General features: G+C 47.0%; 1 long non-coding RNA gene across 1 annotated transcript; it reads left to right on the top strand.

Annotated features, from left to right (window-relative positions):
• The first annotated feature begins 25,386 nt into the window (after positions 1–25,386).
• On the top strand, positions 25,387–36,667 carry LOC138363932 (uncharacterized). The gene is made up of 2 exons (XR_011228273.1): positions 25,387–25,676; positions 35,359–36,667. It is a non-coding gene; the product is annotated as an uncharacterized lncRNA (long non-coding RNA).
• Positions 36,668–72,089: the final 35,422 nt, after the last annotated feature.

The following is a 72,089-nucleotide window of genomic DNA, read 5'->3' as shown; positions in this document are numbered from 1 at the left end:
AAAAAAAATACTGTTCAAGAAAATACGAGCTTATTTATACCAATTTATGGATATAAAAAAGAAAAAATAACTCAACATTTGTACAAGTTTTATTTACATAAATAAGTCTCTCTGCCTTTTTGTCATCTTAGGAAATAACACACTAGCATGCACTATGTACAGGTTTTTGCACTATTATTGCACATTTAGAAATCTTGGGAGTGAGTGGTAGTCGTTGAAGCAGTCGATAGCACACAATGCAACTCTACACCCTTCACACCATGTTTACACAATTTTACGTTTCGGTTCTCTTCGTTTTGTTGTTTTACATACTAGGCATGCACGTTGGCTTATTGCACGCTTTCCACCTGGCGGCAAATTCTTTAGTCTGTGTTGCTGAAAGGCATGTATGTGAGCAAGCCTGGGTGTTGCAGCATGCTGCAACACTGGGTTCATGAGTGGTCTTCGTATGCCAGGGACTCCTTGACTAAACTTTGCTAATATCTGTGTTGCAAGTGTAAAAGAAAATGAACGGAAATTAGGTTTACGTCCAGTTTTCACCAGATACAAATTATAGCAGTTCAACATGCTCATGTCAACAAGATGGAAAAACACCGTTTTCATCCACGTCAGTGTTTTCTGCACACACTCGATAGTGCCAATCATCATGTCAGCCTTATCAATCAAACGCATGTTGAGATTGTAGTCAAGAACACAATCTGGCTTATATACTGGTTCTCTCGTTACATGGTGTACCTTGTCACTGTTCAACATTGTACCCTCATGAATGGTCAGCAGGTTCACTTCTCTCTTGTCTTTCCACTGTACCGAGAATATTTGATCACATTTCCGTACCTGGCACTCACCAACTGCATGTCCACTGCCAAATACTGTAATACTGGATTATTATATCCACCCTGGATGTAATACTGTACATACTGGACTGTAATACATACAGTCCAGTATGACCCCTCACTAGACAGCCACGAATATAAGAGGAATATTAAGGGGGTATTAGGGTGGTGTTGGAAAAGTTGTTCAATGTCAACCAATGTTATTTGACTAGTTGTATATGAAAAGTGCTGAAATTGTCCCAAGTTTCTGTACTGCAGCGTAAATAGAAAGGGAGATTTTTTTTTTGTCAACGTTTTTTACACATTTTCAAGTTGACACTTCAGAACACACGTTTCAGATATAATTATTCTGTGACACTTTTCTGACACATTAGCATATAATAAAGGATTGTGTGTTTTAGAATTTCCAAAACATCTTTAGTTTTCCTAATACAAATGTTCAAAGTTCCCCCCCAAAATTATGCAAATATGGCATGTTTATTGCTATTATAAAATCAATAAATGAACTTAGAGAAAAATGAAAACAAGCAAATGTAGAGACATGCCCTCCACATATACTGTGTAAGTTTCATGTAAATTGAATAAAAAATGAATCGGTTTTGTAAACGCTTGTGTCAATTGAAAAAAAAAAAAAGAATAAAGTCTAAGGTTCTAAAATCTGTGGCTGAGGTTGACATCAACCAATTTTCTCCAAAATTGGCATCCTTACAGATAGGCATACGTACAGTCAGGTGTGTAAGTTTGATGCAAATTGCCCGAAAAAAAAAAAAAATTAAAATTTTTTTCTAATTAAACTAATTATAATATTTGTTTAATATATGCTATTGTGATAGCAAAGAGTCATAGCTATGATTTCAGTTGACACTTTTGATTGATAATCGATTTTGACCATTTTGGCATAATTTTCACAACTACTTCAATATTTTTTTTCTCCCTTCCTATTTATGCTATGATGCTGAAACTTGGACCAGATGAAACACTTTTCATATAGAACTTGCCAAAAACGTTTGATTGAAATTGAACGAGTTTTCATTTTTGCATTTTTTTTGACGAAGATACTCCCTTAAATGAGGAAGATACATCAAGAACAAGGGTTATTAATTTATAACAAAAAATAATAAATCTTATTAAACACTGCCACCACCTTCCCGTCCCACCATATCTGAATGTGTCTATCACCGATCCCTCCCTCCTCCCATGCTTTCCTTCTCCCCTCTCCCGTCCTTCTCCCTTTCTCCCCTCCCCTTGCCCGTCATTCGTCTCCTCTTTCCCCCCCCCCTCCTGTCGCCCATTTGTCAGGGCCAAGAGGTTGACCTGAGGGTGGCCCTGATACCTTTGGCTTCCCCCACTCAACTCCTCCCCACTCAGATTTCCCTCTCCATCTCCCTCTCAATTCCCTCTCCCCGGTCCCTTCCCTATACCAGGCGAGTCAAATGTCCCTACTCTTTATCTTGGAGGAGACAGGCTTGAACATAATTTATCAGTGTGGTAAACATTGTTCGCAGGTACACGGGTTTCCATAGAGGCGCCTTGTCCCCTTCTATAGCTGGAGAGAGCTGACTCAATCTTCAGGAATTCATGTAGCCTTCCACGGCAGATCATGGAAGGTGATTGGCGGTAGATAAGGGCCAAGTCCTTATTGGCCCTAGAGAGCCAGACCTCAGGCCTAAGTGTTAAATGGTTGGCCATTGCCAAAATAATGGGTGGAGCCCTGGGGCTGTATTAGATGGTGGGAGGAGCAATCCTTTCCAGCAATAAGCTGGTAAAACAAAATTTCGGTATGGTGTCTAGCCCTTACACTGCTCAGGGGTCATATGGACATTTACACCCCTGTGCGCAAGAAAAAAAAAAATCAAAATTTTTTTTTTGTCTTCTAAACATGTTAATTTGTGTCCCCTGAGCACGGAAAAAATAACAAAAAAATCGTAGGTGACATATTTTGGGCGCAATTGACCGAGGAAGTCTGGCAAAAAGTGGGCGTTGACAGAGCGGTCGTCAGACCCGGTCAACGTCACCCGCGTTGACAGATGGGAGTTGCCACAAAGATATTATTACCTAATTGTTTCAATGTCTCCGATTGATTTTTTCTTAGTTTTTTTGCAGTACTATTATTCAATAGTGTGTATTGTAATATATTTATATAATAAAAGTGGTTAATAATCGCTATACTCAAAAGTATGATGTGCATATTAGTGATTCAATTATTATGTTAATAAAACAATAAACAAATAGTTTTGCTGCTATTACACTCTATACACAGGTTATATATAAGTATTGGCATGTTTTGGTCACCAAAACGAACCACTAAGTTGGTATTGAGAGTCGAAAAGCAACGAGGAGTTACCGCCACACACCAGCCAGCCACTCGCTGCCACTCCCTCAACACACGCACTAAACGTTCTCCCCCAACAATACCATTTGTGGTGTTATTACACTATATACAGACGTTATATATAAGTATGTGTATATTTTGTTCACCACAACTGTACAGCTAAGCTGATATAGTAAGTTCAGACACTAAGAGTCGTCGCTATACACAGATGGCGGCTGGCGGCTCCCTCACTCATTCAACGTCACACGCACTAAACTTTCTCCCCCAACAATACCAGTTGTGGTGTTATTACACTATATACAGACGTTATATATAAGTATGTATATATTTTGTTCACCACAACTGTACAGCTAAGCTGATATAGTTAGTTCAGGCACTAAGAGTCGTCGCTATACACAGATGGCGGCTGGCGGCTCCCTCACTCTCTCAAGGTCACACGCACTAAACTTTCTCCCCCAACAATACCTTCTGCAGTGTTATTACCCTATATACACATATTATATATAAATATCTACATGTTTTATGCACCGTAACTGTACACCTAAGCTTGTAGTGCGCCCAAAGAGCATAGTGGCCACCCTCTAAACAGCTAGACAAATCGTGCAGACGACGTCACCTCCGTCACCCATATGGCTCCTCCCAGCATAATCCTTTTGCTGTTATTACACTAATACACACATTATATATAAGTATCTACATTTGTGTTCACCATAGAGAACCACTGACCTGGTATAGTGAATGCAAACAATAACAGGTGGCCACACAGTCAGTAAACGATGCTGTCTCCCTCCGTCTCTCAGCATCACTCCTCTCACAGCGCTAATTATTACAACAATCCTGCTATTATCACAACCCTGGTTATTTATATCACAGTCATTGGTCATCTGTAATATTGTCATCGCTAAATAATAACAATTATATATTTATTTTGACATTTTTCGGCGATGCTGTGGTCACAAGCTGAACATCAATGCTGTTCGCTCATGCTGCGTGCGCCGGCCTTGGTTGCTCCAACAGTACTGTGCCTCTCACACCTGAGAATATTGCCCACGATTTTTTTTAAAAATGGCATCTGTTTACAAGAGCCCTGAGGAAGCTACTGTGAACCCCGTGTAGCCGCGGGCCATTTGAATCAGGCCTGGCACCATGGGACATGTTACTCAGGGCGTATATATACGCCATGCGCAGTTTAAGGGCTAGGGAGTGTGTGGAATAAGGGCCGCAAGCCCGCATCCAAGGGGCTGAGGGCAGCCATCAACATCTTGGCCTCAGTGCGATTTTAAGGTATTGTGCACTTGATTCATGTCCTCAGTTGATATCCATTGTGCCTATATGGGAATAGAATAGGGTATATGTTCCTCCATACACATGACTGATGCCAAAGTCTGTCATTAGCATATCAGCCTGGTAAAGCTCTGGGGAGCCTCCGGGTTTCACCCAGAAAATGGCGTTTCATTACATTCAACGCTGGTTTTTTAAATATAGTTTTTTTGCAAGATCATTGCCAATATGCGCCCAGGGATTTGGGTGGCGGCGTTCCCTTTGGATACATATATAGTTTTGTGAAGTCATGTTGATTCATGCGTGAGTGGGGTGGCTTCGGGAAGACTTTGGGACATTTGCTGGGGAAGGGAAGGGGTGTGAGAGGTAGTTGTTCCTGGTTCAGAGGTGTGAGTGTATTTAAGTTTAAAGCTATTTTTATTTTTTATTAATTTTACGGCCGTGGCGGGTAGGCAGTTCCGCACAAAACATGATTTTTTTTTGTATTTTTCTGTGGGGAGCCCCTACGGCTCCCTGGAGCTTATCGGGCTAATGTATGTTATGTTAGACCGGGACATTAGCTAAGGAGTTCAGACCTACCAGGGACCAGCGCCAGAACCTGGCCCCTTCAGAGAGGTTTCAGGGTGCAATGGCCCTGGAAAACCCCATATGGTTGGGGGTTTTCCTTATCTGCCATCGACCGGGGTTAGGCACCCAGAAAGGTAGGCGTAACAAAACAAACCCCACATGGTAAGAAACTACAACAAAAACCGAACAGAGAGGTAGAAAACTCCCTACAATCCCAAGGAAACAAGCAAACAAGCAAACATCACACTTTACTGCCGCGCCGATCGTCCGCGCAGCCCTCCCCACCCCGGGAGGGGGAGGGGGGAGCCCCGGACCTACCGCGCCGGCTGCCAAGCTCCAGTTCGTTCGCTAATGTCAACCGGGATTGACGCTTCTCTGGCCTCAGTTTCCTAGGCGGAGTTTGCCTTGTGTGGCGTTCACTGCTGTGTGTTGTGGTGTGCGGTGGCCAGGAGTACTTCATCAGTGCCGGGGCTGCATGTGCTTAGTGGCTGACTTTCCTAAGCGCCCTGTGAGTACTGCCCTTGCGTAACAGGGTTATCTTCCCTGGGGCGTTCGGGAACCATTCCCGTAGAGGTTCTTGCTGCTCGGCATTTGCCTCGCCCTTGGGGCCAGCTGGGGCTTGGGGCCCTTGTTTGGCCCTGGGTAGGGATTGGTATTGTGCTGGTTAGGGCGTCAAGGTGTTGCGCAGCCTGCCATCTAAGCGGCGGCCGGTTTCTGTTGCCTCTGGAGACGGTGTACTTTTGCGGGGTTTTTCTTTTGTTTTTCATTTTCTTGCCTGGTGGGGGTCTGCCTAAGGTGGTTATAGTTCCACTGGTAGTGTTTGGCGGCCCTCTGCTAGGCCCCCGTGCTTGTACACGTCTCAGGGGTTTTCAGTGCTATAATCTACCCTCTTGTTATGTTTGGGTTTCTTAACCGGTTAGCAACACCTTGCCTGGGCTTCCCGTAGTTGTTACCCTACGGGCCCTGGAAACCCCTGTCTGGGCTCGGGGGACCATTGAATGTGTCTTCCGGGTTCCAACCCGTCTTGTACGGGATCGTTGGTTGCTGTTCCCTTGTCTCCGGGTGACAGTCGCCAATTTTACCTCCGTCATGCTGCCTGTTGGGTCACTGACACCTTGACCCGGGGTCTTGCGAGTGATTCTCTGCTTGTTCTCCAGTACTCTCCTGATGTTATTACTGTTCAGAGTACGGCGGCATCCATGTTGCAAGCTAGGTTAGGTTGCTGCAACATGCTAGGTTGGTTTCCCACTCGAATGCCCCGTGGCCGCCCAGTTTGGTTAGGTGCTGCTCGCCCCTTTCTCTCCATGTTCCCGGCTCCGGACCGTCTGCGGGTTTCGGGGTCGGGGCGGGGTTTAGTTGCGGCAGAGACTCGGGCGGTTTTCGGGGGCTGCCCCGTTCGGGTTGGGGACGGAGGTTTGAGCCTGTGCCTCCTGCCAAGGCTTCTGGGTCTTACCAGCGGCCCTTTCTTGTTGCCTTTCCCATGGACTCTTGCTTTTCTTTCAGGGCGGAGGGCTTGGAGGACGGCTCTGCCCCGGGGCCTCTGTTGTTGGTTCCCGGGGCTGTGGGGGTTGCCTGCTAGCAGTTCTGGGGCGGTTTTGTCCCTTCAGGGGTTTTTCTGCTGTTGGGCGGCGTTTTTCGCCCTTCCAGTCTGCTAGCTTCCCACATTTGCTGGCGTGTTTTTGTGTATTTAGCGTCAGTCACAGCCCCTGCTGGCGGCCATTTTCGTCTGCCGGTTTCACGGCGTGGCCACCAGGGCGGCGTTGCGGTTTGTTTACATGCGTCTGGGTGTGCTAGCGAGCGTCTCTGGTGAGTTTTCAAAAAATTTTCAGGGTTTTTGTTCTCCTGTTGTCGTTTCTTTGTTTTTCTGGTGTTTTCTTGCCGTTGCCTGTTCCTCTTGGAACGTTTGGGTGTTGATTTTGGGTCTGAGCCTATGGGTTTAGGCTCAGTGCCCCTGGTTGCTATGCTTGCTCCCACACCCTGCCCCTCGGTTTTCGGTCTGTTGGGACCGTTTTCCCAGGGCGTTCTGCTGGGGTCTGTGCTTTGCCTTTTAGTGGTGTTCTCCGCCGGCAAATGTGGTGGTTTGGGCTCCCCCTGGTTCGATTCTGGGTTCCTTTGGGTTCCTTGGTTTCGTTCTGGAGGTTTCTTCCTCTTGGGCCCCCTTTTGTGGGTTCAGGGGACTTTGTTTCCTCATGTGACCCGGTTCTGCCTTTTGGGGTTCCGGGGTCTTCCTGGCTTGCAGACTGAGCTTTTTGGGTCTTGGCACATGTTGTGGTTGTGCTGGGACTTTGTGGTTTTGCTGTCGAGGTGGGCCTTTTGATGCAGTTTTGTGCCTTTTGCCTGGCCGGTGTAGTGCTCTCTGCCACTAGTCGGCGGCTTGTGCTTTTACAATATATGTCCTCACCTAGTTGTGCTTGTGGGGGTTGAGCTCTGGCTCCTTGGTCCTGCCTCTCAACTGTCCATCAACAGGTGTATCGGATCCTGTGCCTCTTGGGCTCTGTCATGTCTACATGTGACATTGTATGGGGGTCAGCCTCGTTACTTGTGTGAGGAGTCGCCACATTACTTCCTAGTGCTTTCCCGTTCCCATTCTGACACACACACAAAAAAAAAAAAAAAATCTATCTGTGGCTCTTTTGGGTACTCAGTTTCCACCTGTGTCCCCTAGTGCGTGTGCCCCTTGTGTTACATAGCCTGTCCTTATCAACCCTGTCGATTCCCTTGGGTGTCTTGAATGTGGTGATCAGGTCTCCCCTCACTTCATCTTCCAGCGAAGTGTGGTTTCATTCCCGTTGTCTCTCCTCATGACTTCGGTAGTGTACTTTTTCTTTCTGAAGGGGTTCTGTTCCCATCTCTGTTGACTGGGCGCTGGGGGAGCAGCTTGCTCTGTTGCCTCTCGCTTGGTCCCGCTGTTGGTGGGCGCTTTGGGTTGTCTTCCGGCCTCTGCTGGCGTCGGAGGACGGCTTCTCCCCCTTGGGGGGGGGTTCAGAGCTGGCGGGGTGGGCTTCTTCCCCTGCGCTTCGCCATTTCCTCTTCGTGGGTGCGTGGGGCGTGGTCGATCCGCCCCATCCTTCTGGGCTTCCCGTCTGCTCTTTGCAGTCATGAGCTTTTCCAGTCTGCAGTTCTTCTGGACTACTTCAGTCTGCGCCCTGGATCCTCTGCCCTCCTCGGAGGACTGTTGTCTCCTGTTCGGATTCTGTTAGGGCCTGGTGCATGGATGGTGGACCTGGACCTCCAGGTCACTTCTTGGCACGTTCCTCTCCAGTTTTTCTGGGGCTAGCACGGTTGGTAATTACCTATGTGTACTTACCTAAGCGTAGTTACAGGATGAGAGCTACTCTCGTGGTGTCCCGTCTTCCCAGCACTGTCATATAATGCTTTGATTATAATTGTCATATTGTCATATAATGATTGTCATATGTCATAATATGTCTTCATATGATTGTCATATAATGCTTTGGTGGTGGGGCTTCAGGTTTGCTGTTTTTATTGCCTTCCCTATTTTGTAAAGGGCACTTTGTATACTCTTTGCATCTTTACCGGATCTTAGTGCCCTGTCTGCGTCTGAGATTCGGTGTCTGGCCTACCTCGACGACTGGCTGGAGTGGGCTCCCAGTCAGTCCGCTTGTCTGCTCGCCAGGGGATGGTTCTTTCCAGATCGCTGGGTTTAGTTTCCTGGTGATCTGGAGGTTTTACCTTCTGTTTCCGTCCCGGGTTCGGACCTGGGCCTTGTTTCAGGCTCTTGGGCCCCTCATTGTCTTCCCTCCAGAAGTGTTACTGCGGCTGTGGTCCCGCCTTTGGCTGTTCAGGAGGGGGTCCCGGGTTGCTCAGCGGTTGCTTGGGCGGTTGTGCGGGAGTCTGCACTTCGGCGTGCTTGTCTGCCCACGGAGTCGGGTTTGGCTCCGGCGTCGGTTGGTTCCTACGGAGACTCCCCTTCCGCCTCTTGCATTCCTTGGGTTCCTCTGGGGATCTGGTGTTGGTGCTGCGTCACCAGCTTCCTCTTTGGGGTTTTCGGGGTTCCGTGCCTTGGCACCTCCCCGAGCCTTCGCTCGATGTGTTCACGGACGGGTCGTCTCTCGGCTGGGGCTTTGTGACCAGTGCTCACCAGGTCGGCCGAGGTTGATGGAGTCTGTCTGTCCGTCGGGCTCACAGCCCGGTTCAGGTGTTCATGGCTGTCTGGTTTGCGCTTCGGAGGGTTTGGGTCACTAGGTACTCTACCATTCAGCTCTGTTTGGACTGTTCTCTGGTGGTTCTTGCCGGAACCGCAGGGGGTTTGGTTAACCATGTGGTTCGTGTCCGGGGTGTGTCCTGCGTCCTGGTGGACAGCTGTCTCGGTTCATTCCTCTTCGTGGGTCGGCCAGTCGTCGCCGATTCGTTTTGTTGGCTCTGTTGGGCTTATGGACTCCTGGCCATGGACGTCTTCGGGTCGGCGTGGTCTAGGCGTCGCTCGTTTTGTGGCGCCCTTCCCACCTGCGAGGACTTCACGGTGGAGGCTTTCGGCAGGCCTGGTCGAGGTGGGGGGTACCTGTCCCTCTTCTCCCGGTCCAGCTGTTGCTTCGGGTTCTGGCTCGGTTGCAGGCCATTCCCACGAGAACAGTCCTTATGGTTCCATGGTGGCCGGCCCGGCCTTCTTTTCAGACGCTGCTTGATAGGTGTCCGTTCCCGGGGCGTTTTTCCTGAGGCTTCGCCTCTTTCAGCAGGCCGAATCGGTCCTGTCCGTGACTGGTTCGGCCTTCTCTTTGGCACTTCGCGTCTGGTATTTTGACGCAGGTATCACCATCTCTATGGTGTTCAGGTGACTTTGTTGACGGTGTCCCACCTGCGAGCTTCGTCTTGGAGACAGTATGACGTTTATTACGTTTTCTCGCGTTTTGTTTCCCCTCCGGCCTGCTCATGAGTCGCCTGAGCCATCCTGGTCCTTGTTCAGGGTGCCTTCTTCTCTTCCCCTCAGTTTGTGGTAGCCCCTTCGGTTTCAGTTTCCTCCTCTTTGGTGCTGGTGGTAGCTTTATTGGTGTGCAACCTTTCTCTTGTCCTGGCGACGGTCGAGACGGCTGCTTTCCGGAGGGGTTCTTGGGGTATTGGTACTTGTTTGGTTTGGCCGGGGGGTGCGTCCTGTGTTGTCCGGTTGTGCTTTTTGCTGTTGTCGGCGTACCGTGCCTGGGGATGCGCTGTGGTTGATCCGGTTCCTTCGTTCCCTGTTTTCAGGGCTCGGGTCTCCCAGGTCGTCCGCAGTGTTTTCCTTCTTCCTGCGGTCTGTCTTTGCGCCCGTGCTGTTCAGACGTTTGCAGCATTTGCTGCTGTGTTGGTGACGTCTCGGGCTCGTTTCGGGCGCAGGGATTTGGGGGTCGCACAGGTTTTTGGCCGCCCATCCATATGTGCGTCTGTTCTTGGGCGTTCTTGTTGCCTTGGGTCGCAGGTTTGCGACCGGTTGTCTTGGCTTTGCGTTGCAGAGTTTGTGGCGGCCGCCTCCCGGGTTAGCCCTTTCTTTTCCTTCTCTTTGGGTATGAAGCTCCAGGGAGCCGTAGGGGCTCCCCACAGAAAACCAGCGTTGAATGTAATGAAACGCCATTTTCTGGGTGAGCCCCGGAGGCTCCCTGGAAACCCTCCCTCCCACCGGTCGGCGGTTTTTTCGCGTTGGTTGAAGCTTAGCTTCCAAACTGGAGCTTGGCAGCCGGCGCGGTAGGTCTGGGGCTCCCCCCTCCCCCTCCCGGGGTGGGGAGGGCTGCGCGGACGATCGGCGCGGCAGTAAAGTGTGATGTTTGCTTGTTTGCTTGTTTCCTTGGGATTGTAGGGAGTTTTCTACCTCTCTGTTCGGTTTTTGTTGTAGTTTCTTACCATGTGGGGTTTGTTTTGTTACGCCTACCTTTCTGGGTGCCTAACCCCGGTCGATGGCAGATAAGGAAAACCCCCAACCATATGGGGTTTTCCAGGGCCATTGCTCCCTGAAACCTCTCTGAAGGGGCCAGGTTCTGGCGCTGGTCCCTGGTAGGTCTGAACTCCTTAGCTAATGTCCCGGTCTAACATAACATACATTAGCCCGATAAGCTCCAGGGAGCCTCCGGGGCTCACCCAGAAAATGGCGTTTCATTACATTCAACGCTGGTTTTATTAATTTTTGTGACTGCAAATGCTAGTAGGTAGCTTCGACGAGGGCAGGAAGCCGGTGGCTTGTCCGAGGTCTCTCCATTTTGCCCTGATGATCCTTTCGGCTTTTTTTTTTTTTCTAAAAGCTCAGAAGAGTTTATTTGGCTGATTTTTCGGCTTCGGCAGGTAGGTGGTTCCATAAGTTATTATAACCTGTCATAGGACGGTTTTCTTTATGCTGTCCCTTATTCCAATGGCTTAAGAAATGCTATTGTTGAGATAACTGTTATAATTGTACTTACGGAATCTTGGGGATAGAATTTCAGAAATATATATGTAGCTTCGGTGATTATATCAATGAGAGAAATGGCAAATATATTGGGACCCTCGACAATAGCATATGTGATTTGTTGTGATGCCAAAAAATATAGCTTAATACAGAACATATATATATTATACAAGGAATTAAACTTTTATTAATTGAACACTAAAGAGTTAATTAATCTTTACAAGTGTTAAGATATTGAGGTTGGGACTCTGCCCCGCACGAAATGGCTGATGCAACTGGGGAAATCGTGTATAATTCTAAAAATTGCATAACTCTGACCCAATGCTTTCTAAATTTTTATTTCAAAGGTTAACATTTGTTTTGTGGCATATTTCCATATTAAAAATAAATTCAAACCTCTGCAAATATAAATATAAAGTGCTTGGAACTATAGAAAATGCAGCATTGCTATGTTTTGTATTGCAAAAAAATCCAACTGACTGCATGTTCAAATAACGACAGTTTATCGCAGTTGACCCTTAAACATCCTGTTTGTTCATTAAATCCCCTATTGATGATTTTTTTATAATTATACATAGTGATGTAAGCTTTGCTATGGTGATGTGATTCTGGTTTGGGGAACGATTTCAATATGATAAACATTCTCTGTATGTTTGACCCCACTGGGTCACTCGTAGGTAGGGGGCCCCTATTGATGACGTCAGGTCACGTGACACCCCTGCGACGCTGGGTGAATTTTTCTTCTGGAGACCCAATTTGGCCTCAGGCTACCACTGACTAGATGTTTTCTCTGGAACAAAATTGAAAGAAAATGGGACATATATCTGGGGAAACTAGCACAAATATAACTCTAGTCTTTGTTCCCATTTATTTTTTTACCTGACTATTTTTACCTGATTATTGAAACCTTACCAAATATAGGTTGAGAAACCCTTTTTTCAGATACGCCTCCCAGCAGGAATTAGAAACAGATATATTGTATTTACATAAAAACACTCACACACACATACTCACGCTATTAAAATGAAAATACTCCAAAGAAAGGTTTATATTCCTTTCACCAGTTTTTTTTTTAATCTATTGAACATTCATCCTCTGTACCATTCATTAGTAGGGACCCCCCTATTGACGCCTAGTACTCACGCCAGAGCCTTGGGACAAATTGTGAAAAAACCGGTTGGGTTTGGGCACGAGTCGCTCAGGCTCGTCCTGGAAGGTGGGTGGGGGGGATCCCTGGGGGAAACGGACCACCACCCCACCCCACCATCTAGCCATGTGTGCGCCGAGCGTGCCGTAACCCAACCGCTTAAATCCGTTTTTGCACGAATCCGCCCCCAGAAGTAGAGTCGGCACGACACTGCCCAACCGTTTCTCAAAATCAATTTATGATTTGTCTCATATTACCCTACTGAGCATTGCAGCAACCTAAACCTAGCATGCAACGCCGCAGCTGCCTGTACCTGCATATCATGATCGGTGACTTTGGTGAACGGGAGCACTCACAGACAACACGCGTCACATGACTCCGGGTCAAAAGAAACACCGACCCAACAGGCAGCATGGTGGAAGCACAACTGGTGAGTGTCACCCTGAGAAAAGGGGACAGAACAACATTCGAACTCGCAAGACGTGAGGGGGGACTCGGGGGTCACATCCATCGGACCACGTAGCCCCCCGTGGGGTTTTCCAGGGCCTTGAGCCATGGTTACATGCTAAGGGAAGCCCAGGCAGGGTACTGCAAACCGACGCCAAGTCTACCAAACAAACTTCTAAAAGCTGAACCCCTGGAACGTGTCCACTCACGGGGGCCAAGCAGGGAATATCATCAAACAGAAAATATATATATAAATACCCCGAGAACAGCAAAGGGGGACCACAAAGGCAGACTCTCCTACCAGGCAAAAACAAAAGCAGAAGAAAAACCCTGCAAAAGGACAACTTACCCAGGTGAAACAGAGCCGGCTGCTGTTATTGGTGAAAACTAGCTATGCAGTACCCCGTGCCCCTACCAGTGATGAAAACTACCTCCTACCCAGAGACAAACAAGGGCGACAAACCCCCAGCTGACTCCAAGGGCGGCCAAGTACCGAGCAGTAAAGGACACAGCAGAGGTAGATCCCATGGTGACTTGTAGAAGGTGGCCCCAAGCCCCAAGGGCAGTACTTACAGGGCACCTAGTCCTAGGCGCATGCAGCCCAAGTACCATGGAATCTCTCTCCTGGCTCACAACCTGTAGAGACAGCCCACACCACAAGGCACAGAACTGAAACAAAACTGGAGCCAGAGGCACCTGACCGGCCAGTAATCACATCAGCCAAGAACTGCTGGTCGGATCGCCAGTGTGGAGGGTCTGGGGTCCCCCTTCCCCCTCCCGGGGGTGGGGGGGGGGTCCAATTGTTCGGCTTTCGGTAGCAATATTTTCACCAGAATAGGGGTTTGTTTTGGGGCGCCTTTCTTTTTGGGTGCCTATCCAGGTCAGTGACAGACAGAATGCTCCCAACCAAAGGGGGGTTTCTGTAGGCCATTGCTCCTCGTGCCTCTCTGAGGGGGGGGGGGCCAGGTTCTGGCTCGTGGTCCCCGGAAGCAAGAACTCCAAGCACTTTGACTGATGTCAGAAAGTTATACATATTCATTCAGCCTGGATAGCTCCGGGGAGCCGATGGGGCTCCCACAAGAAAGAGGCGTTGACAGAGCAAGCATCCGAGGCGGTCTGCTTTGCCTCAGCTGTCACGGGGGAGTTGCCACAAAGATATTGTTACCTAATTATCTTAATGTCTGTGATTGATTTTTTCTTAGTTTTTTGCAGTAATATTATTCAATCGTGTGTAGTGTGATATATTTATATAATAAAATGTGTTAATCAATGCTATACTGTATTCAAAATTATGGTGTTCATATTACTGATTCAATTATTTTGTTCATAAACAATAAAGAAATAGTTTTGCAGTTATTACATTATATACACAGGTTATATATAAGTATCAGCATAATTTGTTCACCATAATAAACCACTAAGTTGATATGGTGAGTCAAAAAGCAACGAGGAGTGGCCACCACATTCCAGCCAGCCAGCCGCTCTCCACCACCCCCTCCCTCAACAACACCTCACTCACCAACATGCTCCTCCCACCATACTGTGTTTGCTTTTATTCACTATATACAGACATTATATATAAGTATCTACATGTTTTGTTCACCATAACTGTTCAACTAAGCTGGTATAATGCCCAAAGAGCATAGTGGCCACTCTTACACATCATGACAAGTCTTGCAGATGATGCCACCTCACTCACTAAAATGGTTTCTCCCACCACTCATTTTGTTGTTATTACACTATATATACACGTTATATATAAGTACAGTACAGTGGTACCTCGGAATACGAGTGTCCCTGTATATGAGTCTTTCGGAATACAAGCAGGATTTGCTTGGAAAATTTGCCATGGAAGACGAGGGTGTTGATACACGTACAGGCCGACTAGCACGTGGTGGCACGGCGATCGCGCCTCAGTTTACCGGTACCTTGCGCCCAGTGACTATCCCGCCTGAATTCTCCACAAGAATTTATGTTTTTTTGTCGGATTTTTGGCCATTTGAGCATAAAAGTTGTTGTTATATATAAAATGTCACTAAAGCATGAGTTAGACCAGCATCAAATAAAGAGCTACGTTGATCACTAGCCGTGAGTGCCAAACAGCGACGAAATGTTTCTACTCTTTTTCAGGGTTGTCAACTTCTACAGCGTTAAATTTGGTATCACTGAGATCGCAATAAAATTCCCTACACGGACATATGCATATAAATGTAGAATCAATGTCGCAGCCCACCCGCAAGAGTGTGGGAAGTGGCCGAAGTGTTACCCGTGACGGCACATCGGCGAAACCCCTATTGAAAAGTGTATATTCTTTTCACTGTTTTGACATTAATTTTTAATGTACGTATTTCATTTTTGTACCAATGTGTTCGCAATAGAATGTTCTAGAAGAACATAAGTATAAAATGTCACACAAGGATGTGTTAGACCGGCACCAAATAAAAAACTACGTTGATTACTCTTGTCGTGTCAACAATACAATTGTCTTACCTCCATGGTGCAATGCTATGCTGTTTTCTCAAATAGGCTATGCGGCTATTAGAGAAAACGGAAATTTCATGGCAAACATTTTCAAACTATCCCAAAGTCGATCGCATAACAAATAGAGATTATAGAAATATTTTTTCTTGTGACTCGTGAGCGAGTCTGCTGTGCGACCTCAACACAAAAAGTGGTAACGCTCTCGAGCACCGTGATAACGCTAAAGTGTTAAGAAAATGTGTAAAGTATGGGAAGAATTGCAAAGTTGTGTTGAAAAAACTTGCCCAGATAAAGCTGTAGCAGGCTGTTGCACTGACCCTTCTAAATGACAATGTGATGTCTTACTACAGACAAGTGTTAAAATATAGGGAAAAACAAGTGTCTTTAGATAGATTCTTAGTAAGACAAGCAAGTCTTAGTGGTATGCAGGCAAAACGTGCCAGTGTGTGCACACCAGTGAAGTCCTCACTGCCTGATGTTATAATGGAAGGGGACTCCCCTTCCAAACAATAACACCTCTTCTCCTCCCTCCTCCTCACCATCTTCCATACGGCAACAGCAGTCATCAGCAAGGTAAGTAATAACTTGAACATAGTTTTGTAGGTTTATTTAGATGAATTAGGTATAAAATTTAGTTTGAAGTGAGGATTTTGGGTAGTCAGGAACGGATTAATTAATTTCCCATTATTTCTTATGGGGAAATTAGCTTCGGATTATGAGTTTTTGGAATACGGGCTGTCTCCAGGAATGGATTAAACTTTTAAACCAAGGTACCACTGTATCTACATTTGTGTTCACCATAGCGAATCACTAATCTTGTATGGTGACTGCAGACAGTAAAATGTTGCCACACACAACTGATGCTCCCTCCCCTCCATCCCTCCCTCCCTCCCTCACTGGTTCAAGGCAAGACGCACTAACATTCCTTCTTCAAGTATATACTGTTTGTGGTGTTATTACACTATATACACACACATTATATATGTCTCTACATTTTTGTTCATTATAACTGATCAACTAAGCTGGTATAGTGCCTAAAGAGCATAGTGTCCTCCCTTACACAGCATGACAAGTCATGCAGATGATGCCACCTCCCTCACCAAAATGGCTTCTCCCAACATTCCTTTTGCTGTTATTATACTATATATACATGTTATATATAAATACAGTGTCCATTCGATTTAAAGACCTATATGGGGCTGTACCCAGATGTTAAATGCAGGGCTCTGGTATTTCCGAAGTTGTTGAAGTGTCGGTAATATTTCAAGTAACATTCTGGTAAGATATATTTTATGTAACTAAAGTGAAATACAGTTCATTGTGTAATTGCGTTCCAAGTTAGTTCCTGTGTTAGTGCCCATTCTATCACAAGTTACAATTAATAATTCCTTCATATGACAAGTTGGATCACACAAGTGGACCACACAACAAGTGAACCATAGTAACCAAATACCTCCCTCCCTCACACCCCACTCTTCCCTCACCCCCCCCCCCCACTCTTCCCTCACCCCCCCCACTCTTCCCTCACCCCCCCACTCTTCCCTCACCCCCCCCACTCTTCCCTCACCCCCCCACTCTTCCCTCACCCCCCCCACTTCCCTCACCCCCCCCTTACTCTTCCCTCACCCCCCCCCACTCTTCCCTCACCCCCCACTCTTCCCTCACCCCCCCCCCACTCTTCCCTCACCCCCCCCACTCTTCCCTCACCCCCCCCCACTCTTCCCTCACCCTCCCCCACTCTTCCCTCACCCCCCCCACTCTTCCCTCACCCCCCCCACTCTTCCCTCACCCTCCCCCTCTTCCCTCACCCCCCCACTCTTCCCTCACCCCCCCACTCTTCCCTCACCCCCCCACTCTTCCCTCACCCCCCTCCCCACTCTTCCCTCACCCCCCTCCCCACTCTTTCCTCACCCCCCTCCCCACTCTTTCCTCACCCCCCTCCCCACTCTTTCCTCACCCCCCTCCCCACTCTTTCCTCACCCCCCTCCCCACTCTTCCCTCACCCCCCTCCCCACTCTTCCCTCACCCCCCCCCACTCTTCCCTCACCCCCCCCACTCTTCCCTCACCCCCCCACTCTTCCTTCACCCCCCCACTCTTCCCTCACCCCCCCCCCACTCTTCCCTCACCCCCCCCCACTCTTCCCTCACCCCCCCCACTCTTCCCTCACCCCCCCCCACTTTTCCCTCACCCCCACTCTTCCCTCACACCCCCCCTCCACTCTTCCCTCACACCCCCCCTCCACTCTTCCCTCACCCAACCCCACTCTTCCCTCGCCCAACCCCACTCTTCCCTCGCCCCACCCCACTCTTCCCTCGCCCCACCCCACTCTTCCCTCGCCCCACCCCACTCTTCCCTCGCCCCACCCCACTCTTCCCTCGCCCCACCCCACTCTTCCCTCGCCCCACCCCACTCTTCCCTCGCCCCACCCCACTCTTCCCTCGCCCCACCCCACTCTTCCCTCACCCCCCCACTCTTCCCTCACCCCCCCCACTCTTCCCTCACCCCCCCCCACTCTTCCCTCACCCCCCCCCACTCTTCCCTCACCCCCCCCCACTCTTCCCTCACCCCCCCCCACTCTTCCCTCACCCCCCCACTTTTCCCTCACCCCCACTCTTCCCTCACACCCCCCCCACTCTTCCCTCATCCCCCCCTCCACTCTTCCCTCACCCCACCCCACTCTTCCCTCACCCCACCCCACTCTTCCCTCACCCCACCCCACTCTTCCCTCACCCCACCCCACTCTTCCCTCGCCCCACCCCACTCTTCCCTCGCCCCACCCCACTCTTCCCTCGCCCCACCCCACTCTTCCCTCGCCCCACCCCACTCTTCCCTCGCCCCCCCCCCACTCTTCCCTCACTGCCACCACCACCACCACCCACCATCCCTCCCTCACTGCCTCTCTGCCTTCCTCATAACATGAGAACAGCAGGCTTTGGAGGAGGTAGCTACTAACAGGGTCAAGGGAGTTACTAATGGGGTCGAGGCTAGATGTAGAGGCGTACATGTCTGTCAGCCTCTGCTCACAAATGCCAACTGTGCATAATTCCTAAAACTATATATGTTTAATTAATAAACAGGAAACAATAAAACATGTTAATGATTAATAATGTATAGTAATACACAAAAATTAACATATTTTGGCATAAATATTTTACTGCTAAGATTAAAACTTTTAATACAGTATGAGTGAGAGGTTTAGCAATCATCGCCTGGTCAGCAATCCTTCCCTCCGCCTCCCTCACCACCACCAACACCCTCACTACCACCAACACACTCCCTCCCTCACCACCACCACCAACGCTCTCCCTCCCTCACCACCAACACTCTCCCTCCCTCACTGCTTTTATCCCTTCCTGCCTCTTCCCCTCAATGCCTCCTTCCATCAATCACTACCTCCCATCCCTCCCTCAATACCTTCAAGGTTGGTGGCCCGTTGCCATGTGAGGGCCCGCCGATACCGAAACAAACCCAATATCGACCGCCAGACCGGTATATGAGGTTCCAGATACCGGATCTCACAAACCGGTCAATGGAACTGGCAGATTGGTAAATAAGAGACTGTTAAATAGAGTCGATACTGTATCTACATATGTGTTTACCATAACAAACCACTAAGTTGGTAAGCTGAGTCAAAACGCAGCAAGGAGTGGCCGGCACACCAGCCAGCCACTGGCTGCCACTCACTCCTTCACCAAAATTCTCCTCCCACTATACTGTTTTTGCTTTTATTCACTATGTACAGACGTTATATATAAGTATCTGCATGTTTTGTTCACCATAGTAAACCACTATGCTGATATAGTAAGTGCAGACAGCAACAGGTGGCCACACAGATTCGGCAGTCGATGCTTCAGACCTCCCACCCGCAACTTTACTCATCTCACAGCACAGCACAAATTATCACACCAATCCTGCTATTGTCAGAATCCTGGTAATTTTTATCACAGTCAGGGGATCATCTGTAATACTATCATTGCTAAATAATACCAGTTACATATATTTTTGACATTTTTAGGTGAAGCTGTGGTCACAAGCTGAACAGCAGTGTTGTGAGCTCATGCTGCTTGTGCCAGCCCTGGTGGCTCACTCAGCCCCCACACCCGGGAATGTTGCCGACAATTTTTTTTTAAATGGCGTCTGTTTACAAGAGCCCTACAGAAGGTGATGGGAACCCCTTGTATCTGTGGGCCGTTTAAATAGTACTCCATATTTTTTATGGAGTTATATTATTTTTATTCAAACTTCAGTTTAAATAGCGGGTAGTACTCCAAAACGTCATATTGTGCAGCCATGCGTCAATTACTCAACATGTCATATAAAGTGTTGTGCAATTTAAGGGTTAACCACCGCACTGTGCAGAGTGCCTTGAGGCATTAGATTGGGGGTACGCAGAGCACCAGATTGGGGGTTAGATCGGGGGTGCGCAGAGTGGCGCTCTTAGGTATAGGGAGCGATTCAAAACTTCTGCGGGTATACGAGGCTCACATCCTGTGTCTCAGGACTCCTTTAAACAGACCCCATTTTTAAAGAAAATCGTTGGCAACATTCTTAAGTGTGAGAGCCTCAGTACTGAGTTAGGCAACCAAGGTTGGCACACAGTTTGCCACCAGACTAGTACCCGAGCTGAGAGGTATGAGCTACGAGGAGAGGCTACGGGAATTAAACCTCACTTCGCTGGAAGACTACAAGAGTTAGGGAGGACATGATCACCACATTCAAGATTCTCAAGGGAATTGATAATGTAGATAAAGACAGGCTATTTAACACACGGGGCACACACACTAGGGGACACAGGTGGAAACTGAGTGCCCAAATAAGCCACAGAGATATTAGAAAGAACATTTTTAGTGTCAGAATGGTTGACAAATGGAATGCATTAGGAAGTGAGGTGGTGGAAGCTGACTCCATACACAGTTTCAAGTGTAGATATGATAAAGCCCAATAGGCTCAGGAACCTGTACACCTGTTGATTGACGGTTGAGAGGCGGGACCATAGAGCCAGAGCTCGACCCCCGCAAGCACAATTAGGTGAGTACAGCATGAGCTAACAGCATCGCTGTTCAGCTTGTGACGACAGCATCGCCTAAAATTGTCAAAATATATATATGTAACTGGTATTATTTAGCCATGATAGTATTAGAGAGGAGTCTGACTGTGATAAAGACTGTGTACAATTTCCAGATATCAGTGAACACAATGCTGTTGTGGGATAGGTTGGACATGTATATGAGTGGGAGGTTATAAATAGGAGCTGCCTCATATGGGCCAATAGGCCTTCTGCAGTTACCGTTATTCTTTTGTTCTCATGTTCTGTTCAAGATGTTCACAGCACTATGCAGGTAGCCACAGCACCCTACCATTGTTTGGTCCATCTTAGAATGTTGAAATGAATTCTCATGTTCCTTTACAGAATAAACTTGTGGAATATGATTAATTTACAGGATTTAGTGACCAGGATTCTGATAATAGCAGGATTGTGGTGATAATTAGCCCTGTTTGCAGTATGGTGGGAGGAGTAATCTTGGTGAGGGAGGGAGGGAGGTAGCGTCGTCTACTGATTCTGCGTGGCAACCTGTTGTTGTCTGGACTCAGCATACCAGCTTAGTGGTTCGCTATGTTGAAAACAAATGTAGATTCTTACACTGTATATGATGTGTGTATATAGTGTAATAACAGCAAAAGGAGTATGTTGGGAGAAGGAATGTTGCCGAGAGAGGTGTTGGTGAAAGAGGGAGTGAGGTGGCGTCTGCTAGTGACCCTGAGAGCTTTATCGCTCAGCGCCCATAATTTGCTCAACTTCTCAGCTCCATCATGGCTATAGTATGTCACATACAATATTTAATTTTATTTTGCCGTGATCAGAGGCTACAATTTAACAATATAAGAAGAGAAAATAATTTTTTGCGCAGAATTTACTTTCGGCTCACCACAGAATTGTCCTTTATTATGGTCCTACAGCATGGTGGTTAAGTCTAGCCAGCCTACTATCTGTCCGCACGCCCATGACGTTAGGAAGTTTGCTGCTTTGGCTGCCGTGTTTGCCATTTCTTGGGTCAATATTCGGGCGCAGTGCTTTTGGAGGTCGAAAAGTTCTCAGTGATCCCTGGAGGCTCCCAGTCACCCTCCCTCCCTCCCTCCTGCCGATGTTTTTTTTCGCATTGTTTGGATGCTTAGCTTCCGAACTGGATTGCTAGGTAGCCGGCACAAGGGGTCCGGGGCTCCCCCATCACCCTCTCGGGGAAGGGGATGGCTGTGCTTACGAGTGGTGCGACGGCAAAGTGTGATGTTTGCTTGTTTCCCTTGTTAACTTGGGACTGGTTGGGTGTTTTGCCTCTCCGGTTTTTGGTTGCAGTTTTCTTACCATGTGGGGTCTGTTTTGTTATGCCTACTTCTCTGGGTGCCTAACTCTATTGGATGGCAGATAAGGAAAACCCCCAACCATGGGGTGTTTTCCAGGGCCATTCCTCCCTGTACCTCTCTGAGGGGGCCAGGTTCTGGTTTGTGGTCCCCGGTAGGCTGAACTCCATTGACTAATGCCCTGATCGAGCTCAAGTCATTTCCAGTGCTGTGCCTTGTGGTGGTGTGTGAACCAGGAGTAATTTCACAGGTACTCGGGGCTGCATATGCCTAGGGTTCCTTTCCCTAGGTGCCCAGTAGGTATTGCCCTTGTGGCTTGGGGTTATCTTCCACAAGTCGCTTGGGGTCTGCCTCTGTAGAACCTTTTGCTTCTCGGTAATTGCTTAATTGCCTTGGTGTCAGCTGGGGTGTTTCTTGCACCACTTGTTTTGTCACTGGTAGGGGCGCAAGGTACTGTGCAGCTAGTTTTCACCGGGTCGTTGTCCCTCATGCAGGGGTTTTCTTTTATTTTTGTTTCCTGCCTGGTGGGGGTCTGCCCCTTGGTGTTGGTACCCCTTCTATATAAATTGGTGGTCCTACTAGGTCCCTGTGAGTGTACACCTCCCGAGGGTTCAACTGTTAGTAGTTCGCTGGATAGTTTGGGGTGCCAGTTATCAGTATCTTGCCTGGGCTTCCCTTAGCAGAGCATGTAAGGGCCCTGGAAACCCCCTTTAGGGCTCCGTGGTCCGATGGATGCATCCTCTGGGTCTCATCTCACTTCGTGTGAGTTTGAGGGTTGCTCTGTCCCCTTGTCTCAGGGTGACAATCACCAATTTGTGCCTCCCTCATGCTGCCTGTTGGGTCCGTGACACCTTTGACCCGGAGTCCTGCGAGTGGTGTTCCTTGCTTGTTCTCCAGTTCATCCAATCCACTGATCTTAATACTCGGGTGCAGGCAGCTTCGGCGTTGCTTGCATGTTTTAGGTTGCTGCAGTGCGCTGGGTTGGTTACTAACCCGGATGCCCCGAGCCTGCCCAGTTTTGCATATAGGGATTCGAACTTGGGGTTGTTATCGCCTCAACTTTGTTTCGTCCATGCCTCCCTTGTCCTTCCCCTGCTGTTCTTCGACCCTCTGCACCCAGTTTTGAAGTGTTTAAGGGTTTCAGAGTCAGGGCAGGGTTTAGTTGGTGGTGAGATTCGGGCAGTTTCAGGGGATGCTCCTTCTGGTGTGATGACGGAGGCATTCGAGCCTTTTTCTCCAGCCGGTGCTTCTGGGTGTGACCAATGGGCCCTGTTTGTTCCAACTTTTCCGGTGGACTCTGCCTTATCTCTTGAGGCACAGAGTTTGCAGGACGACTCGGCCCCAGGTCCTAATGTGGAGGTTCCCGAGGCAAGGGAGGGGGTTGACTTAGGGGGCTTGGGCTCCATTTGACCCCGCTTGGGTGTTGGTACCCTATGAGCGAGGCTTGTTGTTGCAGGGGGGTGGGGTTTTCTTATCCCCTCCCTCCCTATACGATTTTGATATAGCATCAACTCCTCCCCGGGATCCCTCTGGTACTTCTGTCCCTCACTTCCGGAGGTTTTCGGCTTCCCGCATCGTGCCCCATTAGGTGCAGGAGGCCATTGTGGCTCGAGGCCATCTCTTGCGCGACCTGGATTGTGCCTCGATAATGGATCCTGCCTCATTTGTGATTGGTTTTTCCTTTCCTTACTGGGTGCGTTACCAGGTTCCGGAGTCGTCCTCTTTGCCAAAATAGCCTGTATTTTCAATGGCGGTATGGCATACATTCTGTCGGTCCCACATGCTTCAGTGGCGAGAGGCCCTGACAGTTGTTCAAATTTACCCGGGGGGGGGGGGGGCGAGATTGAACGCTTCACTGCTTGTTTGTTCATCCCTGTCCTTCTTTGGGATGTCGGCCTGTGTAGCTTCGCGTGCAGGTTCCCTTCCTTTCGGCTGCCCTGGTTCCTGAGGACTTACTCATCCGTGACCATTAGGCTTCGGTCTTGCGTTTCTTTTCCCTTCTCAAGCTGTCTTCGGACTGGCTTAAGGAGGACATGGAGGCGTTGGTTGCTGATTCCTAGTTCTGGTGCGTTGGTCGCAGTGGTGCGGGCATCGGCTGCCTTGTTGAAGCTGTTTGTGCCGATCCTGAGGGAGGCAGTGTCTCTGTTTTTTGCTTCTCGTTTTGGGTGCCATCAGGCGGTGCTCGCTCAATCTTTAGAATCCGCTTGAGCTCTGGCTCTTAGGTTTTCTATGCCCATTTTGTCCTTTCTGTTTGCAGAGTATGCGGTGGTGCAGTTTCTGCAAACGGAGGTTTCTAGTTGTCGTCCCATGTTGGACTTTTTGGTTCTTAGGGGGGACCGTGGGGTTTCTTCCCAAAAGGGTCATGCCCCAGGGCTCGAGGTTCCTCTTGTCGTGGTATGCCAGTGGTGCCATTTTCAGAGTCGAAACAGCCTTCCGGGCCGACGACGTCTGGTTGGAGCGGTAATTGCTCTGCTCATCTATCGGCTTTTCATAAGGGGCTTTGGCCCTTTCGTTGGTCATCCTATTGACGAGGCAATTGGGGGGGAGAGGTTCGTGCAGTTTGCTCACGCCTGGTCCCACGATTTGTCGGCTTTTCGGGTCTCTTCATGCGGCTTGCAGTGGCATTGGGTGGCCCCTCCTTCTTCGGGGGGCTTGGAGCTGGCAGGGCAGGCTCTCTCTCTCTCTGTTGGGTCATCTTGGAGTGGGTTTGCTTGGGTGTGGACAAAAGTCCTCATCCCTCAGGTTCGTTTCCCGCCTGTTTCCGGTTCTGAAACGAGACTGTGCGGACTTGCGGTACATTCTGGACTTGTTCCATCTGAACCCCTGGGTCTATTGCTCCTGCTTTCGGATGACTTCTTTGTCCCAGGTCCGGCTTCTCTTGGAAGCGGGCGCTTGGATGGTGCCCCTGGAGCGAGTGGCGACCTCCTCCCGGGAAAGTCCCTCTTGTTTTTATCTTTGGTTAAGTAGCTCCAGGGAGCCAAAGGGGCTCTCCCAGAAAACTAGCGTTGAATGTAATGAACCACCATTTTTTGGGTTAGACCCGGAGTCTTCCCGGCAACCCTCCCTTCCTCCGGTCGGAGGTTTTTCACAGTTTTTGACATCCAGCCTCTGAACTTGGGGGTTATAGCCGGTGTGGGAGGTCTGGAGCTCCCCCTTTCCCCTTCTGCACAAGTGGGGAGCTGCACTGACAGCGGCACGGAGATGGTTGTGACATCATGCTCGTTTGTTCGTTTTTAGCTTGGAGAGTTCTTCTCAACAGTTTGGCTTTCAGTAGCAATTTCTGGAGGGAGCCCCTACGGCTCCCCGGAGCTATCCATGGCTGATATGGATACCCTAACTATTTTGCATCAGTCGATGTGGGTGGCGTTCTAGGCCTACCGGGGACCATGAGCCAGAACCTGGCCCCCCTCAGAGGCATGGGGAGCAATGGCCCATAGAATTGCACATGTGATTTGGAGCATTCTGTATCTGCCATCGACCGGGACAGGCACCCAGAAAGGTAAGCGCCACAAAACAAACCCCTATTCTGGTTAACAACAAAAATCGACAAACGAGTGGACAGAACTCCCCCAGGAAAACAAACTAACAAGCATGACGTCACACGAGCCGCGCCGCATGTCTGCGCAACTCCCCCCTCCCCGGGAGGGGGAAGGGGGAGCCCCAGACCCCTGCGCCGGCGATCCCCGCCCCAATTCCTCGGCTGATGGAATAATGTACGGTCGTGTGGCTCCAGCTCCGGTCTTGTCTCAGTGCTGTGACTTCTTTGCAGTGCTGCTCCTACGGTGGTCGTGTGAGCTGGGAGTAGTATTCTCAGGTACTCGGCCTTGCATGTGCTTGAGGTCACCTTCCCTGAGTGCCCTGTAAGTACCACCCTTGGGGCTTGGGGTTGCCTTCCACAAATCACCTTGGGTCTACCTCTGTTGGCTTTTTGCTGCTTGGCGTTTAGCCGCCCCGAGTGTTTGGGGGTTTTCCTCCCTTGTTTACCTTGGGGTACATGGTAGTTATAGCACTGGTGGGGCGCAGGGTACTGCGTAGCTAGTTTTCACCTATGACAGCGGCCGGCTCTGTTCCCTCCGGGTACGTTGTCCACTTGTGTGGTTTTTCTTTTATATTTGTTTTTGCCTGGTAGGGGGGTCTGCCTTGTGTTCCCCCCCCCACTTTATGTTAGGTTTATTTGTGTGGTGGCACCCCCTGCTTCGTCCTCACGGGTGGACACGTCCCGTGGGTTCAGCTTTAGCAGTTTGCTTGGTAGTTTGGGGCGCCAGTTGGCAGTGCCCTGCCTTGGATAACCCTTAGCAGACCCAGTCTAGGAGCCCTGGGTACCTCCCCCCCCCCCCCCCGGGGGCTCTCGGGTCCGATAGTGGAGACCCTTGCGTCCCCTCTCGCTTTGTGCGAGTTGAGGGTTGCTCTGTCCCTTTGTCTTAGGGTGACTCCTTGTTTTTTGCCTCCGTCATGCTGCCTGTTGGGTCGGTGACACATTCGACCATGAGTCCTGCGAGCTTTGTTGCTTGTTCGTGACTCCATTCACCCAGTCTGCTGACGAATTCCCGTGGCTGCAGGCAGCTCGCGCGTTGCAAGGTAGGTTGTTGCAACGCGCTCGGGTTTGTTGCTTCCCCGGATGCCCCGTTGCTGCCCCGCTTTGTGTAGGGACCCAGACTTGGGGGTTTTGGTCGCTTCGGCCTTGGTTCCTTCCACTCCTCCTCGTTTTTCTCCCTCCTGCTTCCGGCCCCTACGCATCTGCAGGCTTCGGGGTCGGGGCGGGGTTAGAGGTTCCTATACTTGGGCAGTTTCAGGGGTTGCCCCGTCCGGGGTAGCTGCGGAGGCATTTGAGTCTGTTCCTCCGGCCGATGCTCCGGGGTCTGACCAGTGGGCCCCTTCTCTTCCAGCTCTCTCGGCTGCCCCGGCTTTTTCTTGTGGGGCCGGGGCTTTGGAGGGCGACTCGGCCCTGGGGCCTGTTGTAGAGGCTCCTGGGGTTGGGGAGGGGGGGCCTTGGGCTCCATTGCGCCCCGCCTGGATTTCCGTCCTGAGCAGGGCTTACTGTTGCGAGGAGTGGGGGTTTCTTTCCCCCTTCTGCGTACGATTTGGGCTTGGGTTCTGCTCCTCCCCGAGTCGGTTCTGTGTCTCTGAGGTTTTTCGGTTCCGTCTTCCGGAGGTTTTCGGCTACCCGCATCTCTTCGCCTGTGGTGCGGTTGGCCTTTGCGGCTTACCTCCTGCGTGTCCCGGAATTTGCCTCCATACTGGTTCCTTGTAGCTGTTTGGGTTCCTTGTAGCTGTTTGGGCTCCTTGTAGCTGTTTGGGCTCCTTGTAGCTGTTTGCGCTCCTTTGTAGCGGTTTGCGCTCCTTTGTAGCGGTTTGCGCTCCTTTGTAGCGGTTTGCGCTCCTTTGTAGCGGTTTGCGCTCCTTTGTAGCGGTTTGGGCTCCTTGTAGCGGTTTGGGCTCCTTGTAGCGGTTTGGGCTCCTTGTAGCGGTTTGGGCTCCTTGTCGCCGGTTTGGGCTCCTTGTAGCGGTTTGGGCTCCTTGTAGCGGTTTGGGCTCCTTGCCGCCGGTTTGGGCTCCTTGCCGCCGGTTTGGGCTCCTTGCCGCCGGTTGGGCTCCTTGCCGCCGGTTGGGCTGCTTGTCGCCGGTTGGGCTGCTTGTCGCCGGTTGGGCTACTTCTCGCCTTGTTGGGCTACTTTTCTTTCGCGTCCTGCGCATGCGCCGTGGGAGTTTGTTTTGGCTCCAGGCGGTGTGCACACGTGTTGTTCTGCATCCATTTCTCTCAGGGGGCTTCACCTCTCGCTCTTTTCTTAATCCAATCCGTGCCCCGTTGCTTTGGGGGTGTTCTGGAGTGCCGCTGTGGGGAAGTCACAAGGTTTTTTCCCTGCATTCTAGGGTGGGGAGCCTCCTTCGCTGCTCCCCTCCTCCTCTCCAGCATGGGCGCCCTGGCCGCCTCCGGCGGCTACGGACTCATAGGCTTGCGTCATGGCCCTTCAGAGCCTATGTTCTGCAGGTGGGTTGGTGCAGTATGGCGTCTCCTTCGTCCTGACGCTGTTTTTGTTTTTGGAAGTAGGAATGAGTGTACATACATACTTGAGAACGTGGACCGTACCACCCGAGGTGCCTACTGCAGGGCTATTAGCCCATACAGGGCAGCTCTTGTTCTCTCCACCTGATTCCTTCCTCGGTTCACGGGTGTCTGCGGGTGGCCTCTTGGCCCTTCTGAGACGGCTCCTGCCCCTCTCCTATGCTTGTCTAACATTGCTGGAGTTCGGGGCCCCGCCTCCACCTTGTTCCATGGTGCAACAGTGGGGGTGCCTGTTCGGTGGTACATTTTCCTGTGTGGAGGGTGTTTTGTGCTCGCCTCCTTGTGCTTGCAGGATTGGGTTCTGGCTCTTTGGTTCCGCCTCTCCCCTGTCGTTCGCCTGTCGAGCGGATTCTGTGCTTCATGGGCGCTCTCATTTCTGCTCTTGGGGCTGTGTATGGGGACAGCCCTAGTTGGGCTGCCTAATGTGTTCCTTCGATTGCCTGTTCCACTGCACACGTTTCTTCTACCGTCCCTGTGGCTCAGTTGGGTGCTCGGTTTCCGCCTGTGTCCCCTTGTGTGCCATTCATGTTCCGATTTATCTTTATCTTCTCTGTCGCTTCCTCGGGGAGTGTGGTGACGTTCTGCTGCGGTTTTGGTACTGCAGCTGCGTGTCGGGGTTGGTTGTGGCATTTTGTTCGGCCCTTCCGTGCTCCTTCTGGGGCCCTCCTTCCTTGCCGGTCTTGCTGTGCCGGGCCTGGTTTTTCCATGTTCCTTGGATTCTCTGTCCTGTCCTCGTTGTCCTCGCCTCGTTGAGCTGGCTGGGGATGAGCTTGGGGTCTTCGTCTCGCCCCTCTCCTATCCTCGGATTTTGGTTCAAGTTCCAGAGCCTAGTGGGCTTCCTTCCTTAGTGTTTTTCACGGCTGCCCCGGGGTTTTTCTTGACGCTGGGGCTTAGGGGGGACAGCTCGGCCCCAGGGCCTGCAGGGTGGGTTCCTGGGGCTGGGGGGGGGGGGCGGGGCTAACGTGAGGGGCCTCAGGCCCCGTTGGTCCCCGCCGGGGTATTTCTACCCCTCTGGGCGGGGCTTGCAGTTTTGTGGTGTGGGGTTTTTCTGTTCCCCCCTTTCCGCACGTGCTTTGTGGGCGTCGGCCCCTCCCTGGGCTCGGTTTCCTTGTCCATTGTGCCCATTTCTTCCGTCCTGTAGGTGGGTGCTTTTCTACGGTCTTCGCCCCTTTTTTCCGGGACGGGTCTTCTTCCGTCATGTCCCCCTCTTCTTGGGGTTTCTGCATGACTTTTGGTCTCGGGTGTGATGGGGGTTTTTGTGCCTTCGTCCTTTGTGTGTGCTTCTTTTTGTTCTCGAAGGTTCGGGACGGTTTTGCTCCTTCCCATTTTCTGGTATGTCATTCGGTTGAGCTTCCCTCCGGTCTTTTCTAGGGCTTGTGGGTCCTATTCCAGGCAGTTTCTGGGTGTTTGGCCTTGTTCTTTTGTTCATATCTCTTCTCTTAGCGCTGTCTCGGCGCTACTCGTTTTCCTGGGGGCGATTTTGCTCCTCTTAATGAGTCTTTTCACTCCTGCCCTTCTGCAGGATGTTGGTGTGGGGCGGCTCCTTATGCAGGTTCCTTCCCTGTCGGCTGCACTTGTGGCGGTGGACTTGCATGCTTGTGGCATTTTGGTTTTGGTCCTGCATTTTCTTTTCCCCCCTGGGGCTGTCATAGGATTGGCTTGCGGAGGATGTAGAGGCACTTGGGACCGTTCCTGGGTCTGGCACCTTGGTTTCTGCTGCTAGCTTTCGGTATCGATGTTCCTTCTGTGCCGTTTCGCAGGCTGTCTCGTGCATTGTTTCACCTCCGGCCTGCTCATGCACTGCCTGTACCATTCTGGTCTTTGGACCGGGTGCTCTCCTGTTTTTCTTCTCCTTGGTTGTTGTGGCTCCTTCGGTTCAGGTTTGTTTTGCCTCGGCTCTCTTTTTATGTTGGCATTGGCCTCTGGGGGTCGTGTGGCAGAGCTTCATGCTCTTCTCAGGCGCAGTGGTTTTTGGCTCCTGTGGTCGTGGTCATAGGTCTCTTCGTCTGCAGCTGTTCTCCCTTTTTCTGGCGAATGATGTGCCTGCTGCTTTCCGGAGGGGTCCTTGGGTTGTCTCAACTTCGTGTTGAGGTGTGGTTCACCGACCGCCTCCCGGGTATGTCCCCTTGTTTTCTTAGGTAGTCTTTGGTGAATAAGCTCCGGGGAGCCGTAGGAGCGCCCCCCAGAAAACCAGCGTTGAATGTAATGAAACACCATTTTCTGGGCGAGTCCCAGAGGCTTCCCGGCACCCTCCCGCCCTCCGGTCGGCGTTTTTTTCGCGGTTTTGATATCCAGCCTCAGAACTGGGGCAGGGATCACCGGCGCGGGGGGTCTGGGGCTCCCCCTTCCCCCTCCCGGGAGGGGAGAGTTGCGCAGACATGCGGCAGCGAGGCTCGTGTGACGTCATGCTTGTTAGTTTATTTTTTCTGGGGGAGTTCTGTCCACTCGTTTGTCGATTTTTGTTGTTAACCAGAATAAGGGTTTGTTTTGTGGCGCTTACCTTTCTGGGTGCCTGTCCCGGTCGATGGCAGATGTAGAATGCTCCAAATCACATGTGCAATTCTATGGGCCATTGCTCCCCATGCCTCTGAGGGGGGCCAGGTTCTGGCTCATGGTCCCCGGTAGGCCTAGAACGCCACCCACATCGACTGATGCAAAATAGTTAGGGTATCCATATCAGCCATGGATAGCTCCGGGGAGCCTCCGGGACTCACCCAGAAAATGGCGTTTCATTACATTCAACGCTGGTTTTTTTAATCAGATAGGGTTTGCTTTGGGGTACCTATCTTTCTTTGGTGCCTGTCTTGGTCGATGGCAGACATAGAATGCTTCCAACCTCACGAGGCTTTCTATAGGCCATTGCTCCTCGTGCCTCTCTGAGGGGGGCCTAGGCTCTGGTTTGTGGTCCCTGTTAGGCCTAAGAACTCCATTCACTTGGCTGATGCCACGGTCTAATTCACTCATATCAGCCCGGATAGCTCCAGGGAGCCTCTGGTCTCACCCAGAAGATGGCATTTCATTACATCAATGCTGGTCTTTTAGGTCCAGATAGACAGTTGACCAACCATCTCTTTCCTGTAGAATCTCTGTGATTCATAAAAACTAAGTAGATTTGTTACACAGGATCTTCCTGTTCAAAAACCATACCGTCTGTCCATTATGATGTCATTATTGTATTCTCCAGGTGTTCTACCCATTGTTGTGTTAACAACAATGGATCAACCCATTTGGTGTTAGCTATTTTTTTCTAATGTTTTAACTACCATACTTGTTAATGATACGGGTTTATAATTTAGAGGGTCTTTTTGGATACCATTTCTGGGGGGAGCCCCGTCGGCTCCCCGGAGCTATCCCAGGCTGATATGCTAATGTCAGACTTTGGCATCAGTCATGTGTATGGAGTTCTTAGGCCTACCGGGGACCACGGCCAGAACCGGGCCCCCTCAGAGAGGCAAGGGGAGCAATGGCCTATAGAAGCCCCCGTGTTAGTGGAAGCATTCTATGTCTGCCAACGACCGGAACAGGCACCCAGAAAGGTAAGCGCCCCAAAACAAACCCCTATTCTGGTTAAAATTGCTACCTAAAACCGAACTAGTGGATAGAACTCCCCAACCGAAAACAAGCAAACTAGTGTGACGTCACACACTGCCGCGCCGCTGTCTGCGCAGCTCCCCCCTCCCCGGGAGGGGGAAGGGGGAGCCCCAGACCCCCCGCGCCGGCTACCCACACCTCAGTTCTTGAGGCTGATGCTATAGGTTGGGGAGTCGGCCGTGGCGCAGTTTATTCAGGCTGCGTCGGCGGCTTGTCGTCCGATGTCGGACTTGTTGGTTTTCCGGGGGTCCCGGGGTGGGTCTTCCCGGAAAGGTCGTGCCAGGGCTCGGGGTTCCTCTCGTCGTGGTAGGCCTCTGGTGTCAGGTTTGGGGTTGGCTCCTCCTGCGGACCCTCCCTCGTCTGGTCGGCGCGGTGTTCGCGCTGTGCGGGGTTCTGGGTCTCGTAGGGGTCGCCGGCCCTTTCGCGGTTTGCCCCTTTGACGGGGCGATGGGGGGGCGGCTTGCGCTGTTCGCCCGCGCCTGGTCCCACGATTCGTGGGCCTTTCGGGTCGTGTCTCGCGGCCTGCGGTGGCGTTGGGTGGCCCCTCCCCTCTTTGGGGGGTCGGGGCTGGCAGCGCAGGCTTCTTCCCCTGCGCTCTGTCGAGTCGTCTTGGAGTGGGTACGCTTGGGCGTCGTCGAAACGACGTCGTCCCTCAGATGGGTTTCCCGTCTGTTTCCGGTTCCGAAACGGGACTGCGCGGACCTGCGGTTCATTCTGGACTTGTCCCGTCTGAACCCCTGGGTTCATTGCCCCTCCTTTCGGATGACTACGCTGTCTCAGGTTCGGCTCCTCTTGGAGCCGGGAGCTTGGATGGTGTCCCTGGACCTCCGGGACGCTTCTTGGCATGTCCCGATTCATCCGCGGTTCAGGGACTGGCTCGGTTTTGTAGTGGGGCATCTGAGTTACCGCTTTCGTTGTCTCCCGTTCGGGTTGAACCTGGCACCTCGCGTGTTCACACGCCTTACACGGGTTGTGGTGGCTCGTTTGCGTCTCCTAGGTGTTCGAGTGTTGGCCTACCTCGACGACTGGCTGGTTTGGGCTCCCAGCCAGTCAGCTTGCTTGCTAGCCAGGGATTTGGTTCTTTCCCAGCTCGCCGGGTTCGGGTTCTTGGTGAACTGGAGGAAGTCCCATCTGGTTCCCTCTCCGGTTCGGACATGGCTGGGTCTCGTGTGGGACTCTCGAACCGCCTCCTTGTCTCTCCCTCCGGAGTCTCTCCTGCGGCTGCGGTCCCGCCTTCGTCTGTTTCTGGAGGGCCCTCGGGTCACCCAGCGGTTGCTCGAGGGGCTGTGCGGGAGCCTGAACTTCGCGATGGTGGTCTACCCGCCGGGTCAGGTTTGGCTTCGACGGCTGTTCTGGTTCCTTCGGGGTTCCCCCTTCCGCCTCTCTCGCGATCGCAGAGTTCGACCCCCGGGGGACTTGCGTCGGTTGCTGCGTCACCGGTTTCCTCTTCGGGTTTTTCGGGGTTCAGTGCCTTGGCGCCTACCCGAGCCCTCGCTCGATGTGTACACGGATGCGTCGTCTCGGCTGGGGTTTTGTGACCAGTGCTCACCAGGCCGGCCAGGGGCGTTGGGATCCGTCCTTCCGTCGAGCTCACAGTACGGTGTGGGAGTTCGCGGCAGTGTGGTTTGCTCTGGGGAGGATTCGGGTGGCCCGCGGATCGACGATTCGGCTCCATTCGGACTGCTCTCCGGTGGTTCATTGCCTGAACCGCGGGGGTTCGATGCGGTCCTTGTCTCTTTGGGGTTGGTCGCTTCGGGTGACTCGTCTGCTGAGTTCTCGGGGTTTGGCTCTCCTGGCGGTTCACGTACGGGGCGTGTCCAACGTCTTGGCTGACGTCCTGTCTCGCTTCGTTCCTCTCTCCACGGAGTGGACGGTCGACGACGAGTCCTTCCTTTGGCTTTGCCAGACGTTCGGGCGCCCCGAGGTGGACCTCTTCGCGTCGGCGTGGTCGCGGCGTCTTCCCGTTTATGCGGCGCCCTTCCCCGATTGCGAGGCCTTCGGGGTCGATGCCTTTCGGCTCGACTGGATGAGGTGGGGGTTCCTGTATCTCTTTCCCCCGGTTCGGCTGTTGCTCCAGGTCCTGACTCGCTTAGAGACTTACCGGGGGAGAGTTGTCCTTCTGGCCCCTTGGTGGCCGGCCCAGCCTTGGTTTCAGGCGCTGGTTGCTCGGTGTCCGAACCCGAGGGTTTTTCCCGCGGCTCCGCCTCTTTCAGCAGATCGGGCCGGTACGTCACGTAGCTGGTTCGATCTTCTCCTCGAGTCTTCGCGTATGGTTTTTTTGACTCGAGTCTATCATCATCTCTATGGTGATCAGGTGGCCTCCTTGTTGGTGTCCCACCTGAGGGCTTCTTCTCGGCGGCAGTATGCAGTTTTCCTGGCGGTCCTTCCGTTTCTTTTTGCGTCTTCGTCGTGTTAGCTCCTTGTCTGTTCGGGTGGTCTTGTCCTTCCTCTCGTGGTTGTTTCAGGACCGTCATCTTATGCCTAACACTGTCGCTTCGTATCGTGCGGCGCTGGCGGAGCCGCTTCAGCTTGCTTTCTGTATCGATGTTACGTCTGCGCCGTTTCGCAAGCTGTCTCGTGCATTGTTTCACCTCCGGCCTGCTCATGCGTCGCCTGAGCCGTCCTGATCTTTGGACAGAGTGCTCGCTTTCCTTTCATCTCCTCGTTTCGTTGTGGCCCCTTCGGTCCAGGATTGTTTTTCCAAGGCACTTTTCTTGTTGGCTTTGGCCTCTGGGGGTCGGGTAGGGGAGCTTCATGCTCTCCTCCGGCGCAGGGGTTTCTGCTCTTTTGGTCGTGGTGATAGTTTTGTTCGTTTGCAGCCGTCTCCTTCTTTTCTGGCGAAGAATGAGACTGCTGCGTTCCGGAGGGGTCCATGGGTGGTTGATGCTTGGTTGGTCTGGCCGGGGGTGCATCATGTTTTGTGATCGGCGGTTGCAGCCAGTTGTCTCGGCTTCGAGTTGAGGGGTGAGCGACGACCGCCTCCCGGGTAAGTCCCTCTTTTTCTGTCTGTGGGTAGTTAGCTCCGGGGAGCCGACGGGGCTCCCCCCAGAAAACCAGCGTTGAATGTAATGAAAACGCCATTTTCTGGGTGAGTCCCGGAGGCTCCCCGGCATCCCTCCCTCCCTCCGGTCGGCGGTTTTTCGCGTTTTTGACATCCAGCCTCAAGAACTGAGGTGTGGGTAGCCGGCGCGGGGGGTCTGGGGCTCCCCCTTCCCCCTCCCGGGGAGGGGGGAGCTGCGCAGACAGCGGCGCGGCAGTGTGTGACGTCACACTAGTTTGCTTGTTTTCGGTTGGGGAGTTCTATCCACTAGTTCGGTTTTAGGTAGCAATTTTAACCAGAATAGGGGTTTGTTTTGGGGCGCTTACCTTTCTGGGTGCCTGTTCCGGTCGATGGCAGACATAGAATGCTTCCACTAACACGGGGGCTTCTATAGGCCATTGCTCCCCTTGCCTCTCTGAGGGGGCCCGGTTCTGGCCGTGGTCCCCGGTAGGCCTAAGAACTCCATACACATGACTGATGCCAAAGTCTGACATTAGCATATCAGCCTGGGATAGCTCCGGGGAGCCTCCGGGACTCACCCAGAAAATGGCGTTTCATTACATTCAACGCTGGTTTTTTGTAGATTGGAATTATGTTTGCCATTTTCCATATACTGTATCTGCTAAGATTCCTGTGCGCAGGGATTGGTACCTGTTTGAAGTCTGCTGGCTAATATATATTACCTATACTGTATATCTTTGTTTTATTTGGAGAAAGAACCATTATAGTATTGGAATTATTAAAAAAAAATCCTATTTGGGAAATCTTTACTAGCTTTAAAAGATTCTGTATTTGGTATTTGTTGACTTAAAACGACTTGGTAATCTCTCAATCCTTTCTTTCACAGCTCATACGGTCACCAGAAGAATAATACCTGCAGTGCCAGAAACCAGTGGCATTGAATAATACCTGCAGTGTCAGGACCCAGTGGTATTGAATAATACCTGCAGTGTCAGCATCCACACAGTGTCAGATATACTGCATACATGTTGTCAGCAGTATTATGAAACACATTATGGTGTAAGAAATACTACATGTAGATGGGTAAGACTGTCTTCAGCACACTCATGTGAATGACTACATGTATTATCAATATGTCATGCATTATTAACATCTCATGCACTATGGTAACAAAGGAAATGTGTATTTAAATTAAATTTGGTGTATCATTAATTTTAAAATCTCAGTATTTGTTAGTTCATTGTGTATGTGGTACAGTATTGTTTTTAATACTATTGTTTGGCAAGAAAACATTTTAAGATTTTCAAATTAATTATTTTTATTATCAGGTTCTAATATAAAAAAGTTTAATATATATTTTAAGTTTTAAAACATTACATACTGTTTCTCCTATGTGAGCCATTGTAAATGTTGAGAAAGCATTTAAAATAAATAATCTTTATACTCTATAGTAATTATTAATTTTTTCTTAGGTAATTTGCTCTTAAGCTCAAAAGGCTCTCCAAATAAGATAATATATCAGTGTTCTTAATGCTCAGAATTTATTTATTTATTTACATATTTACATGAATGTATAAGGGATTTAAAAATAACAATGTGCATGGTACATGTTTGCAAATGACAAACCACATGAGGGTCCACTGTACCTGACTCTTGTGCTGTGGTTATATTTATAATAAGACATCCATCAGTTCTGTGGTTATGTTTATAATTAAACATCCCAAATTCTGTGGTCATATTTGTAATAAGGTTCTGTAGTGAAACATCTTAATACTGTGGCTGTATTTATAATAAACCATCCCTCTCTGCTGTTGCTATATGTACAGTATGATAAAACAGTATAATTATAAATAAATTTATAATATATTTAGTTTTCCTATGCAAAGACATTTTGCTAAATCTTAAAAAAAAAATTGCCACAGGATTTGTTTGTAATGTTTACAAAGTTATACACGGACACTAACTTTCCTGCTGGTGAACGCATGTGGAGACGTAGATTTGTATGTTTGCTTTTACACTTGCTGATTCACAGGAAATATTGTACAGTATATTTTATGTCTAGCACATTTTATAATATAATAAGCACAATATTATCTTACTATTTATGAATAATACCAGTGGTTTACATATTGTAACTTTTTTCCATTCTCTTGTGTCTTTGACAAGTAATTAAATTACTTTATATTCCTACAAAAGTTAATTAGATTATTCCAATTGCTTATCTGATATTGAGTGCCATTTGTTGACAACAGAGTTAACACTATAACCTGTGTGCTCTATTCTGGTTACTCTATACTGATTGCAATGTAGTTACTTGAATTATTTATGTATCCGACAGTCCAAGTGTTTTTGGCATCTCTTAACAATATTTGCTTTAGTAATAAATAAAAGCTCATGCATTTAAAATATATCAAATATATTACTAAGATTTATAAAGAACACAACAATTTATAAAGGAGACAAATACTAATAATAATTGTCTACAAGACTTAACTAATGAAATGTAGAATATTTCATTAGATAATACTTGCTTTTTGGATCAAATAGCTGTAAAGGTTTATACAATCAAGAAAACTGTACAAATATTTATTCAAAAGAAAAATGTCATCAGTGTTGAATGTTCAAAATTATATTATGAAAACATCTCGCATAATAGCATACAAAACATTTAGAGAAAAAAAGTAAATACATTGTCTAAACTACTTTCAAAAATATCAAAATTTATATAAGTGACAGTTCAGGAGAAAAGTCATATCACTGTAGAATGTGTCTGAAAGACTTTAAAAATAAATTATGGCTAATAACACACACACAAGGATTCATACAGGAGAGAAACCATATCACTGTTCAGAATGTCAAAAAGATTTTTCAGTTAAATCAAATCTAATAACACACATGAGGATTCATACAGGAGAGAATGCATATCACTGTTCAGTATGTCAAAAAAACTTTACTCGAAAATCAAATCTAATAACACACATGAGGATTCATGCAGGAGAGAAACCATATCACTGTTCAGTATGTCAAAATAACTTTACTCGAAAATCAAATCTAATAACACACATGAGGATTCATGCAGGAGAGAAACCATATCACTGTTCAGTGTGTCAAAAAGACTTTTCACGAAAATCGGATCTAATAACACACATGAGGATTCATACAGGAGAGAAACCATATCACTGTTCAGTAGTGTCAAAAAGACTTTTCACGAAAATCGGATCTAATAACACACATGGATTCATACAGGAGAGAAAACCATATCACTGTTCAGAATGTCAAAAAGACTTTTTACACTAAATCAAATCTAATAACACACATGAGGATTCATACAGGAGAGAAACCATATCACTGTTCAGTATGTCAAAAAGACTTTTCACAAAAATCGGATCTAATAAAACACATGAGGATTCATACAGGAGAGAAACCATATCACTGTTCAGAGTGTCAAAAATACTTTTCACGAAAATCAGATCTAATAACACACATGAGGATTCATACAGGAGAGAATGCATATCACTGTTCAGTGTGTCAAAAAGACTTTTCACGAAAATCAGATCTAATAACACACATGAGGATTCATACAGGAGAGAAACCATATCACTGTTCAGTGTGTCAAAAAGACTTTTCACAAAAATCGGATCTAATAAAACACATGAGGATTCATACAAGAGAGAAACCATATCACTGTTCAGAATGTCAAAAAGACTTTTCACAAAAATCATATCTAAGAAAACACATGAGGATTCATACAGGAGAGAAACCATATCACTGTTCAGAGTGTCAAAAAGACTTTTCACAAAAATCAAATCTAATAAGGCACATTAGGATTCATACAGCATAAGAGTCATTTGAATATTGTCAAAAACACACAGAAATCACAATAGCGTGATGCATCAATGAACAAATCCACAAGGACCATGACGAAGATTTGAACCTATGTCCGAGATCATCCCAGACGCTGCCTTATCGACTGAGCTACGACATGGTAAAAAGAGTTGAAACCAGAAGTTTTACTGAACTTACTTGAATCCTGCAGCGTCTCCGAGACACAAACCAGGGCTTTACACAGCTCCCTCCATGCACTCTAGCTATGTCAATAGGCCGTTCTACCTCTTCTGACGTAGGTTCGAATCCTCGTCACGGCCCTTGTGGATTTGTTCATTGAAGCATCACGCTATTGTAATTTGTGTGTGTAATGAAGTGAGGGGAAGAGGTAGAACAACCAAAGAACTCCCTCCCAAAAGAAAACAATAAAACTTACTTGGCGTGGTTATTACTTTCTCTTTTTCCCTCCAGCTTTTACTGCGCATAACTCTACTGCTCTCTTGATCTGTCTTGATATTCCCTTCATCCCTCAACTTTTTCAGTCACCCATTCAGTGTTTTGTGGTCTGTATCTTTGTGAGTAAATGGTATACAGTCTGTTTCGTTTATTTCCCCTCAAATTTTACGCTTTCTCTTCATGATCCTAAACACTTGTTGGACTCTTTACCAGAGCCTGTGCTCCTTTTGGATGATTTTAACTGTCAGCATACCCTCTGGGGAGATATTCTGACAAACATTCGGGGACGCCTTCTTGAACCATTTGTGCTCACTTCTCTTCCTTTATAACTAGTGAATTCTGGTAAACCCACTCATGTTGATTCCCACCATTTCCTGTATTGAACTTTCTGCTCATCTTCTCTTTATATGGACTTCACCTGGTGGGTTCTTGATGACCTACATAACAGTGACCTTTTCCCCGTCCTTCTCACTTTTCTTCTCACCCTCCCCTCTCCTTTCCTAGGTGGAAGTTTGACAAGGCTGTTTGGAACCTCTTTACCTTTGTGTTACTCTTTCCGACCTCTCTGATTTTCCTCTTTCCCAAGCCCCCCTCCTCCTTTCATGACACAGTTTTTGATGCTGCCCTCAGCTCTGTTCCTCGCTCTACCTCCTGGGGCGCACAGAAGTGTGTTCCCTGGTGGAATGCAGCCTGTGCTCAGGCTGTCCACTGTAAGCGTGCGGCCTGGAAGAAACACCGTTGTTGATGGACGCCTGATTCTTTGCTTTTGCGCCAGAAGTCAAGTGTGGAGGCCCGTAGGGCCATCTGTACGACTAAGAGTGAGAGTTGGAGATCTTTCATATCCACTATTATGTCTAACACCCCTCTGCCCCTGATCTGGGAGGAAATCTGCAAGGTAGTGGGTAAGTTTTTTCCAGATGTCTTGCCAGTTCTTCACCTCTGTGGTTCTATTGTGGCATATCCGGTCTCGGTCAAAACCGAACTGGGTTCACACTTTTCAACTGTTAGCTCCGATTCTCATCTTCCGCCTTTCCTTACTCTTAAGCCTCTTCTTGAATCTTGTCACTTAGATTTACAAACACCTCTTCATCTTCTCTATAACGCTCCTCTCTCTCTCTCAGAACTCCAGTCTGCCCTGGCCTTCTGTGGTTCTACAGCGGCGGGTACAGATGATATTCATTATGTAATACTTTGACATCTCCCTCCATACATATTTCAGTATTTACTGAATGTTTATAACAGTGTCTGGGAGTTGTCTTCAGTTCCCGAGGACTGACTTGAGGGGGTTATTCTTCCTATTTGAAAACCTAGTTCTCAGTGGTCATTCCCTAAAGACTTTCGCTCCATTGCTTTAACGAGTTGTGTCTGCAACCTCTTTAAATGTATGGTCAGTGTCTGTCTGATATGGTTCTTGGAACCCTCTCTCTCCTTCTCAATTTGGCTTTCGCAAGTGTTGCTGCATGACTGATGTCCTCCTGAACTTAGAGGTCTATGTTTGTACTACCTTTGCTGTGAAGACCTTCATGGTTGCAGTCCTTTTTGACCTGGAAAAGGCGTATGACACCACCTGGAGATACCACATTCTGTTCCAACTCTGTTCTTTTGGCCTTGATGGCAATCTCCCTCTCTAACTCAAGATCTTCCTCTCTTGTTGTTCCCTTAGAATGAGATTCTAAGGGAACCTCTCTGCCTCTTTAAAGCAATATGAAGGTGTACCTCAAGGTTGTGTTCTGAGCAGTACTATTTTCCTGGTAACCCTCAATGGTCTTCTTTCCTCCCATCCCTCTGGCATTTTCTCGGATCTCTTATGTTGATGATCTTACCCTCTGCTGTCTAGGTGATGACTCGCCTTTTCTCCAATGGCAGCTTCAACTTTCGATTGATGCCATGTCGTCCTGGTCCACCAATCATGGCTTCAAGTTCTCTCCAACTAAGACTTGTGCTATGACCTTTACTCGGAAGCAGGTCGTTTTTCGACCCCACTTTGTCCTCTTTATAGTAATCCTCTTTTATAAAGGATTCTGTTAAACTTTTTGGGTTAATCTTTAATATTTGCTTGTCTTAATCACCCCTTATCTCTTACCTTCGAGTTGAATGCTTCAAAGCCCTTAACTTACTTAAGGTCTTGTCCCATACTTCCTGGGGAGCTGAAAGGCGCATGCTGCTCTCTTTACATTCCTTTCTCATGCTGTCTAAACGCAATTATGGCTGTCCTGCTTACTCTTCTGCCTCCCCCCCCTCCCTGTTCAGCTCATTGATGCCATGAGGGGGGCTTAGTGGGCAGCTGCTGGAGTGTAATGCTCCTTGGGACACTCCTCTGCCCTTTTGTAGCCTTGTGCTCCTGCTGCTATCCTCTCTAATTGTGCTGAACAACTTTTCCTTTCCCTTCTGTTTCGTTTTTCTCCCCCCCTCTTCTCCTATCTGCTTGTCGTTTCCTGCCGACCTTTTGCTTGTTTTGGTTATTCCTTTGGACTTCTTCTATTTTGACGCCTGGGTGCTTGAGGAGGCATACTCTTGCACCCGTAGAACTGTAGTACCCAAAGTCGAGAGCGAGGGGAACCTTTTATTGTCAATCCTCCTTTCATCACTGAACACGATCTCGACAGACTGACGGTTCTTAAGGTGGAGTTTGTGGGGCGTATACTCACGACACAGCCCTAGGAGGCCACGGTATGATCAGCAATAGCTTCTTGTTGGGTGTCCTGCCTCTAACTGTGCCTCCATGGTAGGTGTGGGGGAACATTTGTTAATGAATGTTTCTTTTTCGTCCTCATGTTAAATTTTGTTTCTCCTTTACCTTCTCAGGCTCGTGGGGTTGGCAACCGAGCCCCTGAGTCGGTCCATGTTGGAAGACCAGGCTCTGCAGCCTCCGCTGCATTAGGCCCCGACCTTGCTCCTCCTTTGGCCAGAATGTTTTGGCATTTTGGCAGTAATGTGCATTTACAAAGGTGAAATGTAATTCTGATCAGCTTCCATATATACTTTATACACATTCATATACATACACACACACACATATTGTGACGGCGTTCCCCCCCTGATATTTCTCCCACGCCTACTGTAAGAGTCATATCCACTTTGCCCGAGCGTTCTGTTCATTACGGGCAGCAGTTTGATATATGTGGGGGAGTGTAATGTTCTCGCGTTGGCGAGAAATTCGTAAAAGAAGAGTATTTTGGCCTGTGGTATAGGCCCTTTAGGGAGCCAATATGGCTCTGGCCCCTCTGTTTTGTTGCCAAAACTGTGTGACGTCAGTGACACCAGATTGGTCACCGACAGCAACGTGGCACAGGGAGCCAATGAAAACCTCCCGTGGCAAATATGATGTCACGAAGGCAGGGGGGGTCCGGTCATCCCGCCACTCTGGCGCCACCAGTCTGAGATAGCACACCAAGGAGGTCGGACGTGTGCTGGGGGGTCCTGTCAGTTGGATAGTTTACCCCATCTCTGAAGGAGTTACGCATCACCAGTGGTCTGCCAGCACCTGTGGGGTCTTCCTTCGTTCATGTGTTTGACCAGAGAGGGAATTGATGGAATATTGAGCAACAAGTGCTCCCGGGACAGGTGTTGTGCAGGTGAAGTCTAGGCAGTGACGTATGGGACGTCTGATAGCTTCACAGTGATGACGTAGTGGCTGGGCCGATCCTCCGTGAGGGAATCAGTCTGACACGAAACGTCAAGGTGGATGGATGTGTGAAGGTTGGTCCTGTCAGTTTGACAGTTGTACCCCGATCCCGTGGATCTTACGCATCACCCGTAGTCTGCAAGTACGCCGAGAGGTCTTCTTTCATTCCATGTGTGGACCGAAGAGGGAATTGACGGAATATTGAGCATCAAGTGCTCCAGGGTCAGGTGCTGTGCAGGTGAAGTCTAGGCAGTGTCGTCTGGGATGTCTGATAGCTTCACAGTGACGACGTAGCGGCTGGGCCAATCCACCGTGAAGCAGTGAAAGAAGAAACTAATTGGGAATCCGGACGACTGCAGCCGAGAAGTAGGTTGTTAGCCGTAGCTGGGAGAAGTCGACGGCCGGGAGACCGACTCCAACCCTACAAGACGTTGTGGAGGAGCACGGACCTGCAGAGGACAGAACACGGAGACGACGCGTTTATTTTGGGACGTTGAGTGAGTTCCTGGAGGACACAACAGTGTGTGTGTTACCTTACCTTGAGGTTACCTTGAGGTGCTTCCGGGGCTTGAACGTGTCCCCGCGGCACGGTCGTCGACCAGGCCTCCTGGTTGCTGGACTGATTAACCAGGCTGTTGGACGCGGCTGCTCGCAGCCTGACGTATGAGTCACAGCCTGGTTGATCAGGTATCCTTTGGAGGTGCTTATCCAGTTCTCTCTTGGACACAGTGAGGGGTCGGCCAGTTATGCCCCTTATGTGTAGTGGAAGCGTGTTGAACAGTCGCGGGCCTCTGATGTTGATAGTTCTCTCTCAGAGTACCTGTTGCACCTCTGCTTTTCAACGGGGGTATTCTGCACATCCTGCCATGCCTCCTGGTCTCATGTGATGTTATTTCTGTGTGCAGGTTTGGGACCAGCCCCTCAATTATTTTCCACGTGTAAATTATTATGTATCTCTCCCGCCTGCGCTCAAGGGAGTACAGATTTAGGCTCTTTAGTCGGTCCCAGTAATTTAGATGTTTTACTGAGTGGATTCTAGCAGTAAAGGATCTCTGCACGCTCTCCAGGTCAGCAATTTCTCCAGCTTTGAAAGGGGCTGTCATTGTGCAGCAGTACTCCACTCTAGAGAGCACAAGCGTTTTGAAAAGTATCATCATCGGTATAGCATCTCTAGTGTGAAAAGTTCTTGTTATCCAACCTGTCATTTTTCTTGCAGTTGTGACGGCTACTTTATTGTGTTCTTTAAAGGTAAGGTCTTCCGACATGAGTACACCCAGATCCTTTACATTGCCTTTTCGTTCTATGTTATGATTTGCCTGAGTTTTGTACGTGGTTTCTGTTTTTATATTTTCAATTTTTCCGTAGCGCATGAGCTGGAACTTATCCTCGTCAAACACCATATTATTTTTTGTAGCCCATAGAAAGACCTGATCTACATCTGATTGGAGGTTTGCCGTGTCCTCTATGTTGCCAACTCTCACGAAAATCCTAGTGTCATCACAAAGGATGATACAGTGCTATAGGTTGTGTTCTGGTCTATGTCCGATATGAGGATGAGTAAAAGTACTGGAGCAAGCACAGTACCCTGGGGGACTGAGCTCTTCACGGTTGATGGGCTGGATTTTATTTTGTTGACTATTACACATTGGGTTCTGTTAGTCAGGAAATTGTAGATCCATCTGCCTATTTTCCCGTTAATTCCTTTTGAACACATTTTATGTGCAAAAACACCATGGTCACATTTATCAAAGGCTTTTGCGAAATCTGTGTAAATTACATCAGCATTTTGTTTGTCTTCCATAGCATCTAATGCCATATCATAGTGGTCCAGCAACTGCGACAGGCAAGAGCGCCCTGTTCTGAAAACATGTTGTCCGGGGTTATGGAGATGCTGTGATTCCATGTATTTTGTGATCTTGCTTCTTAGCACTCTCTCAAAAATTTTTATGATATGCGATGTTAGTGCTATCGGTCTGTAATTTTTTGCCTCTGCCTTATTTCCTCCTTTATGGAGTGGTGCTATCTCTGCTGTTTTTAGTATGTCAGGGATAACGCCAGTATCTAGGCTTTGTCTCCACAGAATGTGAAGGGCCTGCAATAGTGGTTTTTTACAGTTCTTGATGAATATGGAGTTCCAAGAATGCGGGCCTGGTGCAGAGTGCATAGGCATACTGTTTATGGCTTGTTCAAAATCTAGTGGGGATAGGGCGACGTCTGATATATGATTTGATGTTGGTATCATATCCATGAATAATTCATTTGGGTTATCAATCTTTAGTGCATATAATGGCTCGCTGAAAACAGAGTCGTACTGCTTCCTCAGTAATTTGCTCATTTCTTTGTTGTCATCGGTGAAAGTCCCATCTCCCTTTCGCAGGGGCCCGATACTAGATGTGGTTTTTTATCTTGATTTTGCATAGGAGAAAAAATATTTTGGATTTCTCTCTATTTCACTGATGGCCTTTTGCTCTCTTTGCCTCTCCTGGGTTTTGTATGATTCTTGTAGCGCGAGTTCAATTGTTTCTATTTCTCTACCTAACCTTCGCCGTTCTTGAGATAGGGTGCGACTCTCAAGTTGTTCCGCGATTCGTTTTCTTTGCCTATATAGGGAACGACGTTCCCGTTCCAATCTGCATCTCTTTCTCTTTTTTCTTAGGGGTATGCGGTTTGAACATATTTCTAGTGCTACTGAGCTTATTTTTTCCAGGCACTGGTTCAGGTTTGCATTTTCTAGCTGTTCTTCCCAGTTTATTTTTGTGAAGTCCTGGTTTATTTGCTCCCAGTTTATCTGTTTATTATTGAAGTTGAATTTGCTGAAATCTCCTCCACCGGGAATCTGGACTGGTTTTGAAGGTCCATTCTCCATGGTTGTCAGAACTTCAATTAAGTTGTGATCTGAGTAACAGGTATTTGTAATCATTATGTTCCCGATCAACTCATCATTATTAGTGAAAATGAGGTCCAGCGTGTTCTCCTTCCTAGTTGGTTCTACTATTTGCTGGTTTAAGGCAAACCTATCGCACATCCGTAGCAGGTCATTTGCATGTGCCTGTTCATTTAGGCTACTTCCTGGTATTCTTTCTGATATTACTGTATTAGCCAGGTGCTTCCATTTCAGGTGCCGTAGGTTGAAGTCCCCAAGCAGGATGATGTTCGGAGCTGGATTTGCGAGGTTTTCCAAGCAGTGCTCTATTTTCATTAGTTGGTCTTTAAACTGCTGAGGGTTTGCCTCTGGCGACTTATATACAAGGACAACAACTACATTTAGGATCTCTATTTTGACTATCAGCACTTCCACCTTATCATTTGAGGTGTTTAGCAGCTCAGTACAGATGAGTGTGTCTTTGATGTAGAGGCTGACCCCACCCTGAAGCAGGTGTTTCCAATCACATCTGAAGAGATTGTATTCTGAGATCCATATTTCACCATCAAGGTAGTCCTTTGTGAGAGTTTCCGTTAGGGCTGCAAACACTGCATTTGCCTCATGAAGGAGACCATCTATAAAGTGAACTTTGTTGGATTTGCGTGTTTTTATACCCTGGATGTTGGCAAATATAACTGATGTTATCGTGTTAGTGGAAGTGCTGGATGCTTTACTTGGTGTTAATATCTGAGGCTCTGGTAAGGAGGCCACTGTGTTTGCGTCCTCTCTAGCATTTGACCGAGTTGGTGGTAGAGTCTGGTCATTTTTAGCCATTCTTCTCCTCCTGTTGCTAAAAAATTATCCCGGTCGATGGAATAGTGGCTGTTTTCATAGTGGTAGTCTGTCTGTTTTATTCGCCTGGTACCTCTTATATGAAAAGCTGGACATTCAGCATCGAAGCACTCTTTCCTGTCCAAAGAGTTCTTGCAAATTTCTGGGTGAAAGAATTCACAACTTTTGGTACATTTACCTGTATTGAGGAGGTTCCTGCACTTTCTAGGGTGATCGTATGTACATGTTCCATTTATTCTTCCCGAATCCCCCATGCTTACAGGTAGCCCATTTGTAATACCAACAGATTTTGGGGCCTTTTGTTTGTGTGGGGGCATTCCCTACACGAGGCGAGAGCCTGTACCAGGAGCTACAATTCAACTCTCACCGGAGGATAGGTGGAAGTAGGTGATTCTAGTTTCCCTCCCAATTCCCCTTTAGTCAGCTATATATATATATTTAGCCAGAGTATCTTTCATGTCGTGAGCAAGTCTCACCTAGGTCTATGTCACAGTAAGGCACAGTTGTGCAGAGTGAGGCTGTATAGAGCTCTCACGATATTTATATATATGTGGTGTGTGCAGGCACCTGGAATGATTGAAGAATTTACCGTGTCGATAATTTCTTTCATGTGACTTTAATATGATAATTTAGAGAGAGAATATATATATATATAAGTGTACCAGTTATTGGTGTTAGGCTATGTGCCCAGTATTTATATTATTACTATTATTGATATCTATGATTTATCTATATATATTTATGCTTGTGTGTTGAATAATTTTTCATGTGTGCAGTGATCAATTGAATATTCGCCTACGAAAGGAATTACTGAGAACTCCAGTATTATATCTTGTTGCATTCGTTATCATTATATGAAGTACAGTGTGTTACGCCATGATAGTGAATTATGTTCATTAATATAGAAATGTTTGATTGAGCTCAAGATCAGTGCAGTGATTCATTTGCGTTCTATTGCCATTGTCGCAAATATTGTGTTATTTGAACATATAGTGATTCTTGAGAATTTAAAGAAATAGGCGCCTAACGCCAACAAACAAGCGCAGTAAGAGATCACGCAGTGAGAGGGGGGAGTCGCCCAGCTGATTTAGACGTTGATGTGAGGGGGAGCATTGCCATCTTGGTGTGTTCCTGATTATATGTGGAGAGCGAGCGACTTTTTCATGCACTAGCTGTTTGCTTGTTGATATAAGAATATGATATCTTGAGTTTTAAGTAAAATACAAAATACCTTCGCATTTGTATCATCCCCTCCATATTTCTTGTGGCTATATAATACTTGAAAGGAGATAGTGGTAGAAATAAATACCTGCCTGATATCAGATCCGTTGAGTGTGCTCTTGCCACTGTTTCCACAATTCCACAATACCACTGACGTGTTACTGGACATGGGAAACACCAGTTGGCGACCTTGTGGTTAGTAGTAGAGCCCTTGTCGGGGTGGGCACATGGTTGAGAGAGCAAACCGTGTTCTCACTCATCTCTGGCTAAAGAGGCCGGCCGGGGATCGACTGGGATACTCTCCAGGCGTACAGTGGCGCCGCGAGGATTGAATGAAGACCCACAGGGCTACTGTGAGTAACAGTTATCGCTAATACTACTGGGCGGTGTTGTTACGGCCCTATTGGGTCGCAACTGGGTTCTTTCTCTGATGTTATTAGAATTTGGGTATCCGGCCCCAAGTTAGTAGTGGCTTTCAAAGGGTGTGTTCCATAACGCAAGTAAATTAAAGGGGAAGGGATACAAATACACAAAATTAAATATATATTGCTACCACCACCATAATAATATATCACAGTCACACGTGGGGTTGCTATTACTACACTTATTACAATAACTCGTCTTCCTCCGAAGACACAGGATGCCCCACGGTGCTCACGATGAGTAGCCCTGGTCCTCTTCTCGTGGCCTCACGATGAATCCTTAGATTCTCTAGACGAGTCTACCCTGGCCACAGGCCAGCCAAATCACAGTCCCACTGGGTGCACCGTCGTGGAGGCCTTCAACCACAAATCCAGCCTGTAGCTGGCAGGTTCCAATCAGCTCTGCTGCGTAGGCCACTCCACGACCGATACTAGGGTTGCGAGCCCTAGGCAGGAGCCTCGTGTGATACCGCTGATCACTCTCCTCACCACAACACCCCAGTGGCTAGTCTTCTCCACCAGTCAGCCCCGGGTACGACAATTCCAGGTTCTGCCATGTCACAGGCAGGCTAACACAACAGTGTTCATCCGGGGGTGACTCACAGCTTCTACAGCAAACACGTGGATATACTATGATGATGAAATTTCATCACTATGGTGTTGAAATTAGGCGAAGGGAGCAGGAGGCTGAACACAAGGTATCATCTGGGAGGGGTGAGGGAACCGACCTGTGAGATTTATATTTAATTTATATGAATTTATATTTACGTTAATTTGTATACTTCGATAGCAATTTGTATAATGATAAGTGGACTGTATTTCTGCAATAATCTCATAATCTCACAAATCGATCTTCTACACATTAGGGGAGGTTTATATTAATTGAATTTATATATATGCAGCCAATCAAACTACAGTATTAGACTACATACATTGAAGAGGTTCCTTATCTTATTGTACAGGCAGGCCTTAGTCCACCAGGTATAACCAGGATGTAGACACCACATTTTCCCTCGTGTGAGGTAGCGTCCATCACCCAGTAACTGGTACACAAAGCATGCTTCCTCGTCTTGACCTGTCAAAAGGGCGCTAGCTGTGAAGCCAGAATCCTAATATATGACAGCTATATCAGAGAAAACACTGTACATGGAACCATACAGACCTAGGCTTAATTACATTTAGTATGAGGCGAACTCATGCTCTAAATGGCTCACCCTATATCCACTGACATTAATGGCCATAAATGAAAGATAAATGGGTTTCGGCAGAACACTTAACTTGAATTTGTTGACAGCGTGTTGATGATGGTACACCTTTGGTTTCCATAACACTTCGTCCAAGTAAAATTAACAGGAGCCGAATTGCTCCTATGCCTCTGGTCTCATACAATAACAATGTCTAACACTCCATACTACTGACGCTACTGGCCGACATTGTCCAGATATGATAGGAGCCGAATTTGCTGCCACGCGTCTCGGAGGTGACAACAACAATGCCTGACCACTCCCTCACCACTGATGCCTGGCTTACTTTGTCCAGATGACAGTAAGTGATAGAAGGGTCACATTTACTCTATTTTAATTCTGATAATTAAGTTAATTTATATAAGATGTTTTTATGATGGTAAAGTCCAAAGACTAATGTATTTAAGAATAATTCCCACCATAATAGGTGGTGATTTTATAATAGTATGTGGTAATGATATTCCATTTTCTATAGACGGTAATTCCACTACAAGTTACGTTTTCTATGGGTTAACTTGTGTATACAATACAGCAGCAATTATTATCTGTCTGTATGATATTATTATTAAATGGTGTTCGGATTTTCCGATATAATTCCCCAGGGGGCTGCTCACGGGTCGAAGTCCTATTTAGAACAGACGAACACCGATACTCCTCCTTCGAATTATTAGAGTAATTTGATGTTAGTAGTTAGTAATCACACATTTGTGCATCTGTTCGTACAGGACGGATGTCCCGTACTAGAGTTGCAGGGGTTAGAAGTCTAATGCGATTTCATTTCCCTGTCAACTCTTGAAAGGCTAATATTCAAGCCTAAATACATATTATTTAACCCAGAAGACTGTATGTGATCAAGTACTACAGTCAAGTATGATTCAGGGACTGCAGTGAGATCAGTGACATTAGATATAACTTGAAGTTTGTTCAGGTAACTGGTCACTGATATATAAACACTGAGGCCCATGGAATACATCTTGATTAAATAATAAATGTATCAAATCAGTCATCAGATTTATTGGGGTTTAATTTAGTTAATTGATTCAGAAGATTGAATAGCTCATCATTAAAGTAAGGTATGGTTCTGAGACTGCAGTGGGTTCAGTGACATTGGTCGCAGTGACTTGTAGCTGTTTTAGGCTACTGTTCACTGATTTGCCACTGAGGCCTCATGAACTCATCTTCAGCTTTAAATGATGATACTAACATCAACCTCTGTTGGTATAGTCAGCTGTAATCTCCTTAGTATAATGCTACTGGAGAAATATAATCAGCTGACAAATTTAGATTTCTATTGGTATTGTTTATCTGCAGCCATAGGTCTCCTCAGGCTTGATACTGGGCCTGAGAGTAATTTACCTCCTGCAGACTTTAACATGGTTATACCCTGATATTTAGTAGGGCTACCGATGAATCGATGGCAATAGTCTGTCCCAAAAACGGAGACCGAAGTCGGTGAGGTGATCAGACTTAATATTATCTGCCAATTTTATTCTTCTATTTCTCAGGAATTTGGCTGTTGCTCTCAGACCTTGAACTTGTAGGTCTACTGGTATTTTGTCCACCACAATGGCTTGTACTCGACAGACGTACCTGCCTAAACGTACTGATGGTTGTACCACCTGGTAGACTTGAGGTCCTGCATCTGTTACAAACCCTGAGATATTGAATGACATCTGGGCTACAGGCCTTAATTGTAGTTCATCTGCCAACTTTTTAGTGACATATGTTCTCTGGGATCCTTGGTCAAACAACCCACGGGTATGGACCTTGGCCCTCTTATTCAGGATGGTAATTTGGGCAGTAGGCAAAGTCGTATTACCTTTAGACTTTGCCGATTGGACACTCTTTGTTTGTTGCACCTTGCAGTACTGTACTGTGGTGGGAATGCTATCTTCCACCTTGAGGTTTGGAGACGTTGTTTTGGTGTCTGCACAATGCTGCATGGTGCTGACCTTTGTTACACCTATTACAGGTGTGTAATTGGGTCTCACAGTCCTTGATGTTATGTTTCCTGAGGCACCTCGTGCAATGTTGCAAATCTTTGAGTCGAATGTTTCTCATTGCAGAACAAACATGTTCCATAGCTTCCCGTACCCTTTGGTGTCACGTTCTTGGGTGACACAGTAACTATAGGCTTGGAGGGTCCCACTGCATATACGCCCACACTGCTACTGTTCCACTTTGGTGTTGAATTATGTTGTCTAGATTGATTTGGAGTACCTTTGGTACTCTGTGGTTTACTATTATTGGTTTCTGAGGGTTTACTTGGTGCTTTTAATTTGTCATGTGTTCGTAATTGATGAACTACTGACTTTAAACCCTCAGATATTTCACTCATGGATAAGATACTTTTATTGTAATGAGCACTCATTTGTCTCAATATGTCCCTAGGTATTTTCTCCTGGACAATTATTTTCAAGACCCACTCAGCCCCGTTTGTATCTGCTGTCAGGCTGAGGGCATTGATCAATGATTCTACCTCCAGCTTGAAGACTTGGAGTGAATCAGCTGAAGCCTCCGGTGGGGGTAAATGCAACAGCTCATGAACTAAATGTGATGTTCTTACTTCTGGATCAGCATAATTATCCTTGAGGAGTTTTACTGCCAGATCATAGCCGTCATTAGTTAATCTCAGATGGGATACTACTGTTTTAGCCTCACCTGATAATTGGCCTTGCAAATAAGAGAATTTACTACTCTTTGGTAAAGATTGTTTTGAGTCCACAAGGTCAACGAATTTGTTCCAAAATTCGTCCCAATCTTCCTCATCTTTTCCTGAGAAAGTGGGTAAATTAATTGGAGTCGAGCTTCTGCTTGATTCGTATTAGATGCAACTGTTGTTGTTGTTGCTTTGTTCTGGGCAATTAATTTGACATAAGGCTGTAACGTGGCCTGAGTGTCATCTTCATAATTCGCAAGATCAACCATAATGTCGTCTATTTCTGTTTCTGATAAATTGGTGTTGACAAGTTCAGCCACATATGTTGCTATTTGGCATTTGATTTGCTCAAATTTACCTGCAGCTGCTTGATAATAGCTTTCCAGGTCAGCATAATCAACTTGAGATTGTTGTGACAAATCTTCACATTTCTTGATCTGTCTTGTTAAGTGGCCTTTAAGACCTGCAAGGGTTCTTTTCATTCTCCCTGCATTATCCATACTGGCTAGTTGGTGAAGCCTTATGGGACTTGTACTTGGGTCGCTCATAATACTGAACAAGCACTGATGGTAGCCTAGGGTAAAATTCTGCACTCACTAGGCAATAATCCTACCTCTACTAGAGGTTAGCACTTAAAATTAATACACATTATATATATACAATCATACACACTAATGATTTGAGTGATAAACCAGTGTCATGGAAGTACCTTTAGGTTAGCTCTTCTATATCACCATAGGATGGTATAGACACTAATTAATCACTCAAAGGTGTAATGATCATAAGTAAATTATTATATATACAACTCAACTCGGGTTGATAAAAATTACACCCAAAATAGGGTCTGGACCATTCATTAATGGTGTTAGGTTGTTCAATATTTTTTTTTTTATTTTTTTTTATTTATATATATACAAGAAGGTACATTGGGTTTGAGAGAATACATTGGATAGTACAGTATTTACATTCTTGTAAAGCCACTAGTACGCGCAGCGTTTCGGGCAGGTCCTTAGTCTAGCAGATAATTTTAAGTAGGTAATTTCAATCAGAATTGATAAATGAAAGATACATTACAAGAGAAAAATGAGATGAGAGAGATAAGTAAGTATATTAAAGCACATTGTTATATTAAAGCTCTGATTGATTACATTGACAGCTTGATTAGTAATTTAAACAAGATTAATAGACACCATACAGCAGATTGACAGCACATATAAGACAGCAATGATCACAATGGTAAAGATGTTCAGAATGGGTACATAAAGATTGGGAGACTGGGTAGCAAAAGATAGATAACAAGATTTATAAACACCATACAACAGATTGGCAGCACATATAAGAAAACAGCAATGATCTCAATGGTAAAGATGTTCAAGTTGGGAACATAAAGGTTGGGAGATTGGGTAGCAATAGATACAGTGCAATTTTAAGGCAAAAAGTGAAAAACTATGAAGATGAAATTAGGTACTTTTTAGTATTGATTTTGAATGATGTAAAAGTTGGACAGCTTTTCAATTCAGTAGGGAGTGAGTTCCATAAACTGGGTCCCTTAATTTGCATAGAGTGTTTACACAGATTAAGTTTAACTCTAGGGATATCGAAGAGATATTTATTTCTGGTGTGGTGATAATGGGTCCTATTACATCTGTCCAGGAAGAGTTTCAGACAAGGATTTGCATTTAAGAACAGGGTTTTGTAAATGTAGTTGACACAGGAGAATTTGTGGAGTGAGATTATGTTTAGCATGTTTAGGGAGTTAAACAAGGGGGCTGTGTGTTGTCTGAAAGCAGAATTTGATATTATTCTGATAGCAGATTTTTGCTGGGTGATGATGGACTTGAGGTGGTTTGCAGTTGTTGAACCCCATGCACAGATACCATAGTTGAGATAGGGATAGATTAGTGCATAATATAGAGAGATGAGAGCAAAGTTAGGAACATATCTGATTTTGGAGAGTATACCAACTGTTTTAGAGACTTTCTTAGTTATGTGTTGTATGTGGGTACTGAAGTTGAGTCTCTTGTCTAGGAATATGCCAAGAAACTTTCCATCATTTTTATTGCTAATGTATACATTGTCAATCTGAAGCTGAATTGCATTTGTAGATTTGCTTCCAAATAGGATGTAGTAGGTCTTTTCTATGTTAAGTGTTAGTTTGTTGGTTGACATCCATAAGTGGACTTTTTTTAGTTCATTATTAACAACATCATTTAGTGTATGTGGGTTGGGGTTGGAGTAAATGAGGGTAGTATCATCAGCAAACAAATGGTCACTGCTTGATCGCAAGCGGGGATTTTTCTGGCGGGGGAGAAAGAAACAATTGCGCAGTGCGTCCCGCGGCGTTGCGCGGGCAGTTTGGGGCCGTATAAATACGGGCGCACAATGGGGCTCTGCCTCACTCCGCCTGCCCTCGCCGCTGCCCTCGCAAAACCCCACCCTCCCCCCCTTTGCAAGCGGCTGCTTTTGTACCCCCGTCATGCTTTGCACAGTTGTCCCGATTGTCTCCCCACTGCATGTGGGAAGGGGGGTGCAGCGCCGGTCCCCAAGTGTCCCGCTGTCCGCAGCTAATACTTTGCCCAGTCTAGGTGCTGTACAACACCACCATCAACACACCTCCAGCCAGGGCCACCAACACATCTCCAGGGCCACCAACACACCTCCAGGGCCACCAACACACCTCCAGGGCCACCAACACACATCCAGGGCCACCAACACACCTCCAGGGCCATCAACACACCTCCAGGGCCACCAACACACCTCCAGGGCCATCAACACACCTCCAGGGCCACCAACACACCTCCAGGGCCATCAACACACCTCCAGGGCCACCAACACACCTCCAGGGCCATCAACACACCTCCAGGGCCACCAACACACCTCCAGGGTCACCAACACACCTCCAGGGCCACCAACACACCTCCAGAGCCATCAACACGCCTCCAGGGCCATCAACACAACACCACCATCAACACACCTCCAGCCAGGGCCACCAACACACCTCCAGGGCCACCAACACACCTCCAGCCAGGGCCACCAACATACCTCCAGCCAGGGCCACCAACACACCTCCAGGGCCACCAACACACCTCCAGGGCCACCAACACACCTCCAGGGCCACCAACACACCTCCAGGGCCACCAACACACCTCCAGCCAGAGCCACCAACACACCTCCAGCCAGGGCCACCAACACACCTCCAGGGCCACCAACACACCTCCAGGGCCACCAACACACCTCCAGGGCCACCAACACACCTCCAGGGCCATCAACATGCCTCCAGAGCCATCAACACAACACCACCATCAACACACCTCCAGGGCCATCAACACACCTCCAGGGCCACCAACACACCTCCAGGGCCACCAACACACCTCCAGGGCCACCAACACACCTCCAGAGCCATCAACACGCCTCCAGGGCCATCAACACAACACCACCATCAACACACCTCCAGCCAGGGCCACCAACACACCTCCTTGGGCTGTTTGGCAGCCGTGCGGAGCGGTTCTGTTTACATTCGCTCCTCAGTCTTGCCTGGACGTTTGGCGTGCACACAGCTGGTGGCGTTTTTTGTGGCCTCTGGCCTGGCGGGCCGGCGGGATGGCATTGCCCATGCCGCCTATAAGGAGTGTGGATACGGTTGAGCTGGCCTTCTCCACCTCCAGTTTTGTGGCGTTCCGGGTAGGTCGTTGGTGCAATGTAATTCCCTTTTTCGGGATTTGCTCCTCTATGTGGAGGAGTCTAGTGTTCCCGCGGCCATGATAAGCCTGGATTGGTCCAAGGCTTTTGATCGCGTGCCGATTGGGTTTGTTTTGCGGGTCCTGGAGAGGTTTGGTTTCCCGCCCCAGTTTGTGGGCTGGATACGGATGTTGTATGCTGGTTGTAGTAGTAGGGTGTGTGTCAATGGGTTCCTTAGTGCTCCCTTCGCTATTCGGTGTTCGGTTCGACAGGGGTGTCCTCTGTCGATGCTTCTATATATTCTGTTTCAGGAGCCCTTTGTTCGCGCAGTGCGTGCTTGTCGTTCAGTTGTCTCGCCGTGTTTGCCAAATGGCTTGTCCCTCAAGATTTGTGGTTATGCGGACGACACAGTCTTGTTTGTTGCCTCTGAGGGTTCTGTGCCTGCTGTTCAGGATTTGGTTTTTCAATTTGAATCGGCTACAGGGGCTTTGGTCAATCGTGGAAAGTCTTGTCTTCTGGGGTTGGGGGGTTGGGCCTCTCGTTTGGTGTGGTCTGGTTCGTGGTTTCCGGTGGTTCAGTCCATTCGGGTTCTGGGGATTACGTGGTTTAGGTCGTATGTGCAGTCTTTGGAGTTTAATTGGGAGGCAGTTTCGCTGGGGGTGGGCGTAGCTGTGGGGATGTTGTCGCAACGGGCCCTGACTATTTACCAGCGGGCGATTGTCGTGTCTTGTAAGGTTTTGTCGCGGGTCTGGTTTGTTGCGCAGTGTTTTCCGTTGGATCGGCGGAAGGCTTGCGCTCTGGAGGGTTTGGTGTATCGTTATGTGTGGTGTGGCCGGTATCATCCGGTTCGTCGATCTACGTTATGTCTTAAGGTGTCAGAAGGTGGAATTGGTATTCCTGATGTCTATGTGAAGGCGTTGGCTTTGTTTTGGGGGTCGGTTCGGAGGAGTTTGGTGTTAGGGGGTGGGTTAAACTCTTTGGGGTTGTTTTACTGCTCCATGAGGTTTAGTTTTTTGCTTGATCTGGATCGTTGCCAGGAGGTGGCCATGTATACGCCTCCAGTGTATTCGTGGGCGGTTTTGATCCTTCGGGCGCTTTGTCGCTTTCATGGGTTTGTCTCTTTTGGTTGTCGGGAGGTGTATGGGGCGCTTGTCTCTCAGGTGCCTCCCAGGGTTGAAAGTTTGTACCCTTGTTTCGACTGGGGGAATGTGTGGGAGGCGTTGAGTGGGCCGTGTATTGCGCCACGGACGCGTGAGTTGGTTTTTCGATATTTGCATGAGTCTTTGGCTACGAATGCAAGGCTCTTTATGTTGGGTTTGGTCGCCTCTGATGGTTGTGTTCATTGTGGGAGACGTGAGACTCAGTTGCACGTCTTTTATTTTTGTGCGCGGGTTCAGGGTTTGGTTGGGTGGTTGCGGGATGTCATTGCAGCCTTTTGTGGTCCTGGGGTGCAGGTCGACCTATTGCGGTTTTTGTTTTTTTCGTTCCCTCGGGGCTCCAGGCGGGTGCGTAACACGCTCAGGGTGTTGTTAGCGGACTATATTTTTTGTTTATGGGTTGGTAGGATGGAGGGGTATGGGGTGGGGAGGATTTTGGGCTTTTTGAAAGGCCGTCTGTCTTATACTATGTGGTGGTTGCGTCGCTCCTTTCCTAGGGTTTTTGATGCTTGGTTCACGGTCGAGTATGTCCGGGGTGCTGCGTTGGTGTAGGTGGTGGGTTCCTGTGGGTGTGGTTGTGTGTGTGTGTGTGCGTGTTCCTTTGGTTCGGTTCCCTCTGGTGGGTGGGGGTTTGGGGGTCTGTGTTTGTTTGTCTTTGGGGTTTTGTGTGTACTGGGGTTTGCTTGGTTACCTTGTGTGGCAGGATTTTGTTTGTGTGTGGGTGGGTATGGGTGTGTTGTGGTGTTGTGTGGCATGTCTGTCTCTCTCCTGATGTGTCCGGTGTGTGGGTGTTTTTTTCTTTCTGCTTGGTGGCTGGCCGTCCTCTGTCAGTGGGGGTCGGGGTTGTGTGCTGGGTGGCTGTGTTTGTTTCGTATGTGTTCCATTGTTATGTGTTTTTGTATGCTTGTGTTTGTCATTTTGTCTTGTTGCCATGTGTTATGTGCTTTTCATTCTGGTTCCTGTTGGCACACCCCGTATGGGTGGCATGTGTTGTTTGTTTGTGTGTTTATGTTTTTTTTTTTTTTTTTTTTTTTTTTTCCACTTTTTTCTGTTATCTGTGTCATTTTACTGTGTTATATGTTCCAATGTCGGTTTGTACTATACCGATTCCTTTCTTTTTTACTATGTTATTTTACTATGTAATGCTAATGTGTTCTGTTTCCTTTATTTTGTGTACTGTGCTGTGTTTTGCTTTGTTGTATTCCATTGTTATTTTCCTGCATTTACTTACTGTGTTGTATTTACAGTGTTATATTGACATGTTTGTTATTGTGTTTATTGACATGTTTGTTATGGTGTGTTGTCTGCTGTTGTGTGGTGTGGCGCATGGTGCGTGTGTTAAGCGTTTGTGTTATTTTTGTACGTGTTTCTTTGTATGTGTATTCCTGTTTATACTTTACCCTTGGTTTTATTGTGCTCCTTGAGCGCTTTTGTAATTACTGACGCTTTTGGCACGCCCCGTCTGGGTAGTGCTGCTTTTGTTTGTGTGTGTGTGTGTGTGTGTTCTTATGTGTTTTATGTTATTCTTTGTTTACACTTTTGTGTTGGTCTGTGTTACTTGTTATCTGTGTTGTTGTTATTCTATGTTCTTCGTTATTCTGTGCTTTCCTGTTTATATGGTAACTATACGCTGTACTTGCTCTGTTTAAAAAAAAAAAAAACAAAAAAAAAAAAACAAAAAAAAAAACACCTCCAGGGCCATCAACATGCCTCCAGAGCCATCAACACAACACCACCATCAACACACCTCCAGGGCCATCAACACACCTCCAGGGCCACCAACACACCTCCAGGGCCACCAACACACCTCCAGGGCCACCAACACACCTCCAGAGCCATCAACACGCCTCCAGGGCCATCAACACAACACCACCATCAACACACCTCCAGCCAGGGCCACCAACACACCTCCAGGGCCACCAACACACCTCCAGGGCCACCAACACACCTCCAGGGCCACCAACACACCTCCAGGGCCATCAACACACCTCCAGGGCCACCAACACACCTCCAGGGCCATCAACACACCTCCAGGGCCACCAACACACCTCCAGGGCCATCAACACACCTCCAGGGCCACCAACACACCTCCAGGGCCATCAACACACCTCCAGGGCCACCAACACACCTCCAGGGCCACCAACACACCTCCAGGGCCACCAACACACCTCCAGAGCCATCAACACGCCTCCAGGGCCATCAACACAACACCACCATCAACACACCTCCAGCCAGGGCCACCAACACACCTCCAGGGCCACCAACACACCTCTAGCCAGGGCCACCAACACACCTCCAGCCAGGGCCACCAACACACCTCCAGGGCCACCAACACACCTCCAGGGCCACCAACACACCTCCAGGGCCACCAACACACCTCCAGGGCCATCTGTGGGAACCGACCTGTGAGATTTATATTTATTTAATTTATATGAATATATATGGAATTTATATTTACGTTAATTTATATACTTCGATAGCAATTTGTATAATGATAAGTGGACTGTATTTCTGCAATAATCTCATAATCTCACAAATCGATCCTCTACACATTAGGGGGGTTTATATTAATTAAATTTGTATATATGCAGCCAATCAAACTACAGAATTAACTACATACATTGAAAAGGTTCCTTATCTTATTTGTACAGCAGGTATAACCAGGATGTAGACCACATTTTCCCTCTTTGAGGTAGCTTCCACGTGCTGGTAACTGATGAACAAACATGCTTCCTCGTCTTGACCTGTTAAAAGGGCGCTAGCTGTGAAGCCAGAAACCTAGTATATGACAGGTATTTCAGAGAAACATTGTACATGGAACAATAAAGACCTGGCTTAATTACCTTTAGTATGAGGCGATTTCGCGTTCTAACCGGCTAACCCTACCCAATGACATTAATGGCCACTAATGATAGATAATGGGTTTCGGAAAGAACACTTAACTTGAATTTGTAGACAGCGTGTTGATAATGGTACACTTTTAGTTTCCATAACACTACGTCCAAGTAAAATTAACAGGAGCCGAATTTGCTCCTGTGTGAGCCTCTGGTCTAGTATCAACAATGGCTGCATCTAACACTCCATACTATTGACGCCTGGCCGACATTGTCCAGATATGATAGGAGCCAAATTTGCTCCACACGTCTCGGAGGTGACACAACAATGCCTGCCCCTCCTTCCTCACTGACGCCTGGCTTACATTGTCCACATGTCAGAAAGTGATAGAAGGGTCACATATACTCTACTTTAATATTGATAATTAAGTTAATTTATATAAGATGTTTTTATGATGGTAAATCCACTACAAGTTACGTTTTCTATGGGTAACTTGTTGGTAATACAGCTATTATCTGTATGATATTAAATGGTGTCGGATTTTCCGACATAATTCCCCAGGGGGCTGCTCACGGGTCGAAGTCCTAATTAGAACAGACGAACACCGATACTCCTCCTTCGAATTATTTGATTAATTTGATGTTAGTAGTTAGTAATCACACATTTGTGTGTCTGTTCGTACAGGACGGATGTCCCGTACTAGAGTTGCAGAGGTTAGAAGTCTAATGCGATTTCATTTCCCTGTCAACTCTTGAAAGGCTAATATTCAAGCCTTATTACATATTATTTAACCCAGAAGACTGAATGTGATCAAGTACTACAGTCAAGTATGATTCAGGGACTGCAGTGAGATCAGTGACATTAGATATAACTTGAAGTTTCTTCAGGTAACTGGTCACTGATATATAAACACTGAGGCCCATGGAATACATCTTGATTAAATAATAAATGTATCAAATCAGTCATCAGATTTATTGGGGTTTAATTTAGTTAATTGATTCAGAAGATTGAATAGCTCATCATTAAAGTAAAGTATGGTTCTGAGACTGCAGTGGGTTCAGTGACATTGGTCGCAGTGACTTGTAGCTGTTTTAGGCTACTGTTCACTGATTTGCCACTGAAGCCTCATGAACTCTTCTTCAGCTTTAAATGATGATACTAACATCAACCTCTGTTGGTATAGTCAGCTGTAATCTCCTTAGTATAATGCTACTGGAGAAATATAATCAGCTGACAAATTTAGATTTCTATTGGTATTGTTTATCTGCAGCCATAGGTCTCCTCAGGCTTGATACTGGGCCTGAGAGTAATTTACCTCCTGCAGAGTTTAACATGGTTATACCCTGATATTTAGTAGGGCTACCGATGAATCGATGACAATAGTCTGTCCCTACAAGGAGACCGAAGTCGGTGAGGTGATCAGACTTAATATTATCTGCCAATTTTATTCCTCTATTTCTCAGGAATTTGGCTGTTGCTCTCAGACCTTGAACTTGTAGGTCTACTGGTATTTTGTCCACCACAATGGCTTGTACTCGACAGACGTACCTGCCTAAGCGTACTGATGGTTGTACCACCTGGTAGACTTGAGGTCCTGCATCTGTTACAAACCCTGAGATGTTGAATGACGTCTGGGCTACAGGCCTTAATTGTAATTCATCTGCCAGCTTTTTAGTGATATATGTTCTCTGGGATCCTTGGTCAAACAACCCACGGGTATGGACCTTGGCCCTCTTATTCAGGATGGTAATTTGGGCAGTAGGCAAAGTCGTATTACCTTTAGACTTTGCCGATTGGACACTCTTTGTTGATTGCACCTTGCAGTACTGTACTGTGGTGGGAATGCTATCTTCCACCTTGGGGTTTGGAGACGTTGTTTTGGTGTCTCTGCACAATGCTGCATGGTGCTGACCTTTGTTACACCTATTACAGGTGTGTAATTGGGTATCACAGTCGTTGATGTTATGTTTCCTGAGGCACCTCGTGCAATGTTGCAAATCTTTGAGTCGCTCAACACGGGCGTCACTATCAGGAAAATTAGAGCAGTGGTACATTGAATGTTTCTCATTGCAGAACAAACATGTTCCATAGCTTCCAGTACCCTTTGGTGTCACGTTCTTGGGTGACACAGTAACTATAGGCTTGGAGGGTCCCACTGCATATACGCCCACACTGCTACTGTTCCACTTTGGTGTTGAATTATATTGTCTAGATTGATTTGGAGTACCTTTGGTACTCTGTGGTTTACTATTATTAGTTTCTGAGGGTTTACTTGGTGGTTTTAATTTGTCATGTGTTCGTAATTGATGAACTACTGACTTTAAACCTTCAGATATTTCATTCATGGCTAAGATGCTTTTATTGTAATGAGCACTCATTTGCCTCAATATGTCCCTAGGTATTTTCTCCTGGACAATTATTTTCAAGACCTACTCAGCCCCGTTTGTATCTGCTGTCAGGCTGAGGGCATTGATCAATGATTCTACCTCCAGCTTGAAGACTTGGAGTGAATCAGCTGAAGCCTCCGGTGGGGGTAAATGCAACAGCTCATGAACTAAATGTGATGTTCCTACTTCTGGATCAGCATAATTATCCTTGAGGAGTTTTACTGCCAGATCATAGCCGTCATTAGTTAATCTCAGATGGGATACTACTGTTTTAGCCTCACCTGATAATTGGCCTTGCAAATAAGAGAATTTACTACTCTTTGGTAAAGATTGTTTTGAGTCTACAAGGTCAACGAATTTGTTCCAAAATTCGTCCCAATCTTCCTCATCTTTTCCTGAGAAAGTGGGTAAATTAATTGGAGGGAGTCGAGCTTCTGCTTGACTCGTATTAGATGCAACTGTTGTTGTTGTTGCTGTTGCCTTGTTCTGGGCAATTAATTTGACATAAGGCTGTAACGTGGCCTGAGTGTGATCTTCATAATTCGCTAGATCAACCATAATGTCGTCTATTTCTGTTTCTGATAAATTAGTGTTGGCAAGTTCAGCCACATATGTTGCTATTTGGCATTTGATTTGCTCAAATTTACCTGCAGCTGCTTGATAATAGCTTTCCAGGTCAGCATAATCAACTTGAGATTGTTGTGACAAATCTTCACATTTCTTGATCTGTCTTGTTAAGTGGCCTTTAAGACCTGCAAGGGTTCTTTTCATTCTCCCTGCATTATCCATACTGGCTCGTTGGTGAAGCCTTGTGGGGCTTGTACTTGGGCTGCTCATAATACTGAACAAGCACTGATGGTAGCCTAGGGTAAATTCTGCACTCGCTAGGCTGTAATCCTACCTCTACTAGAGGTTAGCACTTAAAATTAATGCACATTATATATATACAATCATACACACTAATGATTTGAGTGATAAACCAGTGTCACTGGAAGTACCTTTAGGTTAGCTCTTCTATATCACCCTAGGATGGTAGAGACACTAATTAATCACTCAAAGGTGTAATGATCATAAGTAAATTATTATATATACAACTCAATTCGAGTTGATAAAAATTACACCCAAAATAGGGTCTGGACCATTCATTAATGGTGTTAGATTGTTGAATATAGTACAACTGACTATGGTAATAATGGGACTAGGATGAGCAATAATAGTTCAACTAGTCAATGGTTTTATCCTACCCTGTTGTGGGTTGGCAATTAGTAAATATTATACTGTGATCACTAGTGCAATATATATTAAATAATTCTCTATTTTGGAGAAATAATATATACAATTATTGATAATAGCCTCTTAATTGCCTCTATGAAACTTCTAATATTATCAAGAAGTATTAAATATTATTAGTGACCTCGCGAAATAAAGTCCACAAAATTCGTAGATAATCTCTCGCGAAATGTAACACCACGAAATCCGTGAACAATATCGCGAAGACACAGTCACTAATTTGGCTGGCTTCTATATTAGCGCTGTCATTTCACGAAATAACACGCCACCAAATATCTGTGGGTGTGCATGAAACCGCTGACGAAGCTGAACTCAGTTGAGGGGGGCTCGTGAGCTCCCACGAGGCGCTGTCTTTGACTGGCTGGCCTTTGTTTAAATAACACTGCACTAGTATATTTAATGAATCCACTGGTTAACTGGTTCATCCGGTACTAAGATGACCAAATGTGGGTTCAAAGGACCGAATATTCCGGTTCTGAAGGTCCAAATAATGTGGGAACCGACCTGTGAGATTTATATTTATTTAATTTATATGAATATATATAGAATTTATATTTACGTTAATTTATATACTTCGATAGCAATTTGTATAATGATAAGTGGACTGTATTTCTGCAATAATCTCATAATCTCACAAATCGATCCTCTACACATTAGGGGGGTTTATATTAATTAAATTTGTATATATGCAGCCAATCAAACTACAGAATTAACTACATACATTGAAAAGGTTCCTTATCTTATTTGTACAGCAGGTATAACCAGGATGTAGACCACATTTTCCCTCTTTGAGGTAGCTTCCACGTGCTGGTAACTGATGCACAAACATGCTTCCTCGTCTTGACCTGTTAAAAGGGCGCTAGCTGTGAAGCCAGAAACCTAGTATATGACAGGTATTTCAGAGAAACATTGTACATGGAACAATAAAGACCTGGCTTAATTACCTTTAGTATGAGGCGATTTCGCGTTCTAACCGGCTAACCCTACCCAATGACATTAATGGCCACTAATGATAGATAATGGGTTTCGGAAAGAACACTTAACTTGAATTTGTAGACAGCATGTTGATAATGGTACACTTTTAGTTTCCATAACACTACGTCCAAGTAAAATTAACAGGAGCCGAATTTGCTCCTGTGTGAGCCTCTGGTCTAGTATCAACAATGGCTGCATCTAACACTCCATACTATTGACGCCTGGCCGACATTGTCCAGATATGATAGGAGCCAAATTTGCTCCACACGTCTCGGAGGTGACACAACAATGCCTGCCCCTCCTTCCTCACTGACGCCTGGCTTACATTGTCCACATGTCAGAAAGTGATAGAAGGGTCACATTTACTCTACTTTAATATTGATAATTAAGTTAATTTATATAAGATGTTTTTATGATGGTAAATCCACTACAAGTTACGATTTCTATGGGTAACTTGTTGGTAATACAGCTATTATCTGTATGATATTAAATGGTGTCGGATTTTCCGACACCATCAACATGCCTCCAGAGCCATCAACACAACACCACCATCAACACACCTCCAGGGCCATCAACACACCTCCAGGGCCACCAACACACCTCCAGGGCCACCAACACACCTCCAGGGCCACCAACACACCTCCAGAGCCATCAACACGCCTCCAGGGCCATCAACACAACACCACCATCAACACACCTCCAGCCAGGGCCAACAACACACCTCCAGGGCCACCAACACACCTCCAGGGCCACCAACACACCTCCAGGGCCACCAACACACCTCCAGGGCCACCAACACACCTCCAGGGCCACCAACACACCTCCAGGGCCATCAACACACTTCCAGGGCCACCAACACACCTCCAGGGCCATCAACACACCTCCAGGGCCACCAACACACCTCCAGGGCCATCAACACACCTCCAGGGCCACCAACACACCTCCAGGGCCATCAACACACCTCCAGGGCCACCAACACACCTCCAGGGCCACCAACACACCTCCAGGGCCACCAACACACCTCCAGAGCCATCAACACGCCTCCAGGGCCATCAACACAACACCACCATCAACACACCTCCAGCCAGGGCCACCAACACACCTCCAGGGCCACCAACACACCTCCAGCCAGGGCCACCAACACACCTCCAGCCAGGGCCACCAACACACCTCCAGCCAGGGCCACCAACACACCTCCAGGGCCACCAACACACCTCCAGGGCCACCAACACACCTCCAGGGCCACCAACACACCTCCAGGGCCATCAACATGCCTCCAGAGCCATCAACACAACACCACCATCAACACACCTCCAGGGCCATCAACACACCTCCAGGGCCATCAACACACCTCCAGGGCCACCAACACACCTCCAGGGCCATCAACACGCCTCCAGGGCCATCAACACAACACCACCATCAACACACCTCCAGCCAGGGCCAACAACACACCTCCAGCCAGGGCCACCAACACACCTCCAGGGCCACCAACACACCTCCAGGGCCACCAACACACCTCCAGGGCCATCAACACACCTCCAGGGCCACCAACACATCTCCAGGGCCACCAACACACCTCCAGGGCCATCAACACACCTCCAGGGCCATCAACACACCTCCAGGGCCACCAACACACCTCCAGGGCCACCAACACACCTCCAGGGCCATCAACACACCTCCAGGGCCACCAACACACCTCCAGGGCCATCAACACACCTCCAGGGCCACCAACACACCTCCAGGGCCACCAACACACCTCCAGGGCCACCAACACACCTCCAGGGCCACCAACACACCTCCAGGGCCATCAACACACCTCCAGGGCCACCAACACACCTCCAGGGCCATCAACACACTTCCAGGGCCACCAACACACCTCCAGGGCCATCAACACACCTCCAGGGCCACCAACACACCTCCAGGGCCACCAACACACCTCCAGGGCCACCAACACACCTCCAGGGCCACCAACACACCTCCAGAGCCATCAACACGCCTCCAGGGCCATCAACACAACACCACCATCAACACACCTCCAGCCAGGCCCAACAACACACCTCCAGCCAGGGCCACCAACACACCTCCAGCCAGGGCCACCAACACACCTCCAGGGCCACCAACACACCTCCAGGGCCACCAACACACCTCCAGGGCCATCAACACACCTCCAGCTAGGGCCACCAACACACCTCCAGGGCCATCAACACACCTCCAGCTAGGGCCACCAACACACCTCCAGGGCCATCAACACACCTCCAGCTAGGGCCACCAACACACCTCCAGGGCCATCAACACACCTCCAGCTAGGGCCACCAACACACCTCCAGGGCCACCAACACGCCTCCAGGGCCATCAACACAACACCACCATCAACACACCTCCAGGGCCACCAACACGCCTCCAGGGCCATCAACACACCTCCAGCCAGGGCCATCAACACAACACCACCATCAACACACCTCCAGGGCCACCAACACGCCTCCAGGGCCATCAACACACCTCCAGCCAGGGCCATCAACACAACACCACCATCAACACACCTCCAGGGCCACCAACACGCCTCCAGGGCCATCAACACACCTCCAGGGCCACCAACACGCCTCCAGGGCCATCAACACACCTCCAGCCAGGGCCATCAACACAACACCACCATCAACACACCTCCAGGGCCACCAACACGCCTCCAGGGCCATCAACACACCTCCAGCCAGGGCCATCAACACAACACCACCATCAACACACCATCCAGCCTACCACTACAAGCTTATATATATACTACACATGTCTAAGAGCAAATAAAAGAAAACAGTTACCTTAACTATTGAAGATGCAGCAGGAGTTTGTGGATAAGCCAGCAGCAGTCCCTCTCGACACGGTTTTAAAATGGCGGCGACTACCACAACATGCAACGAGCCTAAAGAATGTCCAGCGCTAGCATTATCTAAACGCTATTATATATTATCAAGCAATACGGAAATCTAAAATAAAAAAAATGATACAAATAATTGTATTAAATATTTATTTGCAATTACAATACCTCGGGAATATATTTTTGCGTTAGCAAAACATATTAAGTTTGTATTTAGTTTAACTCATTTAAATTCTTTACAAATAATAACCAGATTTTACCTGATGGCCACTAACATTAATGTTTTATGTTGATACATTTCATACCCTTATTATTTCAATTTCTTTCTTTATTATGCACCCCATACCCATCCCGTGGGCGGTGGTGTAAAGGATTACAGAGGCACATAATGGGTTCAGGAACTGAACTCTCTAGTTTGTTTAGCTAAGCAAATAACAATTTTTGACGCTAGTTACAAAATTATTAATGTTATATATACATGTACACACTCTCATACATACATGTACATATATATATATATATATATATATATATATATATATATATATATATATATATATATATATATATATATATATATATATATATATATATATATATATATATATGTAACTTTTTAGACACTCAACCCACCAGGGGACTCGAACACTGGCCAACAAGGTGGCAGTTGCATGCTGTATCAACTACGCTATACTTCAAAGCAGCATGCAACTGCCACCTTGTTGGCCAGTGTTCGAGTCCCCTGGTGGGTTGAGTGTCTAAAAAGTTATAAACTTCAGCTACTGGAATAGGGTAGTCTGTGCATATATATATGTATACATATATACATACACATACATATTTATAATCACCCGCACAAATACACACATCGTAATCTCCGTGTCACTTATTTTATACATGTTCTTGTAGAACATTCTATTGCGAACACATTGGGCGCTGCCCAATAAACTCGCCCCTCGGGGCAAAATTATTTTTTTTTTTAATCTTGGTGGAACATAAAATGGCCGCCTGTGTTTATGCTGTCGTCAGATGGCGCTGTGACGTCACAGATGAGGGAAGCACGTACTGTGCATTAATGCCTCGATCCCTCATTATTTATTTATTTTATTTATTTATATATATACAAGAACGTACATTGGGGGTTAAGAGACAACATATAGAGCTTAAGTTAGAATTATAATCTTGTAAAACCACTAGCTTGCATATAGCGTTTCGGGCAAGTCCTTAAACTAATCTTTGAGCAAATTCTTAAACAAAGTTTTAAAGAAATAATTAAATGTAAAATTGATAAAAAGTGTTTAACAGGTACATTACAGCTTTACTTTACAAGTACAGATGATTTTAAGTAGGATAATTACAGTAAAATTGTCAAAAAATTGTTTACAGGTACGATGCAAGAATTTTCGACACAAAAGCAGATCAGAACAATACACAATAATGAACAAGGAATCCTAAGTACAATTAGGAAAACGTCTCAGGGTTATACATTGGATTACTGAAGCACAATATGAGGATCATTACAAATAGTAATGCAGTAGAATATGCACTCATATTCTATTATTAAGTTAATATTAAGTTCCTTCCTCATGTTAAGTATCTTTGTGGTACTAGGGACATCCAAGGATTATCTTCAAGGCTTCGTTCTGCAAGTTTTCAAGCCCTTTAAGCTTTCTTTCAGTCATCAATGCAAGCAGAGATGCAACATAATCCACTAAAGATCTGATGTATGCAAGGTACATCATTTTGACAATTGTGACATTGGCACCATAGCCTGAGTGATAACCTGCAACATCTCCAAGAGGGCTTATGGAGCCTCTCATTATACTGACGACAGAGTCTGAATACAACAGGACAATACAAGACCACGGTATTTGAATCTGTTAACATAGTCAAGCTGGGAGACATCATACAGTTGAAACTTGCGAACAGCTCCTCCCTGCCTGGGTGGACACCCGTTTAGTATCTTTGTTTCCTCTGCTGAGATATGACTAAACTAATTTTTGTCAAGGGCAGAGTAAATTATATCAAGGAGACTAATAATTGCATCGTTGGTACTCTTTTGAGAGCGGAAGCCAAACTGACAGGGGCTAAGAATGTCGAATTTTACGAGATAGGAGTAGAGCTGTTTGTAGATAATTTTTTCAAATATTTTTGATAGTATGGGTAGGTTTGATATTGGTCTGTAGTTGTTTATGTCTGACGGATTACCTCCTTTATGAACTGGCGTTACTCTTGCGTTTTTAAGGATATCAGGGAAGGTATGACACTCAAGGGATTTGTTGAACAGCAGAGCTATAGGTGGTGCAAGGGCATGGGAGGCGCTCTTGTATACAATGGATGGGATTTCACTGATGTTCCCAGCTTTGGTTTTTAGTGAGTGTATGATGGACACAACATCTGACGGGCTGACTGGTGAGAGGAGAAGAGAGTTTGGATAGCTGCCTGAGAGATATGTGTTGATATGTGTCTGAGTCTGTGGGATTTTACTTGCAAGGTTAGCACCAATCGATGAAAAGAAGCTATTAAATTCATTCGCCATTTCTAAGTCAGATGACAGTGTAAGGCCATCCTTAGAGAGTGTTATCTGGTTGTGGGAGTGTTGTTTAGTTCCCAGGATGTTAGAGATGGTATTCCATGTGCTTTTCGTGTTGCCTTTTGCTTCTTTGAATCTAGTCTCATAGTATGAAAGTTTTGCTTTTCTTGTGATACTGGTAAGCACTGATGAGTACCTTTTAACTACTTCCATTGGAATTAGGCCACTCCTAAATTTCTTTTCGTATTCATGTTTTTTGTTGATTGATTTAATTATGCCACTTGTGAGCCACGGGTTATTTTTTCTTTTATCAGTTACTTGTTTGGTAAGGAGGGGACAGTGAGTGTTGTAGAGGCTTAGAGTTTTGGAGAGAAAGAGGTTAGTTGATGAGTTTATATCCTGTGAATTATTAAATTCAGATTCCCAGTTAATATTGTGAAGTGCATTAGAGAGATTGCCTAAAGCTAATTCACTATGTAGCCTGAATGAAAGTTTTTTGGTTTCTGGTGGTGATGTGTCAATGTTTGCTATGAGGAAAGTAGGATAGTGGTCAGTTGTTCTGTCATAAATTACCCCAGATGTAAGGGGAGCTGTTATATTAGTCCAAAGGTGATCCAGGGTAGTGGCAGATGTTTGAGTGACTCGGGTGGGCTTGGTGATTGTGGGGATTAGCATACAGGAGTGCATGCTGTTACGGAAATAACTTGAGGGTTGTTTTCAACATTCAATAAATAAATTCTGGAGGGCTTCTGTGCAAGGGTTAGGATGAGCTAGCCTAAGCATTTTTATACCAATTTGACAGTTATTTTCAGTAACACGATAAACAACGCTCGGAATATTAAGTTCCTTTCTCATATTAAGTATCTTTGTGGTACGAAGGCACCCAAGGATTATCCTCACGGCTTCGTTCTGCAATTTTTCAAGCCCTCCAAGCTTTCTTTCAGGATGCCTTAAAGTTAGTTTAGTTCATTTATTATGCACCCCATACCCATCTTGTGGGCGGTAGTGGAAAGGGTTACAGAGGCACATAATGGGCTCAGGGACTGAACCCCACAATTCATTTAGCTAAGCAAGTTACAATCTTGATGAGCTAGTTACAAAATTCAGTATAAGTCGTCACATCAACAATGGGTTCGAGATCGATCACAAGTACAGTTTCTAAATTAAGCAACTGACATATGTGGAGAGCTAGTGTCACAATTGATATGTTTGTCCTGCACACCGCCCCCCATCCAGTGGGCAGCGGTGGATAGGTTACAATCGCTTTGTTACTACTTACAGTTAGCAAACTGGGGATATTTGGCTAAAATTTCTTATACCAGATCATTTTGAATGAAATATTGACACATCGTTGGTACACTGGTTATAGAATTGTCTCTGAATTCACTATCACATAGTGACGGAGGGTGTGCGAATAATTTTGTTGACAGTTAACATTTGGTCAGGTCTACATCGGCAGATAATGAGAATTCCCAGAAATACTTGTAACCGAGTCTAAGCCGAGCAGTAGTAACATCTAGAAGTCTGCTGATTTTATTGGATGAACCATAGATGTGTCGCTCCTCTTGCATAATAGTATTGAACGAAAGTTAATCTCCCCAAACACTTTCGCGTTTTGGGCAAGTTACCCCTCCACTCCATTTTTTTTTTGGACATTCCCTGGTAGTGTGCGGAAATACTGAAAAGTGTATACTCTTTTCAACTTTGTCACCTTAATTCTCGTCCTATGTCTTTCATTTTGGTATCAATGCGTTCGCAATAGAATTCCCAACAGAACTATGTGCATATAATGTCAAAGACAGCAGCGCGCTCCACCCGCCGACAAGATGAATGTAGGCCAAGGGTACCAGAAAAAGAAAGCTGAGCCACCCTCACGCAACTCTCATTACATTAGAGAGCGTGATAATACTGAAAAGTGTATACCCTTTTCAACTTTGTTACCTCAATTCTCATCCTAGGTTTTTCAATTTAGCATCAATGTGTTCGCAATAGAATTCTCTACAGGACTAAAGGCATATAAACTCCAAAAGCCCGGCTTACCATCCGCAACAAACAGAGAAAGCGAGAGCGTGTTACCAGGGAGCGCACAAGAGCGATAAAATGTATACACTCTTTTCATTCTGGTCACCTCAATTGTCATCCTAGGTCTTTCATTTTGGTATCAATGTGTTCGCAATAGAATTTCCAACCGGAATATATGCATGAAATGTCAAAAACAGCAGCGTGCTCCACCCGCTGACGTGATGAAAGCACGGCGGACCATCCGCACAAAACAGAGAAAGTGAGAGAAAGTAACCCAGGAGCACTCAAGTGCAATGTAATGTCAACACTCTTTTCACTTTGGTTACCTCAATTCTCGTCATATGTCTTTCATTTCGGTATCAATGTGTTCACAATTGTATCTGCTGGCATTTTACCCTTTGCTTGGATCTGAAGGGTTTTAGGCTCACCACGCTGCAATCTGATAGTACCACACGTGTATATACCTATCTTCAAGCAGCAATTCACTCATTCAAACCGACTTATAATAGTTATCCATATATAAATGGTAATCTTTGTTCTACCTGTTAACCTGTCATATGAAGAAAGATTGTCAAAGCTTATATTACATTCTCTAGAAAAGCAAAGAATTAGGAGTGACATATGGTAGAGGTGCACAATGGGATGAATGGACATAACAAAGGGGACATTAATGGGGTATTAAAAGTAGCAACACAAGACAGAAC

The sequence above is a fragment of the Procambarus clarkii genome, chromosome 12 (genome assembly GCF_040958095.1).
Source record: "Procambarus clarkii isolate CNS0578487 chromosome 12, FALCON_Pclarkii_2.0, whole genome shotgun sequence".
Taxonomy (NCBI): domain Eukaryota; kingdom Metazoa; phylum Arthropoda; class Malacostraca; order Decapoda; family Cambaridae; genus Procambarus; species Procambarus clarkii.
This window is presented reverse-complemented; position numbering and strand designations above follow the sequence as displayed.